Source organism: Indicator indicator, chromosome 16 (assembly GCF_027791375.1).
Source record: "Indicator indicator isolate 239-I01 chromosome 16, UM_Iind_1.1, whole genome shotgun sequence".
Taxonomy (NCBI): domain Eukaryota; kingdom Metazoa; phylum Chordata; class Aves; order Piciformes; family Indicatoridae; genus Indicator; species Indicator indicator.
In genome coordinates this window covers 9,916,724-9,988,594 of record NC_072025.1, presented here as the reverse complement: position 1 = coordinate 9,988,594, position 71,871 = coordinate 9,916,724, and the positions used below count along the sequence as shown (strand labels likewise).

Here is a 71,871-nt window from a genome sequence, read left to right as displayed (position 1 = left end):
CTCCCACGGAGGTCAGCTCTGCACTACCGCAGAACTCACATTTACAGCCTTTGCCCTCACATGACTCCACTGCTACTGGCTGCTCATGTGGAGCTTGTACCGCAAAGACCTTTTTGCCAAGTCTTTCCAACTGGCTGTCTGCAGACTTGCCATCCCGTTCAGCCAGCGTTCATCCTTCCTCACATTAGTACTCCCAGCCACAGCTGAAGCAGAGCCCCCATCCCTCTGAAGGGCCACCTTGTCATGTCTCGTTCTGCAAGCACAGCTATCACACCTGAGAGACACAGCAAGCAGGTTTGCAACACACTGCAGGATTACTACAGCTACACTGCTGAGTGCACCAAAGTGACACACAACTTTCCACAGGTGCTATAAACAAAAAGGATAATTCGTTTATGTGGAGAAGCAATTACCTTGCTGGAACAACAAGTCCAGCCTATAGTTCCACCCAGGCTAAATTAATACCACAATTCCTACTAGACTTACGAGAGAATAGGGCAGGAAGGTAGCACATTGTTAAACACAGGGCAATAGTTAACATAACCACATACCTGGTTTACAAGAGCAGTTGCGTATCATTGGCTAAAGCAGTCAGTGAGTTGTGGCTTATTAAGTAAATGTCAGAGCAATTGCAAAACTGCCATGGCCTCATTCTAAAAACATTTTGTTGGGTAGTTATTAGCCATAGCCTTTCTAATATATCCATGGCCATTTAGTGGCATATACTACATGTCAAAGACTGAATGGAAATGACGCTGAACAGAACATGATGTGTGTAGTCATAGGACTGAATTTTTAATACAGAAATTTGAAAATTACCCAGATTACTTTCACACTAGATCAATTATAATTTTAATCCTTATGGTTAATTTATTCTCATGTTTTATATCATTATGTGAAGGGGAAAGGAAGTTGGCATTCAAGGATCTCAAACAAAGGTGATACAGTATGTACTTAAAAATAAACATAGTTGCATTAAGATATTAAATTGCTCACCTCTGGATGTCAATTAAAACTTGAAAATTAGAGAGATCACTGTACTTATTTATAGCAAAGTCAATCTTTACTTAATTAGGCTAGGTTTATTTTAAACTGGTGATACAGTTGGAACATTGTGACTGTATCTGTGCTTATATTGCTTTGGCTCTTCCTGAATTTCTTCATTAATTTATTTTCCCTTTAAGTTGTTTAACCGAGTTTCTTTCTCTGCACAAAACATGAGCAGCTTCCCTGCCTGTGAGACACAGAACCCAATTGTTCTCCTGCTTACACTAGTGCAAATCAGCAATGATCCCACCAGTCTATAGAATGACATCAATGTAAAGCTGACATCACAGAGATAGCAATCAAGGCCCTTGTTTCAGAGTTAATTGTTTATTGCTTAAAAAAAGAAAAGATGAGTACAGAACACATTTGTTCTCCTTCTCAACTGAAATGTCAAAGAAGCATTGCAGTTTTGGCATCCAGTCTGTGTGGGATTTGCACACGTGACAAACAGAGCCCTAGTCACGACCCACTGTGCTAAGAGTCTGTTTCCTTGATCCTAAGGAAAGGAGGGGGTTTGCCCATTTCTTTGCTGTCATTGAGATGATTTTTTCTGCTGTTTGAAACTAGCAGCAAACTGTCATATGTTGTCAGCAATAATGCTCCGGCAACAGATATGTGGCCACTTTAAAACCATTCCTCAGCTTTGCTTCACCAAGTCCAACGCTCTGCACATTTAATGCTTTCAGACTTTTCCTTGGAGAACGAAAGAAGCATGCTACCAAGACTTGCAATCATTCCCCCATCCCTTTCCCCTCTATAAAAAATAGCTTCAATGCTTGTGAAAGGAAGTGAATGGGGGAACTGGAAAAAGGATACACTCACAGAGCTCTTAGGCTCTGGACTGTCTTAGGAGGCTGCAGTAGACTGCAGCATCTTTGGGAGTGGTCTAACTCAGGGCACGTACCTTCCCACCATAAACTGAGTGCAACTGACACACCCCAGGCATGGGATACCATCCAGAGGGACTTGGACAGGCTGGAGAAGTAGGTCCCTGTGAACCTCATGAGGTTCATCAAGACCAAGTGCAAGGTCCTGCAGCTGGATTGGGGCAGTCCCCAGAATTAACACAACCTGGAGGATGATGTGATTGAGAGCAGTGCTGCAGAAGAGGACTTGGGGGCATTGGTGGATGACAAGATGAACATGAGCCAACAATGTGCACTGACAGCCCAGGCGGCCAACTGTATCCTAGACTGCATCCAAAGCAATATGGCCAGCAGCTTGAGGGAGGGGATTCTGCTCCTCTGCTCTGGTGAGACCCCACCTATACTGCTGAAGTGCTCTGAAGCCCTCAGTACGAGGAGGACATATACCTGTCGGATCACTTCCAGGGGAGGCCACAAAATTGATCACAGTGCTGGAACACCTCTGCTGCAAGGACCGTCTGAGAGAGTTGGTGTTGTTCAGCCTGGGGAAGAGAAGGCTCCAGGAAGACCTTATTGTAGCCTTGCAGTACTTAAAGGGGATCTGTAAGAAAAATGAGGACAATCTTTTTAGCAGGGTCTGTTGCAACAGGGTAAGGGGTGATGGCTTTAAACTAAAAGAGGATAGATTTACATTAAATATAGGAAGAAACTTTTTTACAGTGATGGCTGTGAAACACCTGAACAGGTTACTCAAAGAAATGATGGATGCCCCATCCCTGGAAACATTCTGGGTGAGGTTGGACAGAGCTCCGTGCAACCTAGCCTAGTTGAAGATGTCCCTGCCCGGTGCAGGGAGGTTGGACTGGATGACCTTTAAGTGTCCCTTCCAATCCAAAGCATTCTGCGACGCTTTGACTCTAAGCTGCTTTTCTCTGTTTCCTCCATGGTTCTGGTCACTGTAGCATTCAGTCTTCATCACTGCTTTGTTATCAGCCTTCTGGATTCACCTCTCATGTTTAAAAATCTGGAAGCTGGGTCCTCATTGCAATGGAAACTTGTCTTTGTGACAGCCATTCATTGCCAAACCACATTCAGTCATGCACAGCAGAGGTGAGTCATGCTCACATGGACACTGTGGCAGCCTGGGCACTAAAGCTGCTGTGGGAAGCCTGTGAACACCACCACCACCACTGCTCATGTTACAACATGCACCCACCTGGCTGCTCCTGTTTCCATTTCCCTCCACAGGAGCACTGGTTTGTTTGCACTGCAGAACTTCCCCTCATGATAGCAGTGTCCTCCAGCTGCACAATAGGTACCCAAAAGCTTTACCTGCCAGCAGTTCCAGGTGGTTGTATAACACCAGCTCAACGATGCTTGTATGGCATTAGCAGATATTAAGTCTGCATTTGTAACACAAGTCAGAGCCACTCTACCCCTCAACCTTTAGAAATTTCATACTGAGTAATGTACAAATGACATCCAAACTGAGGTGCTGACCTTTTTTTGCATCATTACTCAAACACCAAAAGTATCAGTGCTGATTAGTTCTTTATGTACATATTATCTAGCAAAGCAATAAACCAACAGTTATTTGCAAAACAAAGCATCTGAGCTGCACACAGCATGCAGAGAATCATAGAGTGGTCTGGGCTGGAAGACAGGTTTCAGGATCATCTAGTCCAATCTCCTGCAGTGATCAGGGCCATCTTCAACTAGATAAGGTTGCTCAGAGCCCCATCCAATCTGATCTGGGATGGTTCCAGGGAAGAAACATCTACTACCCTCCAGACAACTCATGCCAGTGTTTCACCACCATCATTGCAAAAAACGTCTTCCTTGTATTTTGTCTAAATTTCCCCTCTTTTAATTTAAAACCATTAAGACACAGTTTGTGTTAAAGAGAAAACTCAGATTCCCTCATGCTTCTCTGGGTGAAGGAATATAGTTTTTCAGTAGTATAGTTACAAGGAGAAAAATGGGAAAACCAGAGGTGAAGAAAGAAGGGGAAAACACATTAAGTTATAGATGAAAATAAACTGCCAAATGTAGACAGGAGAGCAAGGATGATCAGGTCTGACCAGACAGTCCTGGCCCTCACTGGCCCTGCAGATTCTATTCTTACCACCAGTTGCTAGAAATTGCCAGGGCAGCACTGCCAGCACTGACCTCAAAACCGTGGAGCCAGAGAATCCCAGGTGGAGAGGTCCACATTTGTTCTCTCCTTCAACGAAAGCTAAACAACATTTCATCCTTCTAGAATATTTGTGTAAAACTCCCAGGCCATGTATCATGTCAGCTGTCATAAAACCAAGCTTAGCTGAACTGAAGGAAAAAACGTGTTGGGAAAAGAACATGAATGTCTGCCTAGTGCACACAGAAGCTATAGCTCTGGAAGGGTCCATGAGGATGATGGATGTGTAGTTTGGCTATATAGTTCCTGCATCCTTGATACCAACCCAGCAGCCAGAGCAGGTGGTAGGGACTCATATCCCAACTGACCCCTTCCCCTTTGTCCCAGGACAGTACTGGGGAGTGACAAACAATATTGTCAGCACATTAAGGTTTCATGACAGAGGTCTTCCAGGAGGCTTAACCCCCAGAGGAGATTGCTGCCAGATGTGGAACACTGGCTGCTTTATGCATAGGAATGAGAAAGGCAATATTTACCTACTGAAATAGCTGGAGTTTAATTATTTATTTTTCATGGCATGTAGAGTTTCTGCTGAGTAATGAGGCTCCATTGTATGCCACTTGCAGCAGGCATAGAAGAGGAAATAATATTTCCATAAAGAGGAAAGTCATGTACAAACAGAGAAGGGAGCTGCCAATGTTCATAATTTAATTTAAAAAAAAAAGAAATAAATCACTAATTCATGACTTGCTATTGTTACTTTGTCAGGTATTCAAGAAATGTGGTAACACTAATTTCCATCCTAGTAATATGGCAAATTAAATACGCAGTAAACGTTAAAAATGCCAAAGGACCAGCTATGAGTCTTGATGTTTACTCTCTGGTAGTTTAAGTGCCATTTGTCATTAAAAGAAAACAAAAATAGGACAAAACATTCAGGCAGAACATAGTGTTCAGAAATACAGCTAGGAAATGAGAATTCACAATGCCTACCAGTGAAGAGCTTCATCTTTTCAGTCATTTGGTTTTTGTCTGGGGAGACAGTTCGAGGCACTATTGTTTCACTCACTTTTGGCAAAGGAGCAGGAGCAAAGCAGCATTACATTTGTATGGCACTGCATCAAAAGACAGTGTTAAAGACTTCTGTGAGATCCACCTAGGCTGTTCTGGTGCCAGTGAACTTTATGGCGCATGTGTGTTGCTTGGGATGTTCTGTACTGAGCAGCATTTTCAACGTGTATAAATGCAGAATCACAGTTAGAGGGTTGTTCTAAATTATAATCTGGATTTTCCAAAAATACACCCTTCCCTAACCTCTCCCATGCTGGCTTTGCTCGCAGGCCCCTCCTTGGCAGCAGTTCCCCTGACTTCATTTAACTACGCCTGCCTCTGAGGTTGGTTCCAGATTCCTTTCAATCCAGTCAAGAAAATTTGAAATAAGAGAACAGTGCAAGAGTACAGTCTGCTGACTTATAAAAGACCAGGAAAACTGAAAAATTGATAGCAAAGGCTATAAAAAAGAACTAGGAATTAAAAATACATTACTGGAGAAACAGCCTTGTCCCCATTGCTGCTCTGAAGTCACACGCATGCATGTTTTTGCCCTAATCCACCTTAAACTCACTGATTTTTCCATCTTTTCAGCTTTTCATTTGTCATCAGGTGTCGGCAGATTACATGGAGCAAAAGCTTTCTAAGCAGCCTCTTTTGGTTTATATGTATTAATTGCTCATGCTGTCAGCCAGAGGGAGGTACATCACCAGCATGGTATATAAAGCTGAGTGCTGTCTTTCCAGGGAATGTAGAATAATATTCTAATTTTTATAGCACCTTTCCCCTAAGGCCCACAAGGCACTTTACAAGTAAGATTGAATTAAGCTTGTCAGCACTCTGTATGGGAAGTAAATATTTCTTTCCCTGTGTGGGAGAAGGGAAACTGAGGCATTAATATTAAGTCCCCAGCAAAGCATTTAGCTGGATGCTTTCAAGCCCTTTAAGCTTCTCCCATGATTTAATTAAGCACATACTCAAGTGTTTTGCTGGAATAGTGCCTAAGAAAGATGCTACTGCAACCCTGCCAATTTAGTCTGCAGCTGGGAAAACACCAAGAGTTCCTTATCACTCACTCTGTAACAAGAACTTTTTTCAATCCACTCTTTTCCCTAAAAATAAGATCACATCTTTCAAGCCTCACCTTCTTGATTCATTGTCACTGAGCCTGGACAAGTCCTGGCAGGCCATGTCCTGGCAGGAAATCTGGTTTGCAGGGCTATGTGGGGCACTGAGCTCTGCAGCTCTGCTGCCCATCAGTATGCTGCAATGAAGAAATGCAGTTTGCTGGTGATGTTCAAGGTGCCAGGCTGCTCTGTTTTGATTAAAGACGTTGATATGAAATTCTTCAGCACTACAGTGTACAGTGGTATTTCCAGTCTGTGAACATTTTTGGTGGTTCAGGTTTCTGTTTCTGGTTAAAATCCCATGCAGCAGGACAATGAACACAGCTTAACTCTGTTTAGATCTAATCACAGGCCTGCCCCAGCTTCCTGCCACGGCTCAGAGGCAGCCATCGTGTCTCAAACCTATGCTTTGGCATCTCTCTTCAATCCTGCTTTTCCCAGATCTGACTGTCATACCTCTGATCACACAGACGTGTCTTTCCATCTCCAGTTTGATTGTTGAACATACTTGTCTTGTGTTTTAGTTAGGGTACTTGGCTGGAGGGCTCATGGCAGCTGGCAGCTCTCCAAGGAGAAATGTACCCACTCCGTACCTAACCACAAAGCATTTCTGGGATGAAATCCTTACAAAATTGGCAGTAAACATCCAAGTACCATGTATGTTCTGTTTGTTCTCTTTCCTAAGGGCCAATTGCAGGCAGTCTGGTGGGACCATAGAGATGCTGCAGTTTACAGTGGTGCATTAAAGGGGGCTGGAGTCAGCTCTGATTTTTTGTTACTACACTGTGTGAACATGGTGGGACTCCTAAGGCTCTTGGAATGAGAGACATAGTGACCACTGACAATGCCACCCCTGTGGCTCAGTTCACCAGTGTCTAGGAGGTTCTCTAATTAGGCACTAGATGTCAGCCCCTTCTCCAGATGTGCCCTTGAACTAATCAAATTATTGCAATTCTGAACACATGTGCCCAGGCCTCCTTCCAGAGCATGGCAGGCTGTGAACTCCCCCGGGGTGCCCAGCTCTATCAGTGCAAGCAGTGAGGACAAAGCATTCCTGAAGCCTTTTCCTGCACCCCTGGACTGTGCATGCTGCTGCAGGTGCCCAGCACCTTGAAAGCCGGCACCAAGGGCTCGGGGACTCTTTCTGGAGCACCCAGAAGGGATGATTTTTCAGACAGGCCTTCTGGAGGTAACCAGCACCAGCTTCCACCATAACATTGTTCTCATCCTAGAAACACCTAAAGACCTCCACCCAAGCTCAGGCTTCATTCTGCTGGCACATGAGGCTGTCCAGGATGCACCTCCTGAAGACTTACACTCTCTCAGCAGGGCTTGCCTGGACTAGGGACAGAATTTTTCATGCAAGATGTGGGGAGGCTACAGCAAACAACATGTGAGCAGCTCACAAATGAATACTGAGCTCAAGAAAAAGGGACAGAATGCTGAAGAGGTCCCACCAGAGGAATACATGAGCACATGTTCCTGAGCTCAGGGATCCTACCCTAGATGAAAGCTAAGGGTGCCCTCCAGCATTTCAGTTGCTGTCATTCTCTTCTTCATCATCACACCAATGACTATACTAATAGCTAAGTAAAGTGAACTTGTTTCTGTCCCTTATTGCACATGACTTCCTGCAATTTAGTGTTTGCCAAGTGAGACACAATGTAAAAAATTAAGTGAAGCATAAGAAAGGAGTGATCTAAAGCACTTCTAAGGTCAAGTGCTTTGAAGAAGCAAGGTGGTGAAACTCTTCAAGGATTTAAAATCTGGTTTTAATGCATATGACCCTACCTAAGCAAGCCTGGTATTGAAATGGTCCTTAAAAATTAATAGAGAATACATCATTACTAACAATATATATACTCTAATTAAAAAGATAGGAAACATATAATTTCTGTTGGTTGTGAATGATGCTTCTTGTGAGCTAATTGCTCTAGGTAGACCTCCTTTAGAAGTGAGTGGAGCTGAAAAAGCCATCAGCACCCAGCTGTTGCAAAACCCACTAAAGATAGTTGAAAGCCTGACTAGTCACAGTCAGCCTCACACTGGCCTTTAATTTCTCCCTCCAGAGGTGCACACAAACCTCCACCAACTTGGGAAAACTATTACTAATACCAAACATTAATATCAGGCTGGAAAACCCTCAAAACTCACAAGAATGATTTTCAATGAAAAAGAATTACAACTGGTGATAGAATTTGACATGGCTTATATGCCTTTTGGTTCTGAAGCTTTTAGGGATTACCATCATGAGGATTTTTTTCCAGATTTTCACAATAAGCACAACAGATCAAAGCACTCTACCAAACCAGAGTTACCATTCTTGCTTGTGTGCTTCTAGTGGTGAGGCTCCAGGGAAAAGCCAGGTTTTGTGAGACTTCTAATTAAACTGGGAGCAGGTACTCACATATATGTGAAGACAAGCTGTTCCTGTGAGCATCCAAAAAGGACTTCCATGGAGAAGGGCAGGTCTGTGAACAGACCAGAGGCTGGGGTCAGCCCAGCACCTCATAGTGTAGTTCTCCAGCCAGGCTTGCACTTTATATAGTCTTTAAAACCCCTATAAATAAAATATATGCTCATCATTAGGGATGTAAACTCGTTGCAAAAGGTTCCACCCCTGAATCAGGAGTTTGGCTCATACCAGCTGTAGTAAGAGAAGCCTGATCCACATCCAACCCCTTCTGCAAGCTGGCTCCCAGAGCTGGAGCTGTGGTTACAGCCCATCTCTTGCTTCTTCCACTTGTGAATCACTGCCTATTCGAGCTGCTCATGGAGGGCTATTACCCTAGCTGCACTCCTGGCCCAACAGAACCATCTCCTTCAGCAGACCCTTGCATCCCCAGGAGTAGCCAGCTGTGGGGTGGGCAACGGGGATGATAGATGGGCCTGCTCCTGGAATAGGGGCCAGCTTCAGTCCCCAGGGCAGCTGCTAGGCTGCTGTTGTCCTTCACATCCCAAGCACAGAAGCCTTTCCTGTTTGGAGACTGCTTTCTGCAGCCCTGTAGGTGCCTTCCATGGAGAGGGCCTGGCTTCCACCTGTTCCCAGAACCCCACAGTGTGCTTATTTCCTTTATGGAGAAATAGCTTTAAGCTTAGTCATCTCCAGCCCAGCTGCAGGGGACAGCCAGGAGCCAGGGACTTGTACGTTGTTTTCTGTGTGCCAAGGGCCTGATCCACAGCCCAGAAAAACTATGGGAGCTCCTTCTGCAGTTGTTCTGCCTAACTCCAGCATGAATCAGGCCCAGAAGTATCTCACTTCTCCTCAGCACTCCAAATATTTGTGCTCTCCCTGTGCTGTCTTTTCTGTTTCTACCTGTACCTCCTCATCTGCATGTTTCTATTCTAAATGAATGTGCAGTCTCCCTGTGCCTTAGGAGGCATGGGGTGAGGTCTGCCCAAAAAGGAAAGACAGTGGCTTTTCCTTCTTGTGTAAAGGAACACTTTCAACAATATTTTTCCTTTGGGCTTCCATCCAGAATATTTTCTAAGCAGATTTCTTGTCTTGTTGACTCACCTTGGGACTCCAGACAAGTTGGGTAACTGGAGAAATCAGTCCTGCTGGTACTAACTGTGCACTGCCTTACCTCAGTGCATAGTCCTGCAGGAAAATCACTTGTATGTCAGGCAACCCAAGCCTGGCTCTCAGGAAAGGTTTTGAGGAGCCCTCTTGGTTGTGATGTCTTATAGGAGATCCAGGAGCTTGGGTTGGTGACTCCATATATTTGTCAGTGTGCCACTAACCCCCATAAGCATTGAGTGCCACATTCTTCTGCAAAAAATTTTAATTTTCTATACCCACTCCTTAACTGCAGCACCTGGTCCCCGTGGCTTAGGCCTGTGTTGGGCAGAGCAGGACAGACAGGTCACCAAAGGGTCGCCCCAGCACCCTGAGCCCTTGGCAGCAGGGCAGCCACCTGCACCCCTGGGCTCCTGCCCACTCTCAGCATGGCTGGGCTCTGCCAGGGATTCGCCCTTTCCAGGCTGCTGAGCTGGGCAGTGGAAACAGTTGATGTTTTCCAATGTGAATCACAACAGCTCATATTCTATTTTAAGTGACTGCTAAGAATATGACAAATTTTCTCTTATTCCTGTAAATCCAGTAACCACATGGTCTCTCACTGCCATAAACAGTAAAGAAATGTCCAATCCAGGATTTAAATTAGATCCAGGAAACCTCTGCTGTCTTTCCCCATATAGAAGAGGTTTTTAAAATAAAAGGCATTTTGAATGTGGCTTTACAGTCCCAAGCTGCAGTCTCAGGTCTGTCAATAGAAGTGTTAAATATCACAGAGCTTTGTTTAAAAGGAAATTTGTTCAATCTACTTGTATTTTAGTAATATCCTTACACATTTTATGAGTCAAAGTGCAGGCAAAGACCTACGTGGAGACAGGATTTGTCCCAGTGAAAGGAAGTGAAAGGGCTGCAGCAAGGCAGGAATGAGGATCTCTCTGAGCTTCAGGGAGGACTCTACCCCTGGCCACCTAGGCTGCTTCCTGAGGGAACAGCAGAGGACTGAGAAGAGAAGATGGGAACCTGGGGGCTTGGTAATGCAGCTAGAAGGTTTTGTCCACTAGTTGAGGCTCATCCTCACTCATCTAGTTTGTGCCCTTCACTCTACACAACTTGGAGAGCCTTCTCTCAGCGGATTTTGATCTGTAGGCTTTGCAATAAGGCTGGCAAATGCAGTGCACATTGGAGAAGTCCAGCAATGCCATCCTCCTGTCTCAGGGCTCTAGGTTCTGCTCTTTTTCCACCCGTTCCACAACACACTGGGATATTTCCTCTTTTGTGGCACACTGAGATGTTTCCCGATGTGCAGCACACTGAGATGCCATTGCTGTTCAGCCTGTGTGGCACACAAAGAGTACACTGAGTTCCTGTGAATTCAGCACAGAAAAAAAACCCCAAGTCCATGTGGATGATACCTCTGGAAGGCTGAAGGAGAAGCAAACTGAGCAGACAACCTACCTGTGAGGAGCTCATCTGTTTCCAGGGACCGATCCCACATCCTCCTTGGTGGCTGCAGGGTGGGCAGATAAGGTTGAACAAAGCACACAAGGCAGCATTGAGGCCATCTTGATTGCAGAGATCATGGAAGATCATGGAGAGACTACACAGCAGAAATGGCCCTGGACACATAAGAGTTAGAGGGAATAAAAGGTGCTTGGGCTAAGCTCAGTGAATATACCTAGAGAGTGCAGCAGCAAAGCTGCAGCTGCTACCAGTTGGTGTTAAAATCCAAGAGGTAGGAGCAGTGTAGTTGTGCTAATGGAAGGTCTTGCATGCAGTCAGATGCTTATGTGTAAATATGCCATAATCGAGGTCTTTGTGTCTGTGCTTCCCTTGTGTAATCAGATATTTGGTCCATCCAGAATCAAAAAGTTATGAAACTGCAACCAGTGATGGTGTCTTACCTCTAGCCTGGAAAATGGAGGACTTACACTTGCTAAACCTAAGCCTGAAATAATACTGCAGCTTCTTCTGGCTGCTTTCATCTCCCTGCAAGTGACTGAATATTTTGTCAATGCAGTGAATAGCAAAACCTCACTATTTTGCACGTTCACCTGAACTAGGACTCACCTGACAGCAGCACTTGTTCTCATTTTTAGACCTTTGCAAACCAATGATTTGCTTGTAATATTTTTCCACTGCAGTCGTGGATATTTTGATTACTTTATTTGATACTCCAACTGTATGACAAGTGATCAGGAAAGAAGAATCAAGCAACAGTATCCAAAACCTGTATTAAAACAGCAAACTTCCTCGTAGTCTCTAAAGCACTTGGAGACAATCTAAGGTTTTTGGAGGCTGCACAGCAGCATGTACTCGTTCCTACATAGAATTTCCATAATTCCTCAATCAATTACCTGGCAAAAGCAGCCATTTTAATCAAAACCCTAAGGGTAGATGAAATCATGAGAAAACACAAGCTTTATTGCAATGGATATTGACTGTAACTCATTAAGATGTTAAGGTATTGACATCCCGCTTGATGAGAAAAATGTCTGATAGCCAGTGTACATAACTGTGTTACAGAGAATGCTGGTATCAACACATCATAATGAGTAACTAATGATGTCTGTGGCCTAACGAGGCGATTAAAGCTGTATCCTTTGATCTATGTCACTGACTTGATTTAATGCCATGCCGAGATTGAATCTCTCTGCACCACTGGGGCGACTCGAGTAATTTGAGTGATTCACTAGCCTTGTCCCCACATCACCAGGGACATGTGCAATAAACACAGTTACTCCTGCAGCCAAGTCAGCCCAGGGCAGCACATGCTGCCAGGGAAGAGGCAGCTGCTCCTTGCCTACCAGTAGCCCCTCACAGGGGACTCTCCACTGTGGGGTGGGGTTCCCACAAAGCCTCCTGCCGTGGCCACAAACCTTCCTTTTGCTTCCCGGTCCTCACTCCTTTCTGACCAACGTCACTGGCAAATTCTGGAAGCATCCTTTGCTGAGACAAGCTCACAGAAAGATGCTTTGCTATCTTTCATCCAACCCCTTCCTGCCAAGCACAGCAGGGGAAAGTCACACTACCCTGGCAGGTGCTAAGCATCTTGTTCAAACTGTGCTTGTCCAGTGGCAGAAAACCTTAAGTACCAGTTCTCTGGGATAGCAACAAGATCACCAGGAGCCTAAACCTGCAAGTGACACCAGAGATGTCAAAGCTTTGACCATGGTCGTATATAAGATGTAGATTGGCTGATAGCTACTATCAGAAGCTACTATACTGCTTCCACTTTCAGCTCTGTTCCCTGCCTCATTAGCCCTCCCCATGCCCACAGTTTTAGCTTTTAGCATTTATTGTTAGTTAATAATGTTGACAGCAGCACTGTCCTATCCCATACAGCACACCTGAGCCATCACCACCACCCTGAACATCCAAACATGAAGTCCTAAAGACCAGAGCACATAGCAGCCCACATCTCCCCAGACATAGGAGCCTCCCTTACCAGGCACAGATCCTTCAGCTGTGGGAGCAGAGACCAGCTCGAGCAGCCCTCCCTGGCCTGGGTTAATCACAGGCAAATGAGCTGCAGCTCCTGCATCACCTGTGCTGCCACCAAGAGTAGCCACTCTAGGGTGGGTGAAGGCAGCACCCAGCTGCCTCTGCCACTGCTGTCTGTCCTGGGACAGTTTAGGTGGAGACAAGAGTCTCCTTAGCTCCTTGTGCTGAGCAGCTGGTTTGCACTCCTCTGCTCACTGTACCTGCCCATCAGTTTCTGCTAGTGTTCAGAAAACAAGGTTTGAGAAGCTAATTTTTGTTTTTAGGTTTTAGGCAACTGTGCTAAGCCCAAGCATGCTGACATAAAGGGTGTGCACAGGGGAGTTAAATATAGCTCCAACATAAACGTAAAGCTCTAAGATAATGAAGTAATGGGAGAGCTGTGCTGGCTCCTGGACACCCAGCCATCTGTAATGATGTAGGCAGCTGGCCTGTACCCACAGTGTAGGCTGGGGAGCTGGGGGTGCTCAAGGACATAGGGCAACAAATTGCCTCATGGGATGGGAACATCTGAGGGGGCCTCCATCCAGTGCTTGGAATCAGGGAGATTAAGGACAAAAATTACTCACCTCAGAAGGAAATGTGGGGTAGGAGGTGTAGAGGGAGGTCACCACAAGGGGACCTGCTGCAGCTGTGACAGGCTTTGCTCACATGCTGCCTGTTGTCCTCCCCTGGCCTGTGGGATGACAGCCTTGGAGAAGGTCCCCACAGCTGCCTGGTGAGCTTCAACCTCTGTGGCATCTCCAGATTATTTTTTCTAGAAACAGCATTTTTCAGTGTCCCTGGAGGTATTTTCCTCTTCTGTGTTAGGACGTTGTACACAGCAGGGTATGCTGGAGCCCTTACTTTGCACTGCAGCACTGGCTGGCAGCATCCCACAGAGCTGCTGACCTGAGTCAGCGTTGAGTTATCCCAGGCCTGGCCAGTGTGATGGTGTGGAGAGCAAATCCCATGAGCTCTTCTGGATGCAGAGGACATTTCTGGCTTCCCATCTCCCCTTTGCCTTTGCACTTGCCCTAAACGTGGGTTGCTGGTGATGCTTTGGTTTCTACCAAACCCATGGAGAGTCCTCTGAACAGATTGTGCTCAGTGCTGCTCTCAGCTTAGCAGTAAAAAGAAATTGCACATCAGGGCACAGGCTGCAGGTGCTTCCAGAGATAAAATATTGTCAGTAGAGCCCAGACCATCCATCAAAATAAATGCAGCTGATGCTGTGATTTATGGGACAAAGATGAAGGTTTAATCCTCCTCTCAGCAGCGCAACCCAATTTGCAACAAAACCCTGTTAAATTTTGCAGCACACGCTTCATCACTTCATTAGGAGATAGAGAGAAAAAGGTTCAATGCATTGCTGAATCTTTTACAGCCAGAGACTCTCCTCCCACCACTCCTGAGTGATGGGTAATCTCTCTGATCAGATCCCCGGGAAAAGACCCCATGGGATTACAGAGCGTGAAGGCATTAACAACAGTGACAGGAAAGGAATACAATATCCCTTTAAACAATTAAATATTGATCCTGTGGGCCTGAGGTGGACTCCATCACACAAAAGGAAACACCTCTATGAATTAGTTTGGTGACATCCATACCCTTAGACGATAGAAAGGAAACCAAGATTATTTGCCTCACTTATTTTCTTAATGTTTTTTCCCCTCAATTAGAGAAATGCATCTGGTAAAAGAGCCGTGCTGGCCTTTCAGACGCTCAGCACTTGCCTCTTCTGAGCCCACCCTGCTGGGCCCCATGGTGGGAGCTGAGACAGGGAACCCAGGATGCTGAAGACCGAGGTGCCATTTCGTGTCCCCACCCCATGGATGTCCCTCCCGTGACAGCCAAACGCTGCCCTGTTCCCCTGGGCTCAGCCTGGTGCCTTGTGACTGCACATGGAGAAACAAAAGAAAGCAAGAAATATCTAAATTTAAAGTGCTGGAAAATCCAACCTTTTATTTACTACATTTTTGTGACTACATAAACGCTGAAACATTGTAACGCTGAAACATTGTAACACTGAAAAGCATGATGACATCATCACTTGCTTTTTTTCTTTTTGCCTTTTTTTTCTTTTTATTTTTTTCCCTTTTTTCTTTTTTTTTTTTCCTCTTTTTTTATTTTTTTGGGGTTTTTTTGTTTTTTTTTTGCTTAGCAAACACAGCAGATGATATTGCACGGCATAAAGTGAGAACAGTAGCAAAGCTTAAAAAAAGTAACTTAAGGAAACCGTAACGCAGTACAGGAGATACTCATAACCAAACCAGAATAATGCCTAGTGCATTACACTTGTCGCTACACACAAAAATACAGAAGAAGAAGCGCTTGACTAAGAGAGAGATTGAGGAAATACCAGCAATCAACTGTAATTAGGTACAATAATCACTTAGTCTGAAATGCAGATGCAATGCATAAACTACTACTGCTTCCTAATGGGCAAACTAAAAATGACAGCAAAGTTGTCTTTTATCAAAATCTTCACTTTGTTTCCTTTTTTTTTCTTCCTTTTTTTTTTCCCTTTGTTTTGTTTTGTTTTGTTTTGTTTCATTGCTCTGGAAGAACTCCCTCTTGCTCTTGGAAGATTTCCTACCTCTACGGACCCGGGACTGGTGATTGTCTCTGTGCCCTTGCTGTGTGGCGGTGGCTGAAGCTGGGGGGCAGCATGGGGCCATGGGGACTGGGGGTCCCGGGGGTCCCAGGGGCTTAGGGGGTCCTGGTCTCTGTCTCAGCTGGAACAGGACTGCAGGCAGGGGGCTATGAAGACAACTACCAAAGCAAGTAAGAGAGAATGCTTGAACATCTATTTTTATTTAATACTGTCATTTGGTTCAGACTGCAAAACTAAGGTGGTTCCACACTGAGGATGCAATAAATGCAGAAGAGACTGTGAAAAATCAAACTATTGGAACAGGAAAAGAAACCATGTCTCATGTCTCCCTAAGCACAGCTCTGTCCAGTGCCCAATGGCTTGTGTGGATTCATAGACTAACACCTTGTCTCCCCCCTCCATGTGAAGTGTAACTCATTGCATGGCATTAGTTTATATACTAAAAGCAGACACTTAGCCAATGCTTACCAACAGACCATTTAATGATCCTGCATTTCAGAGCATCTTTATTGCTCCATTTCAATACTTGAAGTATAAAAATGTACCTAGAAAGTGTAACTTCTGACCAAAAGCTCAAACCTTGCCCTTGTCTGTCCTTCCCTCCCTCCACCCTTCTGCTATCCCCCCAAAGGAAACCAAGGTACACTTGGAGCTCAGCTACTGTGCAGGGAAAGGAAATATTTACAGCCATCACAAACCATGTCAGTACACAACATTTACTTGAAACAGAATCTAGTCTTTATGCAAAATAAAATACAGGTGAGTGGCATCCTATTTTCTGTGCCATGATGCCATCATCAGCTTTGCAGAATTGTCATTACTCTTAGGTTTTTTAGCTTTACAACCCAAAACTACTTTTTCGTCCCTGGAGCTGTGAGGGAGGCCAGGGGCAGGTGCAGTGCCCAGTCCCCTTGGAGGGATGCTGTGGAGATCCCTGCCCACTTGCTTGCTGCTGGGGCACCACAGTTCTGGGCCTGGATGTGGCCACAGCTCCTGAAGGACTTGGCTGCACCCTGCAGTCTGTGACCCATCCCCACTGCGGGCCCTGGCTGGAGAGCAGGTGACACAGAGATGGCCCACAAGTCACCATTGCCTCTAGCCCTCTCCAAGCCAGGCTGGCCCAAACTGTCCCACTGCCTGCTGCCCCTCCATCATCCCTGGCACGTCCTGGGGAGGAGAACCTCCTGGCAAAGGCCTTTCCATGAGCAAGGTTCTCAAATTCAAGTCAGCTTTTCTCCCAAGGCTTACGCCCGCTACTTGCGCTACCCGTGCGAATGGCGAAGGAAAACAAAAACTCAGCAAAGTCTCTCACAAATGCCAGTGCTTTTAAACATTAAACAACTTTTAAATTCTTTGGATGTGTGGGTCTCACCCACAAAGCAACCTCTCTAGAAAAAGACAAATAAATTAAAGGAAAAACACACTAATAATGCCTTTCTGCTTCCTAAGTGACAAAAGTACTACCTTGAAACACTCATTTTGGCATGTACAAGTTGGGGGGAAGGGAGGCCCGGGGGATAACCTGGCAGTGTTTGTAACACGGGTGGAAGTGCATGCCAAGACAAGGCTGAAGATACACCCTGCAGTCAAGAGAAGCACTCTCCTTCAGTTCATCTCAGCATCAAGAATGAAAAGATTGTAACATAAAGCTTTGGCCATTTTTGAATCTACTATATACAATTAATTTTTTTTAAACTACATAGTCATAAATTAAAGCAGTGATTAAATAAGCGTATACAAAATGTAATTAAATTAAAAATCACAGCACATTATAGAGAGAAAATAGGAACCATTTATCACAGCAGAGAATATTTTTTTTACCCTGTGAAAAGAACATCGACTAGCAAACACAAAGTATCCTATTTGAAACAAAAGAAATCAAAGCCACATTTCCCTTTCTTGCATTCATTGTGATCTTTAACCACTTTGAAACACTCTCAGGAGTAAGATCTTCCTTGAGTATAACAGAGAAGTTCTGCCAAAATAAAAAAAAAAAAAAAAGGAAAAAAGAAGAAAAGAAACCCTAACCAAACAATATAAAAGGAATATACAAACAAAACAACCCCTACAAAATAAATAATAATTATAAAGCTTTTTTTAAGTAACCTTAACAATTATCAAACTAGTAAGTTCTGCCTTATCACATAGACTCTCTATACAACATAACCCTAAAGATTTATTACTATGAGGTATTTGGAGGAATTGGTAAAAGCGATGCACGGCCTGTCTGGGCTGAGGGACTCAAGCTGCTCTGGGGGAAAGAAGAGGGAACCTTTGGTTTGTCAGCAAGAAAGTGGAAAAAAACATTTTCCTTTGGTATCAAAGAAAGTTTCATTGCATGGTTGCACGGCAAAAAGCACCACGGTGAAGAATTATTCCTTTTTCATTAGTGGCCTTTCTAACAGGCTGAGGTATTCAAAGAGTATAAGGTGAGAGATAAAGAGGTCAACAGCGGTTTAACACTTTGGTTCAAGCAAGGCACTCGTCCTATGAGTTTACAAAGTTTGCAACATGTTTGCCTAGAGCTTTATTATTATTGTTATCTTTACCATCGTAGTAGTAGCAGTTGTAGCAAGAGAAGTATTTGTAAGGTTATTAGCATTACCATTAAGAATGAAGACAAGGTTACACACTGAGTGAAGGTGAGAAAGGGGGCGCTGAGGGGTGGGGGTAAGGAGGAGGATGAGTTCCCTTTCCAGACTGAGGCCGTGCATGAAAAATCTTTGGTATTCTTTGGTATCATCAATGTGATTAAAATCACCAATGGAAATCGAGTGAGGTAGCGTCTTTGGTTCACACTATAAATAGTAGATTTTTACACACTTTTTTTTTTTTTAAACACGTGGAAGTAGCTATTCCTTACCTTTTGCTTCTTTGTCTTTAGCAAATAGTTACCAAATGTATTGTAAAGCTAACCACACCACAATAATAAACCAGGAGGCTAAGCAAAGTCTCAAAATTAGCCCCTGGGCCTTTGAATGCACCCAAACACAGCAAGATAGAAAAGGGTAAGTGCTTTCTCTTTGTTTGCTAAATGCATAGTTTTCATCCTTATGTACAAAGGAGGAGGAAGAGGAAGAGGATAGGAGGAAGAGTAGTAGAAAGAAGGACTGTTTTTCAGGGTAAAAATGTCTTGTTTACAACGCAAGTGAGGAGAGGTGTCCTAAGACTCTTTGGTATAAGCTCAGTGGTGATTCCGAGCCCCCGGGGCAGCGGCAGCACCCGCCGCCTCTGCGGCCTGATCCTGAAATCCCTCTCAGGAGAAGAGCGGTGCCCACAGGCAGCCCTGGGGCTGGTCCCCAGTGCCGGGGCATTGGGTCATCCCCAGCCACTCCAGCTGCTTGGCAATTCGCTTCTGGCTTCGGCTGGAGCAGGAGCAAATTCTCAAGCGAAAGCCCCGTTGCTGGATGGCTTGCTCTTGTATTTGCTTTACCTGAGTAAGGAGAGGAGGCTGAGGCCCCTGGACAACAATGTGGGGGCTAACCTAGTGCTATGGGTCAGTCTGAATTTTTTCCTTTTTTTTTTTTTATTTTCCTTTTCCTTTTTTTTTTCTTTTTTTTTTTTTTTTTTTTCCCTGTAAAGCTAATAATGCCATTTACAATGGGGATGGATGTGAACAGTTTACCTCTTGGCCAGCCTCCCCTCATGGGTCACTGCAGCAGGGTTTGGATGCAGCCTATAAGCCAGATGAGTGTTCCTAATGCCCTCTTGCCCATGGAGTCACCTTTCACTGATGCTCCCAAAATGTTTCAGGTTCTGCTCCCTCTTCTAACCCTTCCTGGCATACTTTTAGGTCCTTTTGTGGAATTTGAAATTAATTTCCATTTTGTCAGGAACGAAGTGTACCAAAAGACTAACACTAATAGGACAGAGACAGGCTGTTCTGTGTGGTATTGAGTGCAGCAACAGGAAGAAGCTTCCCTTGAGGATGCTGTGCTGAGGTGAGGAATGGCAAGGATCTGAGCCAGGGAGCACCACGTCACCTGTCCATGCTTCAGTTGGTGTGGCTGGGCAGTCTGCTCAGAGGTAAAACAGCTTTACAGGTAGAATGAGCAGTTCCATAGTTATTTGTTTCATGTTTTGAAAGGAATTAAAGAAAACTGTGTTCTTTGCTTGTTCAAAAGTATGAGGTGCATATTGCTCATGGGAAGAGTGGTTTTGTTCCTAATGGCTTATAAAAACCCAACAGATTTATATATACTTAAACAGACATGTTCAAACCAAACTAAAACAAACCCAAACAAACCCAAAACACTCAAAATCCTTAACTTGTGCATCAGTTTTAGTGTGTGTGGATATATGTGTGCGCATGTACAAACACACACCCCATAAAGACGTGTGTGCATGTATATATACACAGACCTATTCAGGGGCTTGCATGTGTGTCTATCAGAGATCCTGACATTGCATATTGGGTGCAATTTAATGCTGGTATGAAAGTTCTCTTTGGTTTCAGCAAGTAGTCTCTAAAGACAATACAATGGAAATACTAAAAAAATGTGGCAATGTACTTCGAATTTCCCTGCATTCTTAAATTCTCAAGTTTTAAATAAATAAGGCTTTATTTTCTAAACTACAGGTACATTAGAAAGCAGTGTTTTGCTGGAAAAAACCGAAAACGTTAGTTATCACTGTCCTTTATTAACCTTACCCTAATGAAACTGCATTCATAAGATACTTTATATGTGAGCTTATTAATGTTTCCATGTCAATTATGTCTCTGTGAAGATGGAACAATTTAAAAGAAAGCCTGCTAAAATTTAAGGTAAGCTAGAGACTCAAAAACTCACAGATTGGATTATGTCTTCACAGACAACTGCTTTGTCAGTCTCAAAAAGGGTTTAACATATGCAAATATGGAGAAATATTCAATGCCAAAAATCTTGGGTTTATTTCACTTTATTTTAATAAAGAGATATTTCAGCTGTAGTCTAAACATTTACTGGAAATTAACTGTATACCCTGAACCTTGACTAGACCCTGTTCTCTTGGGAAATAACTGGTGCTACACAATCACTTAACTTTGGTGTGGCTAATATTTTCAGTGGGCTTTATCCCAGAACCCAGTATTGGCTATTGTTGATGGTGGCTGGATTCTAGTTTACCTTGAATTTTCTTTTCTCTTTTTTACCTTTTTTTTTTTTTTTTTTTTAAGGGTGTAAGAAAGACTATTTGGTTTTAATCCTTGCGTTGGACCTATACCTGCATATTTGGTTACTCTGGAATTTAATATACTTAGCAGAATTACTACAGCAATTTGAAACACCAGTTAGAAATCTAACAGGCACACGTATTGGTTTTAAAGCCTATTTTTCCCTTATGCTAAAATTTAATATGCAGATGTTGCACACTTTTCCATTTAATTTTATCAGAGTAGGAATGGGATGATTTCTCTTCTATGGGTCTGTTAGCAACAGAGCATTTAAAGCTTTTCAGTTACAAACTTTAAGCTATTTCATGCATTATCCTGATTAATAGATCAGCAAGAAAGAAAGCATGGGACAAAAGCCGAGCCTGCTACACACAGATACGATGCCACAAAACATCAGGCTGTAATGGTGTCATGGGAATTTCACTGTTGACTTCAGAGGCAACACAATTTGGCCTTCCAGAAGCACTACCAGAGCTCCTCTGGAGCTCTTCCCACCGATGTTAACTGATGTTGTACCACTGCTTTCAATAGGAAAAGACCACGAGCCTTCAAAGCTATTGCTATTCCTTTGCTTAGTCAAGTCAATAGGTAAAAGAAAGCTCACCAATGTCAATGAGTATTGATCAGATGCTGAGCCCTGTGGTTTTACATCTCGCAGCTCCATTTTTGCATACAAAACGCCTCAGGTCCCCTGTTTGCAGGCTAGATGGCAGAGCTGAGCTGCATTTACACACAGCACACGGTTAGCACAGAGTGCGGTTCAACGGCTCCCAGCAGCATCAGCCTGGGAGACTGTAAGGAGGGGACGCACAGAGGATCGCTACGGCGCGATCCCACACATGGCTCCCGTTGAAGCCAGTGACAAAAGGGCTCACTGACTTCAACGGAAGCAGCATCCCAGTACCTGTGTGCTGACAGGCTGTGATCTCCTCAGATGACATTCTTTCTTGCCAATCATGGAAAGAAACAATAATGTGGTTCTACTAATTGCAAATAACAGTCTTGATTACAAGTTTTATGTGTTATACAGTTAGATTAGTTTATACCTATAACTCTACATAGTATTTTGTGTAAAAATAGCTTTGGAATATTAAAATCATTGCAATAAAATACCTGCAATATAATTATTAAATGTGTTCTTTGGTAGCTAGTTGATTTTTTTTTTTTAATGGATGGAATAGTTTTCCTTTTTTAAATCTGAACATTCCTTAACAAACAAAGAGAATGCACTGGTTTAGGTACCATTCAAAATTTCTTTGCCTATTTTGAACTTGTTTCCAGGCGTTGCACCGGTTAAGTTCAAACCATGAAACAGCAAAAATCACACTACCGTTCAAATGAATTCAGACGACTCCACGCTTTGTCGGTCATGCCATGGCATAACACTCTCTGAAGACCAGCCCTGACTAAGTCCCTAACCACTGGCGTGTACGCAGTACAGATACACTATACACCTTCACGGCAATTGCTGTGGAAATGAAGAGCCATATCTGAAGAGACGTCTGTTCAATGATGAGAAATCACTATGCTCCAAACCACTAGACAGCCAAGTACAGTGAAGATGATCATGGGTGAAGGTGTTTGACCAGTGGTCTGTTTCTCTTCTCTTTGCATTCTGTTTCATTCCCTCCATTTTGCTTTCTTCTCCCTCTATTTTTTGCAAGTCGTCGCCCTACTAAAGTGTGTGTCTTAGAACAAAGTCATAATGCAGGTGAAATAAGTCTTTGGTTTCTTTGGACTTATAAATAACTTCTTTTTTTTTTTTTTTTTTTTTTCCTTTTTTTTCAAATAGTTCTAAGTATAAACCTGCTATGTTGAGGTCCTGGTCTGTCTTAATTTTTTTTTTTTTTTTAAAGCTTTTCCACCGAGGTTTAGTTCGTGGTTATTCCTTCATGCTTTGGTACAAGTGCTTGATGAAGAAGATGAGTTGCCTGAATTGGAGCTGCCCTCGTCTTGCCACTTATCCAGACTCCTCCTCCGTGCATTCATGAAAAAGTTGCTGACGGTGCTCAGCTCCAACCCGAGCTGCTGGGAAATGGTGATTTGCAATTCTTTGGACGGACGCTTATTTTCCTTGAATATTGCATGTAGAGTTCGACGCTGGACATCTGTGAAGACCAACCGAGGCTTTTTGGGTGTATTCCCTCTATCCTTCCCATGCTCTTGTTCTTTCCTCTTGCACGCTGCAAGAAAGGGGAGGATAGTTAGAAAGAGCTGGCAGAGGAATGCATGGGCATGCAGTATAGGATATGCTAGGGAAAAGATAACCATACATGATAGCTTCCAAATGTGGAGAAGATGTATAGCATTTAATTTTCTAACTTACTATTAAGCTATAAAACACATAAGAAATGGGAGTTAGAAAATACTTTTGTTATTGTCTGTTAAAACTCAGCAAATGCTATTATTGAGAGCTTACATTTTGTTAACACTCATTAGTGCTGAGAATCTGTGTAAGATCCATGTGGGGCAGCCTGGAAATTCACTGACCCTTAAAATCAACCTTACCCACTTTTTATTACCTTTATCAGGTATTGTCAGTCCAGTTCTGTAATTTTTTACTGGCTGAGGGATAAAGAACTTGGAGAAACCAGGGTGACACTACAGGACAGCTGATTATGTATTCTGAACAAAATAAACCAACTTTTGACATGAAGAAGAATGGTATAGTAAATCTTTGTTGTAGAACTTTGCCTTATTTCATTTATCATCCCTTCTTTCCCTTTCAGAACATTATTTTGCTCTACATTATTAAAGGGCAGGTGCAATCTGAAATCTGCCTTGCAGATCACTTTCCAGGCAGGATCTGACAGGATGGGAGGGCAAATCCCAGATACCTCCTACCAGCCTTTGACTGTCTATCAGCTCATCTTGTTAGGGTAAAAGTTTCTTTGGGAGGCCAGATTGCTCTGTCTCACTTTCAAGAGTCTGAAGTTGTCTGTTTCCCTTTTTTTCTCCGACAATGTGTTTTAATGCTGATTTAGAGATGCATTTCTGAGGGTAATATGGGTCTTTGTCTCTGTGCTTGTCTAGTCCTGATTTCTGTGGTGATCAGTGCTGATTATACGAAGAGTTTTTTTCCTGTCTTCACTTATTCCATGGTTACCAAAATGAAAACAGCAAATTACTTTACAAAGGTGTTTCCTACATCTTTTATTGCTACTGAGAGCCTTGGAATGAGAGTTTAACTGCTTGAGGAAGGTATAAAAATAGTCATCCACCTTTTGTACTTGGGCAGATAGCAACTGCACAGATCAGAGAGCAAGGTTCAGGAGATGCAAAGGCGCCTTCTGCTGACCCAGGCAAGCAGGGACTGAGACACTAGGGTTTCAAGCCCTTCTGAAGAGAAGCTTTTGAAGAGCTACCTAACATAATATATTTCAGCTACACATTCTTTCATAAGCAATGACACATCAATCAAAAGGACAAGGATGCAAAACTCCTATCTTCTACAGTTATTTTTATCTGAAAACCTTTGAAGAGTAGTTTGAAGTTACATCCTGACCTCTAAAACACTGTGGAACTTCTAGGCAGAAGAAGAGGTTTGCACACGCAAGTGAGCCCCCACAGAAATCAATCTGCTGAATTCACTGTGGGGATCAATGCCTACTGAAATAATTCTACATCCCCACTGAAAGTTAACATTGATAACTCAAGAGTTAAAAATACTTTTGCAAGAATAGTGTTTTATTGACTGACAAATGCTAGAAATGAGGAGTAAAGAATGTATCAACAGCATTTCAACCCTCTATACACTTCTAACCATTTGATAATCCTGTGAAAGCAGCTGCAGAAACTCAGCTCTGTAAAAACCTCAGCCTTCAGCTCTGACTCTGACCCTGCTTGTGGGCTCATGCAGAAAAGGAGATGAACCAAACTCAGGTAATGTTTGTCATGTCTTCATTCTGTCAATGTGCTTCATTTCTGCTCACACAGCTTTACACCTTCCTTTTTCAAATGGTTCTAAGTATAAACCTGCTATGTTGACTACACAAGTTCCAGCATTCACCTAGACACTGTCCAGATCATCATTTGTCACAAGACCCTAACTGCACAAATAGAAGAGTGATCTGAGTCAACACCATATGATGCTTCCACAGGAATCATATCACAAATCACAGTCACAGTAGAGAAACAAAGCTATTTCAATCAATAAAAAAAATCTCTAGGGTTTCAATCACAAACTAGTAAAGTTTGTAAAAAATTAATAGTAGTTCTCTGAAATCAAAGAGAATAACAATAACAACGACAACAAAATCTAACTATCTATTATGAAACTAACTTGCTTAATGTGCCTTCCTGAGCCTGTGCTCATCTCCTGAAATGTAATGTTTCTGAATAATTATTTCCTTAGAAGATGTCCCAAAAGTTACAACATACCTTGCTCCTCAACTTCAGTTGTGCAAGAGACCTCATAATTACTGCTGGTAACATCACAGAGGTAAGAAAAGAGTGCTCATTGCTGGGCAGAATAAAATATATCTCATCCAATCTATGATAAAAATAACCCAATTTTAGTCTTTTGCAAATAAAACTTTATTTCAGTTGAGCCCATCAGAAAGTGAGTGTTGAGATTCCCATGGTGGTTCCTGGAGAAGCTGTGAGCCATCCCTTCCTCCTCCAGAGCAGTGTGGACCTTCTATTTTAACAAACTATCATGCAAAACTGTTGGTTTCCTAAGGCTTGATTCACACCTACTGGGAGCAGGTGAAGATAAGCTCCAGTTTAGCCTGTGTAATAAGACAGTTCTTGTCCTCACATTCAAGCCAGAGTTCTACTTTGAATTAAGGACTAATGATGTGTTAGTTCAGAGACTGAGATATCGAGTCAGTTGTAATTTGGGACCTTATTTGAGACACAAAGACCCCACACAACAGATTCAGTCCTTGCTGGCCACAGCACAGCCCCAACTGCTGAGACCAAGGCAGGCAGTGCTCCTGGCAGAGCAGCCCAGTTTGGACTCTGGGTCCTCCTGTACCCCTGGCAGCTGCTGAGCAGCACACTGGGTCTGTCTCTGCCCACCGTTGCTTCCAGAACCTTTTTCCACCTGGGGGAGACTGGAAATACCTTCCAAATCTGGATTGTTTTCAGGCAGTGCAAAAGTTGTTTCCTTTTCAGCTCCTCTTCCGTTAGCATTTGCCAGAGGTAGAACAAAGGTGAAAATTTCCCTATATGCTTAATTATTCAAAAATCCCTTGCAGACAGTCCTGCCAGGCCTGGAGTTGTGAGCACCAAGGGTAGATACCAGCTCTCATCTTCTGCCTTGTCTAGACTCAGGAATATTAATAGCACTTAAAAATAAATAATGGTGATAATGAAAAACCGTAATAGGGTTTCCTTACGATCATTTTCCCTGCACTGGAGCCAATCAATTTTAATAATAAATTGTAGCTTCCACCTTGCCAGAGAACAAATGTACATCATGGGATAAAATCTGTGCTAGCATGAGAGTCTGTCCAGAGCAGGCAGAGAGGCCAACCAGCTCACACTACCAGGGCTGACAAACTGGGGATCAGCAGCCTGTGCTCAGCCCAGGTCATGCTCAGAAAAAGCACTATGCCTGCTTGGGCAGGTCCTTCTCTAATGTTGATAAGGATAATCTCTGAAGTCAGAGTCTCCAGAAACACCAAATAAAATGCTTTTTGTGGGGAAAACACCAGAGCCTCTCTTCCAAACTGTTTATCACACACTTTCAATCTCAATTTTATTTTACACAGCAGAAGGCAGTAAAAGTAATTTGCATTGATGTCCTTCCTGCTCCTACCCATAAGCACTGTGAGAGGACCCTCTCCCAAAGCACAGAAGCTGAATTCAGGTGCTCTGTGGGGTGATGTGCTCCCCAGATGCACACACACTGTCCTCGCATGCAGCCCTCACTCCCTGCTGCGGGCAGCTGGGCTCTTTTGTCTCAGGGCTGCCCCATCTGAGTGATGCTCCAGGTGATGCCTTTTGAAAAAGCCTTAAGAAAATCTAGTCAAGAAAAGAGCAAAACAGAGGCTAAAGAAAGAGAAACACGTGCGCGAATATGACAATACAAGATTATCAGCACCAGAAGGAGCATTATAAATCCACAGCTGAACTCTGGCCTCTTCTAGTCACTTCCATCTTCCTCTGCACTGAACAGATATTTTTGACACGTGCAATTCTCCTGATACAGTCCATCAATCTATTTTTGTTTCCATTTGTTCCTTCTAAGATGCCCAAGGGATTTGGCTGAGTTCACTTGCCAAACTGTATAAGGTCTGCATGTCTCACTGAGGCCCTGTTGCCTGTGCATGGCATGGAACCGAGGCCTCACTGCTGCAGCTCCACCATCTGTTGCTGCTCTTCTGCTGTGCCCCACTGGCCCTGGCTCTGTACAGCACAGCAGGATCAGTCCTGCTCTGCTGGGAATGCCAGCAGGATTGTGTCCCCTAAGGAAACACACTAATTGCATCTCTACATTGAGATAGTGAAGAGGGTGTTTTGCCCACCTGTGATGTGAACCACACTCTTCTGTCGGTTTGAAAGACAAGATTACAATAAACTCAGGTGTTAACCCTGATGCTTGATTTAGTCTTTCATCCCTAGAGGGTGGATTTCTTTTTAAAATCTAAAGAAAGAAACCATGATTACCATAAATCAATTTTCAGGAGCACTTGGTGAATACACATGTGCCTAACCCTATCTGTCAAACATGAATTTTCCTTTCCAAAAACCAGCACCAAAAAATGAAACCAGCAAAAACTCTTAATAAATTTGTTTTCTGCTAGTTTGTTTGGAGCACACAATAAAACTCCACCGCAAGTTCTGCTGACTGATTTTTAGGAAAATTTGAAACAGAGCAGTGGGAGCAACAAGGGAAAACCCTATCTGGCAAACCCCACCCCAAGCCCATGGCTAGTTGTAAAGGCAGAGGACCACTGTCACTGTCATTGCTCAGCTGGTGGCCCAATACATTGTCATCACTGACTGCACATTCTGCAACATAGGACAGAAAAGTGGCAGATGCTGAAGAAGATGGATTTAGGGGGTTTCAGACCCTAATTTAGCATTGAGAGAGCCATGCCCTTACATGCACACTAACAGGCTGTAGCAGGGGCCAGGCTCTCCAAAAGGTCACACTGCTCACCAGCTGCCCACAGCAGTTCCCATAGCTCCAGGACAGACACACACAAGATCCACAACTGGGTTTTTGACCATATAAAGTGTTTAGAGGGGGAGAAGGGACACAAGATAGCAAGACCAGAGCAAGCCTGCCCAAGTGCACTGCCACAGCATGGCATTACAGCTCTTCTGGGAAGCATACAGTCACACCAGTGCCTTGACGTGAGTCTTCTCACCCCATGGAGGAGGAAGTCAAGGCACACAGTGGAACTCCACTTACAGTGAGCCCTTTTTTCCTCTGTTTATAAACAGGTCAGGTTCAAAACAAGGAGACACGTAACAACATCTTCAGCCATGCTAAATTCAGAGACTGGCTGACATGGAAAGCAGACCTTGTGCTGGCTACCAGCAATGGGATAGGAGCCTTTCACCCTGAGGTGACAGGTCATGTTTCCAGCTCTGGCTCAGGTTACTACTGACCACAAGCCATTATTACTTGATGCCCATTGAGTGCCCTATACTAGATGAGGCAGCAGTCTTGGTTCAGCTCCCCATGAGCAGATTCACACCACACTAATTTCCATCACACTTGACAAATTATTTGACACCAATTAGCACCATGGCTGGAAGGTTGAGCCTCATGCTACAGACAGAAGTCTGTAGGAACGGATTTTGTTGCTGAAATGTTCATTTTGGGGAACAAAGAGAACTGGGGATCTCTCGTGACTTGTGGGCTCAGCTCTGTCTTGCCTGAGGAGGCACCTTCTTGTTGCCCCACATCACAAGTTAAACTCAACACTGAGGTCTGGGGTCACTATGACAATCCTCATCCTTACTTATCATGAGCATTGTATTTGCTATAGACAGAGAAGAGGAAAAAAAAGAAAGCAAACCCAAAAACAACTAACTGCTTTATTCTTCTCTTGAAGACTCCAGTGTGGAATTCCCAGAAAGCAATGGGGAGTTTACAAGCCAACAACTTTGCTGCTGTTTCCTAAGAGTGGGAAAACCCCCCCAAAATGATGCTGTCCAGCTCAAAGAAGTCCTGACAAAAGCCCTATGTTTCTGTCTGTGACATGGCAGAGGCAAAGAGGTATATTTTAGACTGACTTGAGGCAGTTCTCAGAAGTTTTGTGACAATTATGTTCTCCCTCTCCTCTTGCAAAGCCTAGTATTCTAGTAATCTAAATTTCCTTGTTTACAGAACCTGTCTTATGTGTATTTTCTGATCTCTGCTGTGTTCAGTCTTTAACGGCTGAGAACTCCCTCAGCCAGAGTTTGAACTGCACTCAATAAGACCCTGGGAATCTCTTTCTGATGCACCTGCTTCTAGTTTGGAAACATCACAAAATATCCAATAACATTTTAAGAGAATGAAAACACTTCACTGGTACAAATTAGAGAATGTACTGGAGGATATTCTGAAGGAGAATCTACCCTAAATTGGAAAATGGAGCTGGATTTCCATAGGAGGTTCAAACTGCTTGAGAACTTTGGCCATCAGAGGTAGTCCTAATCACATGGGCTACAGTGGCTCAGTGGAAACAAGTAGCCAAAAGTTTATGGCAAATTTATGGTGATGATGATAATATATAACAAAGTGAGATAAGATCCATCCTTATCATGTGAACAACACCTCTGGAACATGAAGAGAGACACACAGATGACAGATTTTCCTAATCTTTCCTAATTATCCAAAACTTTATATTTAGGGGAATATGAGACCAAGATAAGGGAACTATAAGATACATACTACCCGTGGGCAGACTTCACCACATGAACTAAAAGCAAGCAAATCAGTTTGGCATGGATGAACATCTGCAGCTGCTGTTTTCCATTCACTTCAATACTTGGTGAACCCCTGCACTGCTCCATTCTGCCCTGAGGTCTTTAAAGGTGCCTGGCAGATGAAATACCTCCAGAAAAGTGCTGTATGAGTCAGACCCCTGTGCGTCAGGGCAGCTCTTAGCCTTACGCTCCCATTGTAGTGGGTAGCAGACAACATTGATGCTGCAAAGAAGCATTCCCCAAAGTTTCAGCGCATCATAGGATAAGGCCATTCACATGTGAGGGATGAAAGCCCACATGGGTGACACAGTTTTGCTCCCCAAAACTTTCCTCTTTCAGATGAAGAAAGTATGGGCTACCCTGAAATATCTGAACCCACAATAATTTTTTTATTACTCCCAGCATCACTCAGTGTTCTGTTCTTGTCTCTCTAGAGACTTGTATTTACACTTAGAGTATGGGTGTGCCCATCCCTTGGGAAGGTCACTTGATCCATTTCTCTGCCATCAGGCCCAGGCAATATTCCTCTTTTCTTGTTTCATAAGGCATTAAGGGACATGGTCTAACAGTTGTGTACAGCAAGACGTTTGGATATTATTGGGCTTGATGATCTTAAGGTCTTTTCCAACCAGGCAATTCTATGATTTTATAACAAGAAAAGAGTTTAAAATGTGTTCGTATACCAGAAACTCACAGAATGACATTAGCCTGACAATAAATAGATCCCAGATGAGAGTGAATGGTAAGCATCTCACTCTTGTGTACTGTATTAAAACGAGTGACCCTAATTTGCTACCTCTGGAATAATAAAGTGGATCTGGCTAAGGAGTGCTGACTCAAGAATTCCGGATTCTGGGGTTTACGCAAATGCACGGTGTTGATGGATCTGTAACCACCTGAGTGAGCTGACATCACCATTACAGAGTATGTTGCTAAGTGGATCAATCAGGGGAAAGCACCTGATTTTCCTGTGATATCATTTAAAGTACACGTTAAATTTCTTTAGGTAGGTCTTTAGTTAACCATATTACCATGACAAATATTTCTTTGTCTAGCATAAGTAATTAGAATTTAATCACTTTAACTGAATCTTAATTACCTCAAATGAATTGAAAGGGCATTTAATAGCAAAGATTAAATTGCCTTAATGAACGATTTTTGAGACATCAATATTTTAATCGCGTTAGCTCTTTCCTCCCTCCCCCCCACCCTACTTCCCGCCGTAGAGGCGCAGGCAGCTCCCGGCCCCTGGGTGGCGCCCACCCCTCGCAGCTCCCGTTCCGCGGTCCTGCGCTGGGGCAAAGCGCTCCGCACCATACCGCTGCTCAGCACGGGGGTAAAGCGCTTCGCACTGCTCCGCACGGCTTCACGCCGCTCCATACCGCACTGCTCCGCGCCCACGCTGCCTCATGCCACCCAAACAGGGAGAGCCGCCCGCCCCGCTCTGCTCTGTACCGCATCGTTCCTCTCCGTATCTCATTGTTCTGCGCCGCTCTGCATTCACACCACTCCGCACCGTCCAACGGGGAGCGCCGCACGCACCCCGCCGCTCCGCACCCTCCCTCTCCACGCCGTCCGCTTCGCCTCGCGCTTCTCCGCCTGTTCCACACCCCACAGACGGGCAGCGCCGCCCGTACCTATCCGCTCTTCTCTGCGCCGCTCCTCATCCTGCTGCGCACCGCCCCGCTCCGCCCCGCGCTGCCACGCCCCACGCTCTCGGGAGCAGCTGCAGCACCGACAGCCCCGCCCCGGTCACCCCCGCGCGGGTTTCCCGGACACAAGCGGCTGCAGAACCGCACCGGTCCCATCAGCCCGCTGCCGCCTGCATTGAGCAGCGCGGTGGAACATATCCTCCCACGTGGGATTGCGAGGCGCTCGTATAACGGGCCTGGCGTTAGGGCGGGTCATCCCGTCTCTTGCTGCTGCCACAGCCCGTGACTCTGCTACATCCTCCGAAAATGAAGTTTCTGAGTTGTGGAAGTGACGCAATCCATTGCAAAACCTTCACTGGGACATTAAGGATGGTCAGACTTAGTTAAAAACCGTCTCGGGCTGCTTTCCTAAGGACCTCCCTGTCTGTTCCCGCGCCCTCTGCTCCAATTTTTGAGCCCTCAGCCGCTTCTGGCACGAAATTCCAAATAGGGACGTATGTCTCAGATGAACGAGAAACAAGAGAAGCCCGTTTTGGGAGGCGGCAGTATGGCAACTGCCCTTTCGAGGGAAAAACTGTAGACCTGCCCGCACTAATAAGCCTGCACTAATTGCACCGCCTCTTCTTAGCCACAGGTATGTGGCAGGATTGCTGTGCCAGCATATCCATAGCCTCAGGGCAGGTTCGCTGCAGCAGCTTCTGCCCCGAAGTCGCTGAGGAAGCTGCCGTGACACTTCATACTTCTGTCTGTTCGCAGTACTAGCATTTATAATGTTCCATCACAAAGTGCACACATGCAACAGCGCCAACGTTCCGCAGTCCGCAGCAGCCGGCGGTGCTGCTTTGTGCACCGAACACTAATCCATCGCGTTTTAATTGCCGTTTGGGCTGTACATAAAACGCTACCACTGAGACTTCCTATCTCCCTAAAATGGGAGGGGAGGGGGGAAATAAATCAAAACTGCTGTTGAGCTAATAAATTGTTCCTATAAATTACTCTTTCAGCATCATAAAACTGACTTCCTCTTAAGCAAAACGGCTCAAGTAAACTGCATTTCCGAATAAAGTCAGTAAGCATCAGTTGCTTCTCTGTCAGTATGTGATTTATCCAGATAGATTGACGTTTGAAATGCGAATCATCATTTATCGATTTGATCATGGAAGTACTCGACATAATGCCGTGGTAGGTCCCGGGTTCGGTCGTCAGTAAAAACTCCCCTCCATGCCTCTAGTTTTCAGGTTAAAGTCACCAGCACTTCAGCGAAAGCTCCCACGCTTGAGTCACCTTAGTTCTCCCTCGAAACGAACTTTTCCCTTGGGTGGAGGTTACGGGAGTCCTTCTGCCACACACAGAACAGGAAAAGGCTGCCTGACACAAAGCATAAGCTTTGGTTTAGAGCCGGTACATGCAAAGATCGACACTGGCCTGTGAATCTCGATACTTTTGTTTAGATCTAACCATGGCACTCCTTTCCGGCTGTGTGAAGGGAGCTGGCTATGTGAAGGTCAGCACTCAGCTGCAGCCCCGGCAATGCCCGGGCTCCCCACCTTTAGCGGGCACAGCCCTGGCACCATGAATCCCTCTCTCCTCTCCTCCTGGGCCATCCCGACCGGGGGGAACCGTGGGGGAGACAGTGCACGGTCACGGTGCTGTGAGGAGCTCGCTTCTCCTCCGGCCACGCACCCGTACCAAAGATCTCCTCCCCAGACGCAGTCCTCCCGGGGCGCGCTGCCCGGCCGAGAGCCGAGACACCTCCGATGCCGCAGCCCGGCCGCGGTGAGGTACAGAGGGTGACAGCCCGGCTCACACCGTACCAGCGCAACTCTAATTGCAGGCTGCCGTGATGTAAAATCAATGAGCCGTTGTTCCCCACCGGAGCCAACACTCGTTAGGCGTCTCCGCAAATCCCCGTGGCCCACCTCCGCGTGGCCTCGTCTCCAAAACAAGAGGGCCGGCTTCGTCCCGACCCGCCGCCGGACTTGCTCGGGCGCGGGGTCGCCAGGGCCGGGTCGATCCCGGCGGGGTCGTGCCGTGAGCAGGGCCGTGCTGGCAGTAGCTGTCCGCGGTCCTGAAGCCGCGTCGTGCTGCTCCTCCAGTCTCGCCCCCGCGCCGAGGACAGGGGGTATCAGCGGACGGCGGCAGCCCGCGCAGGGCACCTTGCCAGGATGCCACCTGTCCCGCAACGCTCACCGGAACCGCCGTCGCTGCCCGATACAGCCGGCGTGCCCGGATCGGAGGGTCTGGCACCCGCCCGCCGGCGGTCAGTAGATGGCGCAGAGCCCCTGGGAACCAAGCTGAGACGTGGGGGTGGCCGGGTGGCCCTGGCCGGTCAAGGGCGGGTTAGAGACAGCGGGCCGGACCGCCAACTCACTCACGGGCCGGCCGTACGGTATCCCATGAGGCGGCTATGGCGGTGGCCGCGGTCAGGAGCGGCCCCGCGTAGAGGTTGTTGCATCTGAACGGCAGGGACGGTGGGAGCGGGGCACGGCTCCACCCGGTGCCTCTCGGCCACGCGGCGGGTAATTAAAACAAACAAACAAACAAAGGAACAAACAAAGGAACAAGCAAGGGCTGAGCCTTGCTACGAGGGCGGAGGTTCCGTGAAGACTGGCCCGGGAGGGACCTGGCCCGGTGCGAAGGAACGCGGACTCGCCGTCGCCCGGCCCCGCTCCTCCTCCTCACGCTGGGCAAACATTAACGAAGGGCAAACGCGGCTGTGTGCGAGCGGCTGCAAATCAATCCCGCCGCAAGGACACGGCCGGCAAACAACCACGGCTCACAGTGCCCTCCCGGCTGCGCATTGAGAGCTGCGCCGGAGGTTGGCTGGGGCCTGCGTTCCTTCCCTCCGGTCCCACCAGGCCGAAGCACCATGCCTCGGTCCCAGCACCGGTTGGCAGCCGCGGAGTGGCCGCTGTCACCGCCCGCGGTGCGCGGAGCTAGGCTCGCGGATGTCAGCGCGGCGTTCGGCCGGCCCGCGGAGCGGGGAGGGGCAGGGACTTTCCCCCAAGCCCTCGCCGTGCTCGGGCGTCGGCGAGAAGCCCCCGGTCGATGCCCTCCGCCTCCTTGATGCAAATACTTTTATGCAAAGTCCCCGCTGGGTAAATATTAAACAGGCCCTAATGAGGCAATCGGGGCTGAGGCGCTGCTGGGGCCAGGATGCATCGACCTTCCCCCAGCTCACCGAGGCGGTCGGAGGAGCGAAAGGTGCAAATGGCATTCATTAGATTTCATATTTAATGTGGAAAACACTCTAATTACTGTATCGATTTCTTTACAACTAATTTGGCGAGAATTTCTCGCCGGCTTCCCAGGGCTTCAGCTTAGCCTGGACTCACATTGGGAGGGAGAAAGAAAACGAGATGATAAACAGAGATGCAGCTGTGAAGAACAGGAGTCAGGTCGCAGGCAAATACGGAACAACTCTGGAGGCACAAGCCGCACCCCCTAGCATGAGTCCCGTGTGCAAGCGCAGCTCGCCACGGTCCCCTCTCCCCTCGACCGGCTCCCGAAGCCCCGCGACCGGCTCGGATGGGGAAGCCGCCGCCAAGGGGCCCCTTCGGGACGAGCTCGCTCCGAAGGTGCACCTCGGCAAAGCAAACACCCTCCTGCAGTAGATCCAAAGGGGCCTCTGGAGGTGCCTTATACCCGCCTTGCCCGCTCTCGGAATGTTTATCCCCCGGCGCTTTCCTCTCGCCCCCGCTGTAGGCCATGCGGGAGCCGGCTGTGCGGGGCCGCAAGCCGCCTCCAGGCAGATGTGTTCATAATAACAAACAGCTCGAAGCTGATGAATTTTTTTCCCGAACAAGATGGGACGATTTTTGACTTCTTGATCCCCTCCTATTCTCGCCCCCTCTGCAGACGAAAATAGCCTGAAATAAATTCACCCTCAAATCTCACCAAGCTGCAGAAAGGCTGTACGTTTTCTTTTAATTGTATTTATTTTTTCGGTGTCCCTTCACTGCCCTTCTAAATGTCAGTGGAGGCTGGGGGAGGCAAGACTATCTAACGGAGAAACGGCCAAATAGATAAATATTCAGTAGTAGAGGGGGAGAGGGGGGGAGACAGACAAAGGAAAAGAGAACAGAGAGGAGAAGGAAGATTGGGATGAATAAGATGGAGGCTGGAAGAGGTCAGCTTTGCAATTAGTAGTTCTGCTTACATTTCAAGAGACAGCCCAGGAAGTGTCAAGACCTCAATCCTGCTTCTATGTAGCTACCAATTTTTCCTCTATTTGTCGGAGCTTCTGTAATCTTGGAGGTAGGAATCCCCCAGGGATGGGTGGAAGGGGCAAATACTCAGGATAAAATGCTGGGCAAGACCATGAGGCCTAAAATAAGCAGGCTCCACCTCCCTCACTGCCTCCCGGGCACTGCCCGAAGAATATCAGAAAGAAAAGAAATTGAAGTGGCGAGGACTCTGGTATTTATCTACCTGGTAATTCTCCAAATGCCCGGGAGTGAGTTATAATTTAGACGTGAAATTTAATTTGTGTTGGCTGGAGTAATTCATGATATTTTGAATTGATGTTCACACGTCAATATCAATCGGGGCAGATTTTTACCACTTAGTAAGATCATCACACATTTGAAACCCGCGCAAAATAAAATCGATCCTCGATGCATTTACGGCAGATCACCCGCAGTGTGGGGAGGGCTGCACGGAGAGGCGCGGAAGGGCGCGCAGAACGGGACGGGCGGGGCGCTTAGCAGGCTGCCCCCATTGGCTGGAACGCAGCGCTATGCAAATGACCACGTGCTGCAGAGCTGCCCGCGCCCTGGCGGGGCTGCACCGGGCGAAGCCACGAGGAGCGCCGGAAGAGCCCTGAGGAGGCCCGGCGGGGCCTGGCACTGCCAGACCGTTTGCATGTGACGTGGGGACACTCGGGTGCAGGCGGCCCTGCCCGACATTCCCCCACCCCCTCCCGTGCCTCCCTGGGCGGCGAGCCCAGTTTCGGCACAGGGAGGCCGTTACTGTAAGGTGCCAGCTCTTGGGTGTCATCGGAAATGGAAGGTGGAATAATGAGGCTTTGTCTGTCTAACGGGATTACCGGGATCCGTTTATGCGAGGGCAGCGCGGGGGTGGATGGAGGTTTGGGCCGTTTGCGGGCAGAAGCCAACAATGCGTCTCTCCAGACCCGGCAGCTGTATAGAGCGGGGCTGTCTCCCGGCAGAATTCGGCCATGCCAGGGGGAAGCTGCTGCCTCCCTCCCGGCTGGGCCTGCAGCCGGGGCTGGCTGGCAGAGCTTCCCGGCCGGCAGCGCCAGGGAAGGGATGCCAACAGACTCCGGAGTGAGGGGTTGTTTCCAATATCGATCTATGCAAATGAGCGGAGATTCAGGTCGACCGATTTGTCGTAAAAATACACTCCAAATAGAAGAAAGTTCGTCTTAGCAATCGTTAAGGGGATATTGGGAACACAAACTCCATCCTCCTGTCCGGGGTAGCACCAGCAAGACGAGGGTTTTCTCCTGATGGACTGGTTGTTGAGAAAGGGAAGGCGGAAAGGGCATTTTGTAAGAGCTCAGACCTTTGAAACTGACTCTGCAGGAGTAGAAGCCAAAGAGAGCAACGTCCTCCCACCGGCGTGCTCCGCAGGGCCAGCTACGGCAGGGGAGGAAGAAATTGCTACGGGCCCTTCCTAGCACGGCTTTAGGCTTCAGAAACGAGGAGGCCGGCTGGAACCAGGCAAGGAGCAAGATAGCGGCTCAGCCGGGTTCCTACAGGGTCGGGAAGCGGTTCCCAATACCCAGCGTTGGGATAGTCAAAAGCGCAGGACTGTTAGTGCATTTCAAAGGAGAAAGATTTGGCCCTTCTCTTATTTTTTATCTGTGAAATGGATCAGTGACCCCGTCTCCAACTCAGATTGACTGTCTCGCGTTCTCCAGGGACAAATTAATGGAGACCTATCACTTAATTAACAAACCCTCACTCACGGCATATTAAACCCGGCCTCAGCTCTGGGAGCGCATGGTGGCGAGTTTGGGGGGAGATGGTAGAAGAGAAAAGGTATCGAACGGGACTGAGACCTCCAAGCAGACCATACCGGAGCTGCGACATGCAGAGGCACCCACGCAAAATTCAAACTCCGCGGCCTAACGATAATTAAAACCAAATTAACTCAAAATCTAATGATTTTAGCGTTTCCCAGCCACCACTCACAGGCCGGACTCGTAGCCTTTGTGGGAAAGCCCTGCCCCAGCACACCCAGTCTATCTCGAAGGGGCGCGGAGCTAGGTCCGGCTTCGAGGCCCGCCGGGTGCTACCATCGGAACCTACTGCCCCGGGGACTGCCGCGGCCAGCACAAAGCAAACGCACTGACTCCTCTCGGTGATGCGTTACCGGGGCTCCTCCGCACCCCGTTCATGGGCTATACCGGGCAGTACCGGCACGCGGAGCCCTGTGTCAGAAACCAGTATCGCCCGGTAAACCCCGATCGCTCAGACAGACGCCGATTAAAGCATTTCCGCCTCGCCCTGCCCGCTCCGGGCAAGCCCTGCCACTGGCCGGTGCGAGTGTCGGCAGCTCCCCGTTACCGGGCGCGCTGGACGCCGTCCCGCTGGCGACAGGCGAGGGTGTCGGGTGCGCCCCACCCGGGATAACGGGGAAAGACGGGGCGCCGCAGTCCTCAGCCCGAACCCCGGCTCGGCTTTGTTTGGCAGCCGGGAGCCTGTCGCGGAGGAACTGGACAGTGCCGGTGCGCGGAACTGGGAGAGGGAGCGGGGAGAGGAGAGAAGCGGAGCAGCGGAGGGCGGACAGGGCTGCTCTTCAGGGGCAGGCATCGGGACCGGGGTGGCCTGGACAGGCCCGGGGCCCCAGTTCCACCACTGCCGTGCCCCGACCGCCCCACAGCGGGCTCACCTGCCAGCCGCAGAGCAGACATCCTCTGAAACTCCGGCTCCTGGAGCCACTTCCACATCCTGCGGAAGGTCTCCCGGCCGGATTTGAGCTTGCTCCAGGGCTTAGGGTTCCTCAGCAGGTCTGAGAGAGTCCCTTGAGAGCGGCACAGCACCCTCTGGGCGAAGATAGCCTGGGGGATGCTGTATCGCTTGAGCTCGGTGGTGATCCTCTGAGCTACTTCTTTGGTATTGATTTCTTCCATTTGCCCTGAATTACTTCCACTGTTGACCTGCGAACCAGTTACAGAAGGGTTTTGCTCCCTGGCCGAGCCCAGAATCTGCCCGTGGTTCTGGGCATTCAAGTGGGCATGGGGGTGGTGTGGGATCCCGTTGATAGGCACCATGCCAGCGGATGTGGGGGTGAGGTGTTGATCGCCATGCCTGGCTAACATGGCAGGATGGTGGGCTTCAAATCCGTTTGGGGTGAGCATTTTTTCGGCGGGCATGGTCGCACTGGGGTGAGCGTAGTGGGGCAGCCCTTGCTGGGAGTTGTGGATGCTCCCCAGGCCCGATCCAGATAACGGAGAGAGGCTTTGCCCCATGCCGGTAACATCCTTGTGGTAAGGGGTGTAGAGATTGTTCATAGACGCCAGACCCCTCTCGTCCCGCATGAGCGTGAAGCTGCCGCTCACGTTGCCCGGTATCCGCTGGTGGGGGTGGTGATGATGGTGATGGTGATGGTGGTGGTGAGGGAACTTGTCCGAGACTGTCGAGATGGGAGGTAGAGGCTGCAGAGGGGTTAATGTGGTGTAGGTGCTGCTCATGCTCATGCCGGGGGGTGTCTCGCAGGCCATGGTCATGGTGGGGTGCAGGGGGCCCGTCAGCGCGTGGTCGGGCGGCCGGTGGTGGTGGTGGTAGTCGCCGCCGTCGAGGATGGACGCCATGCCCATGGAGCGCGGGTGGGCTGGCAGGTGGCTGCCGCGGTGGGCCACTGCGCTCCGGTGATGAGGGCTGCCGCTCATCAGGTCAGCGGCGGCGGGCACCGGCTCATGGCTCACCCCATGCAGATCGCCGATGTTCTCCATCGCCAGCTGCGCGTTCATCGTCGGCCGTGCGGGCGGCTGGACCGCACATCTATCTGGTGGGCGGTGGGGCGTCCCGGAGCTCTTCGCGGCGGCCGCGGGCCGGTTCCTCCCGCGGGTCGGCGGCGGGCGAGCTGGTGGCGGTGCTGCTGCTCCTGCCGGGCTGGTGGCTTTGCTTGCTTTTTTTTCCCCTTTTTTCCCCTTTTTTTGTAATTTATTTATTTGTTGGGGCTTTTGTTTGTTTTTTTTTTTCCCCCGTCGTGTCGGTCCTAGGGCCCCCGCTCCCTCAGGCCGGGCTCTGCAGCCGCGGCGGGTGTCTGGCCGCGTCCCTCGCCATCTCTAGCCATGGCTCTCTCTGCACTCCGCCGTTTGGACACGGCTCCGCTGCTGCAGCGGCGCGGCCGCCGAAACGGCGCATGCGCGCCGCGCCCCCGCCGCACCGCCCCCTCCGTGCTGGCTCCGCCCCGTGACGTCACAGCCCCTATTAAGGATGCGAGCCCCACGCGGCGGTGCTCAGAGTTGTTGGTGGTGTGCTGCTCTGTGCTGTCGCTTCGGGTCTTATCGCAGGTTCCCCCCTGCCTTCATCCCTGCCCCGCTGGGCACAAAGGGCCACCCACTCCGCCGTGCGGGCGGCTCCCGGGTATGAGAGCCGTCCGCTCCACCCCTTCGGTGACTCCGCGTTTTCTGTGAACGCGGAGCCTCCTCACCTCACGGTGAGCTTCCGGGGGTGAGATCGCCCTGCGCTGGGGAGCCCACGAGCTGTGCCCGCCATGTCCCATTCACCCCCACCTTTGCGTCCACCCACGCTGTCCCGTAGCCGTCGGTCCTCACACGCCGGCCGGCTCTTGGATCGCTCCTGTGTGCTGCCCTATCGGGAAACTTCCCGTTGCCCAGCCTGGGGAAGGACACAGGGAAGCCCCCCAGTGTTGTGTCCTGGGCCCAGCCGGGCTCCCCCTGCGCCTCATCTTTCGACCTCCCCCAAGCTCTCGCCCTGTCTCCTCCCCAGCCGCGACATCCTGCTGTGTTCAGCCAAGCAATGCGATGGGGAGGGACTTTTACAGCCCCTGCCCGGGACCCTGAGTAGCCCGGGGGCTGTGCCCGGCGGTGCAAAGCGAGCATATGCCCCGAGGCGCCCAGCAGCCGGACATGCCGCTGGTTTTCTTTTATTTTTTTCTCCTAAAAGAAAGAAAAGGAGGAGGGGGAAGAAAAAGCGAGCCCACCCGCCAGCTCCCTCTCGTTAGCTAAGGTGTCTTTATGCTGGAAGAAAGGGCAGATGTGCCTATTGTTCGCCCATTAACAATAACGAACCACGCCGGGCAGAGTGCAGCGTGTGCGCGGCGCCGAACGGCAGGAGGGACGGGGCGAGCTGAGGCGCTCTGCGGGAGAGCCGCGGGGCCACAAACGGGAGGCCCCGGGCGGGCAGAGCACAAAGCCCGCCCCACTTGACAGCCTGGCCGCCGCGCTTCGCCCCGGGCGCCGTCAGGGCTTGCGGGAGTTCTCGGGTACCCCGCGCTGCCGTCGCGAAGGCTCGGGGCCAGCCAGCAGATCCCCTCTGCGCTGGGGCTTGCCCCGGGACCCGGGAGGCTTTTCTAGGGAGACTCAGGACTGGAGCACCTGCCCTGGCAAACCTACCGCCGGTGGAATGCAAAGCGAGAGCACCCCGACTCACTCTTCAGCTCCCCGGTTGTAAGGGGAGGCCTTCACTCTCTCTTCGCCCTGTCAAAAGCTCTTAGGCCCCTTCCCCAAGGGGAGCCGTGAGTCCACTGCCAGGAGCCACCAGCCCCACGGCGGGTGCACACCGTAAGACCGGAGACTGGAGCCGGTTCTCGAGCGAGAGTTACCCCGGTAGGGACCTGAAAGTAAACCCTGGGGTTACTTCCCTAGAAGGTATTACCCGAACCAGAGAGACAAGGGCCGTGGAGGTTTCCTCACTGCGTGGGGCAGCGGGCTGCTCGGGAGCCCACGCAGAGGCCGTAGGGACTCGTCAGTGCACTGGTGCCGTGAGGCAGCGAGAGCCCTTGCCCCACGCTTTCGCCCCAAAATACCGAGCAGCTGCGGAAGGGCAGGGCGCGGACGTCTGGTCCCGCGCTCCTGCTCTAGCCGTCCCCGAAACAACGCCTGCGAGTAGCGGGGTGTCCACGTCCGCGAGGGACGGCCTGGGGACCGTGCTCGCCGCTCCGAACTGCCTGGCCCGTTTGCCCCACCCGCGGCGAGTCCCGGGGTTGAGCGGGCGGCACCCGGTGCCTGTCGCCCAGGCACGACTGCATGTCACAGTCCCTCGTGGACATGTCCGACGGAGGACAGTACCCTGGTAGGCCGACGTGGGCTGCTGACCAGCCGTATGCGTGTATATAGCCTCTGTGTGTGTGTGTGCACGGTCCGTGAGCTAAAAAGAGCCCTAGAAGCCGGGCAAGCTCGCAGGAAACTTTTGAAATCACGACAACCATCTGCTAAGCGTGTTGCGTGTACGCCCTGGAAGCCAGCAGCCCGAGTTTTTTTCCCCCAATAAATGCAGAATTTCCATAGAGGGTTTATTTATTTCCTGCAATTAAGAGAAACACACACAAGTATTTGTAGGAACTCAGTGCCGTCGAACCACGTCTCCGAAAGACATCCCTTACCTCCGCGCTCTGTCCCTGAGCAGACGAAGCTTCTCTGCGTTTTATTTTGTGCTACAAAATACATACAGATCCTTGTGTGTACAACACCAGCCCGAAAAGCCTCCACACCTTTATGAATTTTTGTAATGTTAACATGAACAGTGTCCCCTAGCTAGGGATACATAAGGAAAAGTGCATCCGAGAAAGAAGAACAAATAGACCAGAAACCTAATTAATGATCTCAGGAAAAACTGAAAAAGGGTAAAATAAAACAAAATTATCGAGAGCATTTCGGGCTGAAGCGAACGGCTGTGATTGTTTCCCGGGCCAACACGAGGTGATGTCACGGATCTAATCGAAACGTTGTAAGATTCTTCATTATCAATATCTGAACACAATTTACAGTTTAATTAAAAATATATCATCTCCATTTGGTTAGCGATTAGCTACCAAAGTAAATATCATAGCCAATATAAGTTACTCCTTCGAGTTTATAAGAAATTATAGCATCGAAATTTTCTTTAAGAGATGAGCATAAAAACAACCCTGAACCATTTGGAGAGTCCTGTTACACGGCAGCCTCTGTCTCGGTTCAGTTTACAGGCTTAGAAAAGAGTGCTCGTGGATTCGCACCCATCTTCCCCCAGCCCTAAAGGAATCTTTTCTTTCAAAAAATGCTTTCTTTCTCTTTACTCCTCGGGGGGATCCCCACGACGGGTTGGCCTTGGTGTGGAAAAGCCTCCGGCGCGGAGGACCGCGTAGGAGCGGCAGTGCCGCCATTCCCCGACGGTGCCCGGGCCCGGCTCGGACGGTGGGTACCCCACGACCCCGCGACGGGCTCGCAGGGACCCGGGGCTGGGCAGATGAAGCAGGCACGTCGCCCCGGCTGTCGGGATTGTCCGGCCATGGACTCCCCTCGGCGCGGAGCTCGGCACGGTTCCCTGGCGGAGCCTCCCGCCCCGCCGGCGGAGAGGGGAGCGCCGAGGAGAGATCATTTCGGTACGCTAATCAATTACTGCTCGTGCAGTCAAGTACCATATATTTAACAGAATAATCGTTACCGCCCTTAAGTCTTTATTTGATCAGCAGATACTCGGAGAGGACTTAAAACGCAACTTTGCTTGTTTGAATTGCGTTGTGTGTGTGTGCTTTTTAAATCCGAGATAATGACACCATGAAACAGCCATAATCTCCCGCCTGACGCCGGCAAACAACGTGCGAGCATTAGGGCCCGCTCGGACGGGGCGGCCCGGGCCGGGGCAGCGATCGCAGTATGCTGGGGAGGACCGGACGGAGGACATTTTATTTGTTGTTATTATTATTTTACTATTTTTTTCCCATGTCATGCGTGCTCGCTGCCGCCCGCCGAACCTTCCAGTCCCTGCGCGACTTTCCGCGCCTCCTGCGCGGTGACAGCTTGCGGCACCCGGGACCTCTCGCACGGGGAGCGTGTCAAAGGTGACGCTGGAAGGCTCCCAAAGCCAACAGCTGCCGGGGGGGATTAACTTTTCCAGACTTTCCCCCGTCGAGCTTCTTGGAAACTTGATTGGTGACAAAAACAGATACATCTGTCGGGGGCAGACAGAGAACAGAGGGCTGCAGTGGCCGGGGCAGGCGGGGGAGGGCCCGGCTTTCAGGGGAAGCTGCGTCCGGGCGGGTGCCTGCCTGGAGAGGAGAGGGGTCCCGGGTCCCCCCGCAGCGCTCGTCCCCGGGCCAGGGGAAAACGGCAGGAACCCCGGGAGGCAGCAGTTCAGTGGCGGGGCTTGCTCCCAGCCTGCCAGCAGACCCTGCTGCCCGTTCTAGGGCGCGGAGCTCCCCTCTGCTCCCTTGCACGCCCCTTGGCACTAGTGCCTGTCCAGGCTGGGGGACGCGGGGCTAGCAGCGGGGCACCGAGCCTGGCCGAGCCGCCACAATCGTTCCCTGCAGCCGCGTTCTCCCGCACTCCCCAGCGCAAACCGCAGCGCTTGTTAATGAAGGAACTTATGGAAGATTGCAAAACACCGTAAATAATTCAGCATTGTATTTCAGAAAAAAAAAAAAAAAGCTTTCTTAAATCATCTCCTCAATATAACTTACAGACTTACAGTACGGCCCTGGTAAGTCTAAATTTTTAAAGTAGCAATATTCAAAGAGACAGAGATGTCTGTATTAATTATTTATCCGCTGGTGCCTTCCTTCGTTTCTAACTTATTATTAATTAGGCGCCTCTAGTCTTTCGCAGAGAGCTCCACAGAGCCAGTTGCAGCTTTAAATATGAATTAAAAGCAAATCCAAGCTACTGTAATGCGAAAATTATTCCGTGTCTTCTATGGCAGAGATGAATAGCTGCGCAGATCAATACTGTGAAGCTATGCTCCAAACGACAGGGTTATTGATAGCTTATATTAATGATGTTAATGATGGAAAAAGGAAAACAAGAACCCGACCAACTTATAAACTTTTTATCTGCTGAAACCCCGCAATCAAGTGGACAGGAGTATGAATTAAAGGGGCTGTAGATAACGAGGACATAATTTATGAAACCGGATAAATAACTTCTGATAGTTTGATCTGTTTGAACTCTACGCTGCTGCCTTCTCGCAGGCAGGCTGGGACCAGTTTGGCGCTTCCCCCCCGAACCGGGGTGGCCCCTGAGGATACGTGTGATCCACGAGTGACCCACATGGTTCTGGGTGCGGCGGTCTGCACCCCTGTGCTTCAGGTCCTGCCAGGATGCTTTAGGAACCCTGCAGGAGAACAGCCCTCAGGGTGCAAAGGACTCCCTCCTCGGGGACTCCGCTGTGAGCCCATCCCGGCCGGTGGCCCGCTGGGAGCTCACCCGAGGCATGGGCTAAGCTCAGGGTAACTGGAGAAAGGGACAGAGAGCCGTCCCATCCCGCGCTCCTCCTCCCCGGGGAGCGACCAGGGCCCGGAGCCACCGCCCACGACGCACTCTGGACACGCGGGGCCGGGCCAAGCCCTCCCGCCCGCGGAGCGTGTGCCTGCTAGGTCATCCCTGCAGTCGGGCTGCTGTTGCCCCGACCTCCCGCCCGCAGCGGGCCAGCCCGCGAGAGGTGTGGGGCTGGTTCCCCCTCCGCGGCCCCTCCTTGGAACTCGAGAAAAAACCTGCCCCCTGCGCCCCGCGCCGCTGCGGGACAGACGAGTGCTTGTGCCCATATTCACGGGCGGAAGCACAAGAGGGATTAATAGCGCTCCAGCGAACACCGTTAGCGTGGTTTATTATTTAGGGAAAAGTGCGATTAACGGGCCGCGCAGGTTGCCCAGAGGTGATGCTCTGCCAGCGTTCAGGGAAGGGCACCGCTCTCTGAGTTATCAGTTAGGGCAGGGACACGTTTTAATCAGGCAAGGCTGCTCGCAGCGCCCGAGGTTTCAGAGCTGAGGTCTTTATTAGTTACATCTACGAGCAAACATATTCGCTCACATTTTTTTTTTCCTCTCCCTTTCCCCCCTATTTTTCCGGGCGCCAGACCAAGGGCTCCATCAGCTGTCCCCCTCGCTAATTAATTCGTATTAGACATTTTTCCCTACAATGCTCTCCTGTGCCCATCTGAACGCATTCTATACAAGTCTTTGTCTAGATGCCATCTCAGATACGCACGGTCAAACTCACAGATATATATTTGTTTGTGCTTTCAAGCACTGCTGTCTCTCAGTAGCAATTTTTAAAAGATACTTTTGTAATTATTATTTTCAAAACCAGCTTCCACCAGGAGAAAGTCGCACTTGTTTCCATAAACAATTCACAGCAGATAGTGTAGATATCACTTAATTCCTACAGAAATCAATGTGAAAATTAGATTTATTGGCTACTTACATTGTTAAAAATGACAAAGTGCTGCCTTTTATTTTCATAAAGCCACAGAAGACCAAAAATCATTTAATAAAGAATCCACCTATCTTAATTTCACTGTAGTCTCTTGCATCGAAACCAATTCTTCGAGCATCTCCTCATAAACTTGCCTTCGATTCTAATATTAATGACAAAAAGAATACCTTCAAAGACAGTTAAAATAGCAGCATTTGTTTAATATCTGAAAAACATTTCACGCCGCTAGCTGAAAGGGATCGTGTAAATGAAACAGGATCCGCTGTTTCAAATCGTTCGCCATCCCCTATTGACACAAAGGTTTGTGGATTTCTTTTTTTGTTTTGTTTTGTTTGGTTTGGTTTATTTAAGCAAAATATCCCTTAAAAATATATATTTAGCGTATATTAAAAAAAAAAAAAAAGGAAATGGAAAAAAAAACAGAAGGGGCGAGAGGACAGCTGTGCATCCCGGCACTCCCGGAGCTGGGGCAGACTATGCACGGTGGCCGAGCCGATGCCGGCGGTGTGGCCGTTTCTCTTCCCTCTACTTGTTGGATTTCGCTGCGCGGAAACGAAACGTGAGGGCAGGGGCGGCTGCACATCCTGTCCCCCCCAGCCCGTAGGCCGGCTCCGCACGCTGCGGCCCAGGGCCTGGCCCCGTGCGCCCCGTCGGGGCCGGCGCAAGCGGGGGCTTTTCTGCCTTCCCCTTCCCGGAGCTGCCCTCTGCTTCTCGGCAGGGGAAGTGCTGAGGGCAGGTGGTCCTGGCCCCGCCGACGTGCACCCGGGGCAGAAGCCGGGGCGGAGGGCGACGAGATGCCGCCGGATAGGGAGCCGTGGGGCTCGGGCAGTGCCTGAGCAGCTTCCGCGCAGCACCGCGCCTCTCTGCTCCCAACGCCGCCGGGATTTGGGATTCGCGCCCCGACTGCAGAGAGCGTCGATAAAATTCTCCGTATCAAATGAGCAATCATTTGTTGTGGTTACGTGTTAGGTAATGAAAGATGTTAGCAGGATCAATAAAAATGAAAACACTTTTACTTACATCTTGAATTACTGTTTTAAGGGGTGAGCTGTGGTGATGCAACAAACCAGAGAAAGATCTACAACCACCAAATGTTTTCAAATGAAATAGAAATGAACGAGTGTCACCCTGGGCTCCCCCCGACCCCGCCCCAACGAGAGGGCTGCTCGCCCCTCGGCCGACCAGGGGCCCGGGCCTGAGTCCTCTCGGACGAGTCATCCCATCCCTTCGCCTTATCGCTGTTTTGAAAGGAAAACTCTGCTGTCTTCCAGGGTGTCTAAAGGTCAAATAACAGGTCGTAGCCCGAGGCAAATGGGAATTTTAGTGAGACGAGGAGCCAGCCAGCTTCACGGCAGCCTAAAAGCTTTCCCTTCGCTGTCGCTAAATAAAATATCTACGTATCCCCATCATTTATTCCTGTGTACAGCGACACGGCAGTCACACGCTAGGGCTCCGTGCCACCGGTCTCTGCAGCGCCCGAACCTGCAGAGAAACCAGCCCTCAATCGATTCCACTCAACCCGCAGGAGCCTTAGCACCGCACTTCATCCTAACTAAAATAAAACCGGGACCCTTATTCGCAGAATATGATCGGGATCGATTCGGGGACGCTCACGGTGAATTTAGCAAGGAACAGCCCCAAACATGGAGGCCGGCAGAGCTCCGGCACCTTTCTCGCCTTGGACATGCCGGCGGGCTGCTGCCGCAGCCTGCACAGGGCTGCGCGGCGGCGGAGGGGGGGCGGGCAGCCACATGGAGCGGGCGGCGAACAAGCCGGCTCCGCGACCGGCCCCACTCGGGCGTGCGGCCGGGCTCCGCGAGCGCGGAGGCAGTGGGTGAGGCTCCCTCCCTCGTCTGCGCACACCCCGCTCCGCGGGCTCGGGGGAGGCCGCGGGAGCCGCCCGGGCCCTGGTCCCCGCCCGGGCCCTGCTCCGACAGCCCACCGCCCTCCCACCGCCGCTGCGCGCCCGCGGCCGCTGCGCGCCCCGCCCCACCCGGCCCGGCCCTCCGCTCGCTCCTTGCCCCACTGGGCACGCTTACCCCACCGTCCGCTTCACGCCGCCGGGACGGGCATCCGATGCGGGCTCGCCTCCCACATTTGCCCCCTAAGAGAAGAAAAATCAAAATAAAAAAAAAATCTACCTGCATAATTTCAAATGAGAATGAGAAGAAGAAAAAGAAGAAAAAAAATGCAACCACCAAGGCTGCCACTCCAGTCCTGTTAAAAAATAAAGTACCAAAGCCTCACAAGGTGTAGGAGAGATCTTTTATTGGACCAACTTAAATGCAAGAATTTACAGCCAGAATTATATGTTCTTCATCAGCCCAACATGCACCAGAGGCAACAATTTGTGTATCCCTGAGTCTGCAGGATCTGAGTCGGTTTTGGTGGAGGAAGGGGTGGGAGAGAGGACAGACTCTCTTTCACCCCAAAAGAGCCTCTGTTTGTGGCTTAGGTAAAAAGAAAAAAAAAAGAAAAAAAGAAAAACCACAACCAAAAATCTCTCCAGTGCCCCGTTTTGCTCCATCTTTAAGTCCAGTCCAGGATCAATTCTCTCTCTTACATTCCCAGCCATAAACAAACAGCTTCCAGCTAAATCTTTTAAAGGTTAAAAGGAACAAAAATAGAAATAATAATCAAGGGCTTTTTCTTCTCCTCCTGCTTGTTGGACAGCGCATTTTGGTCAGTCTAGCCTTGCATTTAGGGATGCTACTTGCATTTGAATAGCTGCCTGGCTGGTTATGGATCGGGAGGCTATGAGAGGAATCAGTATGCAAATTGTTTCAGTTACAATCGAAGGGTTCGATCTGGAGAAGGTGCCTGAGCGGAAGTCGCTGTCAGCCAGCGGTGCATTAGGCTGCCATTGCCTCTGCCGTCTGGGCCTGCTCTCCCTTTCCTCACCCTTTTTTATGCTTGTGTACAGGTTTCAGCGGTGGTAATTAAAACATACACACAAATCAGGGGCTGTTGCATATCACGTTGGTGCCTTTTGCAGGCTGTGGGCACAGGGAAAGGGGGAGTGGAGAGAATATATCGCCATGCTGCTGGGGTTATTATTATGCAGCAAGGGTGAGGCGATCAGTGAAATAAAACATTTATAAATGGTTTCGTGCTTACAGTAGGAGAGGTGGGCCGGGGGGGCTGCCTGGGCGCTGATCACACAGTGCAGGCTGCAAATCGATAACCCTTTCCTTGTAATCCCAGTAATTGTGGGAATCACGGCTCTCTGTTAAAGGGACCGCGGGCTGCAGCAGGGGGCCCAGGGCTGTGCTCATCAGCCAGCAGGCATAGCTCCTGCCCCCAAAGGGCCCACCCCAGCCTCCCCAGCCTCCCCTTTGTCTGGATGGAAGCTGGAAGGCTGCAGGCTGGAGGCAGGGCCAGAGTCTGGGTCCTCTTAAGAACCATTTCCAGTTTCCTTTGCAGTTCCAGTAAGGCCCTTCCTGTCACCTGTGGCATCCTCTGTCCACGGCAGGACATGTCCAGTACCCTTGATTTGAGGCATTGTGGGGAGAGAGCGACTCCTGGGGCCTCAGGCAGGGGAAGGGGCTGACCACAGTGCTACCTCCCCTGCACAGGATCTGCATGGCTGCTCCACAACCCCATGGGTGCCCAGTGCCTCCCTATGCCTTCCCTGCCCCAGGAGCAGCAAGACACCTCAGCCACTCCATGCTAGTCAGGCCTTCATGAATTTAGTGATGTTTTGTTGCATGGCAAAGGGATGGGAATGAATGTCAAGTTGCTGGGGTTGGGCTGTGGAGGGCTGCTCCTGGCCACAGGGTGACCCCAGTGCAGCACCCCAAGCCCAGCTCTGTCCACTGCCCCATCTCCCCAAGGTATGTGGCTGCTGGGCTGTGGTGCTGGCTGGCACAGAGAGTGTGTGGGCAGGAGCACCAGGGGCATGGGCCCCTGCTCCTGTCCTTTCTCTGCCGCTGACCATCTGTCATTCAATTAGGGCTGTGAGGCAGCTGAGGGGCTGGGGGGGAGTGGGGCTGGGGGTCAGTGACCCCGCGCACAACGGCCTGCTGCCTCACAGACGACAAGAAGTTCAAATGTTAAACGCTCTCCGGCCCCGGCTCATCCAGGGCACTCGCCTTTGGAGGCAGCGGTAGGGTGAAGGGCATCAGTCATTAGCACTTAGATTTCAGCTCCGAGGCTGACCCTGCCTTCTGTTGGGGGATTTCGGCCTGAAAAGAAGCCTTAACCCTTCCAGGGCATCCCACACCCTCCATGGCCCTGATGTGGGCAGCCCCTGGCTGGTGCTGCCTGACCAGGCTACTCCCCACAGCTTCCCCACTGGCCTGGGGATGCACCCTGGGCAGATGGGTTTGAGGGAGAGGAGGGATCCCTGCAGCTCTGTCCATAGCCAGCCTCTTGCCTGACCCTAATGAAGGTGTAAGCCAATGGGGCAACAAGTCTCAGTGCCAGCAGGGAGCCACACTGCAGACCCACAATGGAGGCAGCATGCACACCCTGCCCACCCACAGTTCCATTCCCGGCAGGGTGCCTGCCCCCTCCCCCCCTTTTTACAAACAAACCAGAACAAATTGATGAATTGAGCTTTCACTATGCTAATTCAGACATGATAAATATTTAACTATCAACCCTAGCAGCCAGCCAGAGAGGAATCCTCTCTCCTTTACATGCCACTTATCTAAAGCAAATGTTTTCCCCAGAAGTGGCTGGGGCAATCTGAGCATCCTATTCTTTGCCCCTTCCTTCCTCAGGGAAGCTGTGTAGGTCCAAAAGGAGGGTCTTGTAATGTTTGACTCAATTCTGAGAGCATCCCTGATGGCCTCCTCAATTTGAGTGTGCTAATAAGATAATCTGAAGCAGAGACACAGCACTGCACTGCCCAACTCAGGAGTTGCTCTGGCCAGATCACCCAACACCAGGACTGCTCTGCCTGGGGTAGATTTCATGTATATTCAGAGAGGCGGAGATTCCTGACTCAGGATCAAGGCAATGAAGAATGAGTTTCCACTCCTTCAATGGGAACTAGCTCCTCTGCCTCATGTAAACCCACAGCATACATCATTCCAGGGGAACAGTGCCTAGCATGAGAATCCCATGGCCTTCATTTTAAGGACAGATTACATAGCCCTCATGACACTGGCATTAATACATTTTCTAGATTTTCTTGTTTGATACACTTACTATTTGCTGCTGAAGGAGAGCATTTTCTCTTTCCGTGGGGTAGCACATCACAAATACTTGGTAGCAGTGCTCGTCTTTTTCTGCAGGGCTTGAGCAGCTGTTTGATACCTTCATCTCCAACAGTTTTACAAGGTATTCACCTTAGAAGCTGCAGAAGCAGAAGAAAATGTCACCCAGAGCAGTGCAGGGATCTGTGGGGTTTCAAACAGCTTGTCTAGGTCTTGATCTGGCAGTTTTAAAGCATTTGTGTGGCGGCTGTGCCACTAACCTGAAGCAGCAGGCCTTGGGAAGATGCCTTTCTGGTTTGATCTCTGTTGTTAATGAGAACTTTATGGTATCTGTCACTTATTCTGAATCCCACCAGCCAGCAAAAAGTGAAGTTCTTTTCTAAGAAGGAGTGGCTGGTATTTTTGATACCTGGCTAGGGTGGGCACCATGTGCCACCACACAGGATTCACAGCCCTACACAACCTCCCACCCAGGTACAGAGTGTAATATAGTAAATTTAACATAGTCTCATATTGTGCTAGGTGTTCAAGGAAGATTAGAAACAACTGTGGGTTGCCATTACCTAAGCAAGCACATAGAGTTGACATCAATCCCTACATTAAAATACACACAAGAACAAGAAATGATATTCTGGAAGGATCCTGCAAATCTGGGTGGCTTCCCTCTCCCCAGCTATTTTGAAACTCCTCCCTAGTATCCAGTGATAGAATGAGAGGAAATGGCTTCAAGTTGCACCAGGGAAGGTTTATATTGGATGTTAGGAAAATTTTCTCTGCCCAAAGAGTGGTCAGACATTGGAACAGGCTGCCCAGGGAGGTGGTGGGGTCACTGTCCCTGGATATGACCAGAAAACATGTAGACATGGCTTTGAGATATGGCTTAATGGCCACGGTGGTGTTAGGTCAGTGGTTGAACTCAATGATCTTGGAGATCTTTTCCAACTGAAACAATTCTATGATTCTATGAAACACAGGAGGTCTTGGTGTATTTTTGAGCTTGTTCTCCCTTGCCTGGTTACATCCCAGCAAAAGGGAGGATGCAGCCTGAGAGACTGCCCTGAGCTCAGACTGCAAAAGGTGAATGGATACTGCACTGGAGGAGCGAAGCACAAGCTACTTTGCTATAGGATCAGACATTGGATTATCAGCAAAAGTTTATCCCAATCACATGACAGATCTTACATTTGCTGTCATAAAATCTATCGTTATTTAACAGGCATGGAAATCATATTCTTATGTGGACTATGAAGCAGGAATCTTTAAAAAATGTCTGTTTACCGCAACAGACAACATATTGATCATTAGTTTTGAGAGCTCACAGACAAGTCAGAGATGTGTGTCAACACGGGCCAGCAGCTAGTTTTGCTGGATTCATGGTCCAGAATCAAACCCCACCAAATGGCTGCACATCCAGCTTTCCACTCAAGTAGATTTTATTTTCTTTACTTTAAAGAATACTGTTTTGTTAAAGGCAAATGACAAGGAAATTATACAGCATCAACTTGCCTCTAGTGATGCTGCTGTTTGCAGTGACACTCACAAGTATACACAGTGAGGAGATACACTCCTGCCTTACTGCCACAGACAAAAGTTGCCTTCTGTGACCTGGTATTTACCACTGCAAACAGCCTCATTTACTCTGTCAGTACGAAGCGGTTGATCTCATTCTGACCTGAATCAATGCAAATTTTTTCCCTGGCATTGTGTGGAACGTGGACCAGGTTGCTTTTTGACTTTGCAGAGGATACAAATACTGACTTTCCATTCTTTGGTGTCCCCATTTTTGCTGAGTGGATCTCTGGCTGGGAGCTGAGAGATGAAATTGAAAGGAAAAGCTGTAGTGCTGGTAGAGGGCCTGTAGAAGCTCCAGCAGGTTACAGCACTGTCCCAGCATCCAGACTCCTCCAGCACATCCTTTCTCTTTGCCATGGCAAGGTGGCTCAAGTCATGAGAAAGAGCAGTCCTGGGTAAGGACTATTAACTGCAGGTGATTTGTGATTTGCAACAGATTTCCTGATAGACACTAAGCCATTTCACATGCATTGTGACAGAACATTTCTAAATGTGTTTTTCCAAGTCCCTGTTTGTGGATGCCTTGAGGCACTCCATGAGCTGCCATGGCTTCATGGTCTTCATGCCAAGCCCAGTCTGCCCCTGCCAGCTTGTGGCACTGCTGACACCCTGACACTGACAAGAGCAGAGGGGGCGTGAGCACCACCTCCTCTAGCTTTAGAATTAACACACTCTTTAATCTGTGCATATTTTAAAGTGTGGGGATCCCATAAATCCTTCCACATCTGGGATCACTTGTAATGGCCAGTGTCAGGAGTTTACAGAGGAGCTTTCCTAAGATCTAGTGCCCAGAATCAATAGCAGCTGCAATTCCAGGCAGGGGGATAGGGCTGAATCCTGATTTGATTCTCAGGTGTTTTCAATTGTACTGCTAGCAAAAAATTATTGTTTTTAAGCAATTCTGCTGGTCTGCTTGTGCCTTTTGAAGTTGCCTTTATTTCTTTGAGCTCAGATTCCTTGAGATCTTCTTGCTGTTCCGTCCCCAAACCTGCATGTATCTAATAAACTTGACAGCTTCCCAGCAGATGTCTCCATCTTCTCCATTTTCCCCTTTATTGAGGAGATGGACTTCAGTGGAGAGTGCATCTTAGCATGTGGGGCCAACACACACTCTTCAGAAAGCTCTCAGAGTTCCCACTCATGTGCTCCACCCATGGAGGAGCAAGTGGACATTGCCCAGGAAGGCAGGGCCTGAAACACCTAGCAGCTCACACTTAACTCCATTCTCCTGCTTGTTCATGAATAGTACATCTGACAACGTCAGCTACTGTCTGCCTGGAAGCATGCATTCTGCTTTGGGTAGCAGTTCTGGAGGTTTCAGCCACCCCATCTTGGTCTGGGTACAGCCCCTCATCATTAACATTGCTTCCCTTTCTGTCTGTGCAGAGAGCTCCCAGGGAACACTTAGAACACGGAGCCTGGAGAAAAAGACTGCGTTGTGCAGGGTGTCTTTGGCTTGGGTCACAGAATGCTGGCCAGGATGGCTGGCTAGACACTGCCCTCTGCATGAGGCCCTTCTTCTGGGCTTGTGCTGAACCACAGGGAAGCTGAGGCCAGACTTCCTTGGCCATGTCAGTTTGCTCTGAAGTGCCTATGTTTCAATTGCTTGTGTGTGGAAGAAAGGAACATGGATGTGATGGGCAGCATCTGTAATAGGAAATTGCTGTCTGCAGATGTGTGTGTGTGAAGGAAAGCCTGCATCAGACAATGGTATCAAGGGATAAATTCCACAAGTGAGTGAATCCATCTGAGTGTAAGACACAAGTCGTGCATTTTCTTCAAGGACATCAATCCACTTCATGAATAACATGGTAAATAAACATGAATAACAGGCAAATAGATGTTTGGCTCACCTTAGACCACAGTTTGAATTCTTACTCCTTTTGCACTTAGGTGGAGCTGTTCTGGGAGTTTTACTTGTATAAGTGGCTTGATTACATTCCTCTTTTGAAGGAGAAATGTGATAATGTCCAAGCTGAAACACCTTCTGGAAAATGTAGCCTTCTCTCCTGGCTTGCTCTGCAGGTGAATGGTGTTCAGTGGGAGATGCTCCAGCTCTTTTTTGAGCGAGGCTCTGCCCATTGAATACAATGAAAAGCAGCTTGTTACCATCTCTAAGTATAGAAATTTCTCCTGACTTTGCTTTGAACAAATGGAAATCTGATTGCTCCTTCTAATCTTCCTCTGTACAGCTGGTGTTGCAGGGACCAGTGACAACCTGGCCCTGATAAAGACTTCAAGAGTGGACCTATTATCTATATGCCAGAAACACTCTGATCATGTGGGAATAGTTAAAGGTAAGAAAATATATAACAGGTCATCTGTCTTTCAGCTATAGTCAGCTCAGAGGTGGAAACAGATTGACACAGCTGGGTGCAGCCATCATGCTGCAGCCTGCAAATGCCGGTCAGCAGAGCTGCAGCAGGCACAGAGCACAGACCCTGCTGTTTGCAAAAGGTTTTGGCTGCCAGCTTTGGAGATCTTGGCCAAAGCACTGGCATTCGTTTTGCCAAGCCCGCTCTGATGAGTTAGTGAGACCCAAGACTGAGTTTGATTCTCTGTCCTGTAGGCATGTGGGGTGACCCGATATTTTCTTGATCCAGCAACCTCTGCAGCCCAGGCGCTGAGGTCAGTGCTTGCTGGCAGAGGTGGAGAGGGAGTCGGCTGGTGCCTGTGGGCAAGTACTCCAGGGCATGCTAGGCAACACAAACCCTCCCTGCCACCCATCCCTGATGCTGTGGCATGCACTGAGCGGGATGCCTGAGAGGCAAGAGCCTTCATCTATACACGGCACTCTGGGTATTTGCTCGTACATGGTATGTATTGTCGTGGGCAGGGTGTAACCCTTGGCCTCCAGTGCAGATGGCTGCATGAAAACAATTAATCTTTTGTAGAGCAGCGAACAGAAACATTAGTGCCTCGACCCCTAATGCAGGTGAGCATCACTGCCCAATGCAAAGGCTTGTGCATGCAGGGACCTTTTGTTGAATGCTGGCTTTTGGAGGCTTGTGGGTTTGTAAGGAAAGGCAGAGAAGGCAGAAGAAATGGATACAGGGAAGCAGAGAAGCATTGCATTTGTCCTAAGCAAATATTGGGACAGAAGCCCTAAGGAAAGCCAGGAAGCCCTGCTGTGTACCGGCTGGCCAAGGGGCTGGGAGAGCCAGGCAGCAAATACCACTCACTCTGATTCCTGCTGTGGAAAAGGCAGCAAGACATGGCTGTTTGCTCCTTGCAGATAACCTGGAAGCTAACTAATACCCCAGCTTCACCTATTTCTTATCCCAGGGGGAATCAACCATCTGCAGTTTTGCTAGCTGTGCTAGATGGAAAGGGATAGTTCATTAGCAATTTATATGTTCAGTTTGCCTCCTAAAATGGATCTTTCCAGCTGCAGGGATGTGTCATTTCCCTGTTGAGATGCTCCTGCTTTCTCAGTAGTGACTCCCAAGCCCCTCATTCTCAGGTTGAGCTGGAGTTACCAGCCTATGTAAATGATGTAAATAAGCTGCAGGAGCAGGGTCACATAACTGTTCTGTCAGGTTCTGCCTGTCAGTCCTATTTCATGGGTTCCAACAGAATCTTAACATGTTCGCATATGTAAATGTGTTAAAGAGAGCATCAGCTGAGGGAATACATTAAACTCAGTCATTCTTCCAAGTTGATTTAATCTGACAGCACTTCCATTAAAAAAATAAAAAGCATCAGTTTTCCCTTTGTGGCCTGATGTACAGTAATTAGCTTGTTAGAGCAGGAAACACCTCCTTTCATAATTGATTTTGCACCCCTTTTACTTGGATATCTCTGACAAGCTGTTTCTAGTTCCCCAAGGACACCATCAGTACTTCCCATGTGTTTGGAATTTCATGAATGTGAATAATGAATATGATTTATCCCTCCCACACTCCTGTGCATGGATAATATATGTAGCCAATTTGTGAACTGGACCTTGCATCAGAAAGATGGGTGTCAAGGTATTAATAGTGTAGTCACCAGACGTGCTCAGGAATCAGGGCACAGCTAAGCAGTGGTTTTCTAGGCATTAGTAAGATGGGAGCAGGGTGCTCCAAGAGTTTGTACACCGGGGAGGAAAAAAATGGAAGAAGATTTTCTGAATAGTCCTGTGTATCTAAGTTAGCATGCCAAATTGGTTGCTTATTACAGCTGGCACAGTGCCTTAGTGGGCTAATGTGTTAATAATGTGTAATGTTTCTCTTAGGCAATGACACCACTCTTCATTAGTGCTTCTCAAGCCCTGTCACTGTTGCTTAGCTCAACATTTTGTTTCTGATGTTTGAGCAAGGATATTTGAAATCAGGATTTCAGATCTGCTAATACATGTCACACACTCTTTAAAAATGGATTTTAAGAGGGCCTTGATAATTTTATGGCTACTAATAACATTTGTAGCTATGTGAGCTAAGCTAATGATAAGAGTAATCAAATTTCATGTTTCACAGCATAAAATGAGCAACTGTAGGGGTCAGGAAGGTATTCACTCCCTGCCCTCCTCCCCTGGGAACCACCGTCTCTTCCAGTTGGCTCAGTAGATGAGTGGTGCTTGGGCTGTGAAGCAGCACAGCGCTACAGGGAGGTTCAGGGTGTCGCACCGTGCAGAGCACGGATCTTACTCCTAAGCACAGGAAATCTGGTTTCGGTTGGCAAATGGAGTGAAACATTTCAGCGATGCATTTGTTTCACACTGATTACCTCCCATGTTGGCATCAAATACATGAGGCTGATTCTCCCCCTTTTTGCAGCTGTTTGCTCAAGCCCCCTGAACTTGGACATACAAGCCTCATATTTCTGAGCAGCCCTAGCATGGCCTTGTGACTCACACTCTCATTTTTCAATCAGTGAAGGTGCTTGCTTAGATTTTCCTCACATTTCTGTGTTTTCACTCCCTGTATTAGCAGATCTCCTTTGAGCATTTCTTTAACATTGAGAATAACTGCAATAGGCAGCTGAGGGAGCCTGGAGCCACCAGCAAACACCTTCCTCTGCAGCCGCTGCTGCAGGACCACGGTGGGAGCATCACTGGTGCTGCTGTTGGTTCAGGAGGCCATGGGGTCACACACAGATGGGTGCAGGCAGGTCAACCTTCTGATGCCCCTGACATGTCTGCAGCTGGCTCCCTGCGTGCTCTGGCAAGGGTGTGCTCTGCAGTGGTGGCTGTGTCTGGATTTTGCCTTACATGGCCACATGCCCCTCAGCAGTGCTCAGCCAATGCTGAGCTGCAGGGCCAAAACCAGTGGGCTAAGATGTGGCAAGGCAACAACCTGTTTGATTGATATATGCTTTAGATAAAGACTTTCAGTCCCATGTTTTGCCATAGAGTGCCTAGGGCATTTTCTAGCACCCATACTTTTAGTGAGATGTGTTTCTTGAAACCTTTTAGTGCATTGTGACAGTGATGTGCTAACGAGTCTAAAAGGATTGATTTAGCACAGTGTGTAATACACTAGAAAGGAGATGTGCCAAGGTAAAAAATCCTTCAGACAGTCAAAAAGCTCTCTGCATTTTAAAAAGAGAATACTAGCTTTTGGTTTTTTTTTTTTTTAAGATCTTTCCCAGAAAATATCTTTGTTTTCTTTGAAATGTAGGTATTCATTGTATAAACAATTTGAGAAGTTTTTTGTTGAATTACATTTAACCTGAGATCTTTAGATACCTGAGAGGTAGTTTTCAGAAGTCTGGCATTATCTTACAGAAATGCAAAAAAAGTTGAAAAGCACCTAAAATAGTTTCAGTTTCAAAAACTTGTTTTGTAGAAAAACTGCTCTCAGTGAACTCTGACTAACAAGAGGTAATTTGTCTTTGGGACATGTTTCTGGGCAGAGGGCCAGCAGCCAGGAGGGCCAGATGCTGCCACACAAAGTGCTGGTGTGGGCTCTTCATGGCTGCCCAGGGCAGTGGGCTTGCTGATAGTAATGAGGAGCAACAAAAAAAAAGACTGTTTATAGAGGCAGCCTTGGAGTTAGTTGAATTGGTCATGATTAGAATAATTAACACTGTTCACAACAACCCCTTGAAACACTATGGGCTTGGGTCAGAGTGCTGGGTTAATGATTGGACCTGATGACATTAAAGACCTTTTCCAATCAAAATGATTCTGTGATTTAAAATTAAAGACATCAGAAGAGTGCTCCAAAAACCATCTTTGCTTAGCACAGTTCGACAATTAGAGCTGAGCACAGGATCATGAGACTGTAATAAAGAGCCAGACCTATCACAGCAAAGGATATCCTGGTCAGTGCAGGCTTCCCAAGTGCTGCTGCTTTGAACAAACTGGAGCAGTGCTGGGGATATCTTCCCATGGCCTCTGACTGGGACTAGGCTGTATTCCTTCCTGGGGACAAAATCCTCTTATGCTAGCAAGCACGCTTAGTCCTGTCCTGTGGGCATGTGGCCCCTATGGGCAAGAATAATAGCATCCTTTTGGTTGAAAGACACCTTTAAGATCATTGAGTCCAACCTTGTGCTGCCAGGTCACCACTAAACCTTGTCCCTCAACACCACATCTACACTCTTTTAAATACCTCCAGGCACGGTGACTCCACCACTTCTCTGGGCAGCCTGTTCCAGTGCTTGACAACTCTTCCTGTGAAGAGCCTTTCCCTAATGCTCAACCTAAATGTGCCTTGGTGCAACTTGAGGCTGTTTCCTCTTGTTCTATCGCTTATTACTTGTGAGAAGAGATGGACCCCCACCTCACTACAACCTCCATTCAGGTAAGTTGTAGAGAGTGAGAAGGTCTCCTCTCAGCCTCCTTTTTTTCCCAGGTTGAGCAACCCCAGTTGCTTGAAAAAAGGCAGGGTTAAAATTCTGGGTTCTGGATAGAAATGACACCATAGAAACACCCCTGGGTTTTGCTTCCCTTCTCCTTGTCTCTCTGTCAGGTTTTCTTGGATGCTGAAGTGAAGCTGTCCCATCTGCTCATGCCCCTCCTCTTCCCATGTGCTTCCCAGCTTTTCTGCCTGTGCTGTCTGGGGCTGCCTGCAGAGCTGCTCAGCTCAGAGTTCTGTAGATGTGGGGTGGTAGGTGAAGCTGGGTCACTGATTCCTCCCTGTGCTGGCTGGGGTGGCTAACTCAGCCCAAGGAAGGGAAAGGAGACCCCTGAGGGAGGGCTAAAGCTTGGCTGAGCCACACTGGGCATTGCCAGTAACATTTGTTTGAGGCTCAGAATGGTTTGCCATGCAGAGGGGGCTTCCTGGTACACCAGGGAGCATAATGGAAAAGGTTGTAGTTAAAGACCCTTTAATTGAGGCCTTCAGAACAGTAAGTATAACACTGCACTGCTCTGTTTAAGGGATTTTGTGTATCTCCACCATCAAGGCTACATTTGTCTGTAGGATTAATCACTTTTTGATCCAGAGGGTTTAAGACAGACAGCTTACTAGGAGTGTGCTGCATGGCTCTCCCAGGCCAGCAATTAGCTTTGTTTCTTCATATTGTCTTGTTTATTATGCCTTTCTCCACATTTTTTCCTCCCTGACCAGCATGTTCATACACTAATTAATTTTTAATCCATTTTAAACTGTGCTTTTAGAAGAACTTTGAAACAGAAGATATTTAGTAAAAGCTCTATGTTCAACACAGAAAATGGAAAGTTGCTGCTAAGCAGAGAAGAGGTTAGTATATAAATAACACTGCAAAGAAATCCTTGGAGAAACTCAAAGATAACATTTTGCTCTGTTTTAGAGTCATATCTCTGGACTTGATGAGGTTCTCCCACCCACCTGAAGGTCACCAAGAACCTGAAATATGCCATTTAACTTGAATGCAAACAAGTTTCTTTGGGATGACATTTGTACTTATATGAAATAAAAAAATATGTCCCACTCAGTTCCCTTCGGAAAATAAGAAACCATCTCCTGCTCTTGACAGGCTGTTTTCTCTTGCATATCACTGGCTCTGAATGGCAGAGAGAGCTTGTGCCCCTATGTCCTGTCATGCTACCCTTCCTCTCATACTCCTAGTCATTTACTGGCTAACACAAAGGTGATGGATGAAGTCTTTACCTCTGTCTCATGCATTGTTTGAATGGAGGGGACAAGCAGGAAACTGTCCTTGAACTCTAGACCAAAAATGTTCATCAAGGCTGTGGCTGGGAGGTATAGATGTGCAGTTCTTGCATGGGATTACACATGTATGGGACCTGTGAGCTGGCAGCAAATAATACAACAATCGGCAAAGCACCATCAGACCTGGCAGCTTGCTTTGTAGTTGGAAACAACCCAGATGCTCTACATAAGGGCTCAGAATTTTTATATTTCCTCATGTGGCTGTACTCTGAATCTTCTGGGTCACCTCAGTCATGCAAGTTCACTGCTTGGCATCCATTCCTTGCTTGGTAACCTTCAGGAACAACACTGACCACCTTTATACAACATTTTGCTATGCCCTAAGGACCAGCAAAAACTAAGGACTGCATGTTGCTGTGTAGACCAGCACACAGTTGGTGTAACTGTGGCACACCAAATCAAACTTATTAAAATAGGTGGGAGTGTTGTATCAACTTTGCTCGTTTTTGGATCAGATGCTAAGGGCTGTAAAATTTGTTTGGCCTTTTGACTTCCCCAGTATGAAGTTACTAGCTTGTTCAGAGTGGGATGCAGCATGAGCCATGCTTTTCTGTCATAGGCAGTTTGTCTTCCTTTTCCTTGGCTCTTCTTTTAATAAATAGAACCTTTTCTCCTATGGCTCAGGCATTGTGTTGAAGCATCTCAACAAATGTTCTCAGGTTTTTAAAATATTTGGTATTAAAGAGATCAGGCCAGATGTGTTCTGCTGCCTTCATCACTCTAGGTTGTGTACTCTGTGTTGAAATGATTATTGTCATCACCCGGTGAAAGGCAGCTGATGAAAGACTCTCTCCCTCTGATGAGCTATCCATCCGCCCATGCCCGGTGCAGAGTGCACAGGTTTTGTTTTTGAATGATATATTGTTGTGTCAAAGTGGCTTATGTGCTGCTTAAACTTACGTTGGTGAATGATAGAGAGTATGTATTAAACAATCTCATTGCAATGGGAGCTGTATTTTCTCATCTCTGCCTTTGGGAGCACCACAGCAACCCCCCCCCCCTACTGCGAGCCTGACAGATACTCTTGGAGCAGGGTGCCTGGGTACATCTGCCTTCAGGCTAGGGTATTAATCCTGGGAATTTCTAGAGAGTACAATTGGATACCAACCATTTTAAGTCTTTCTGTTGTTTCTGCACACTCTATTCTGTTAATGAAGGAAACTGTTTCATGTAACTAATTTTAGAAATGTTTGCGTTTGGATGTATTTCCCTTAAAACTCTTTCTGTTCTCAAGTAGCATAACTTTCATTTTCCCTCTTGCCCCTTTTAGTCCTCCTTATTTCTCTTTTTTTTAGCATATATTTTTTATTTTATTTTTTTTTAAATCCTTTACCAGGGTCAGCAACAATCTCTAAGAAGAAACAGAAGGAGAGGATGCTGTAAAGATTTCCATCTTGGGTCTATTTCCAGTCTTCCAAACCATCTCTAAAGGAAGTATGTGATGAGCAAAACATATTTAAAATGCTGCTCTGCCTTGAAAAATGTGTCGAATGGAAAATTCACTTCTTACAGCCTTCCACACTTCCAGAGTCCTCCATTGCATCTGGTAAATTCCAGCAGTAAGACCTTTTCAAACAACTGAGTATAATTTAAATCCCCAAGACGTAGCCATTTTCTCTGTATAGTGACACAATCAAATACTTAACCAAAAAATAGTGTAATGAAAAGTCTAGGTCATGAAATGGAGTACTGCAGCCTGGAAAAATAGTTTTCTGACCTTCTGGATTTCCTCTATTAGAGGACTACTGTGCAGTGAGCAAACCTTATTTCTTACAACAAAGAAATTTAGCAGTCTCTGAGGCTATGTCACCTTGCTGGCAGAAACACTGAGCAGCAATAGCGCTGAAAGTCAACACTAATAGCTGACACCAAATTAAACTGCCAGAGTTTGTGTGATGTAGTTCTGTCACCCTTTGACACATTTGATGTGAATTCAGAGGCTTCTGCTGTAAACTCATCAGCAGAGCTCATGACGCATCATCTTTACATATCTGTTCATCCACATTTGTCAGCAACCTGTGTGCCTCAAATGACTCCAGCGATTGGGATATAGATTGCTTTACCTTCACGTGTAGTAAATAGAGTGTTTTAACACTTCTGATACCCTCAGCTCCAGCTTTTAACTGACAAAGTCTTGTTAGCTGCACTTCAGCCTTTCTGCATCCACGCTGAACGTGGTGATTGATGAGGGCTGATTATGGCAGTGGGGTGGCCTCTCCCTTCTTAACCTGGTGCTCAAATCATCTCCAGTTTGCCCATGCAGAAGAGCAGCAGGCACACTCCTAAGTGTCTTCATGAAGTGCCTGATTGAAAGGCCACAGCCAATTAGGCTGAGCTGAAATGGACACTTGCAGGATGTCTTTTCCTCTCAATTCCCCACGAGGTGCCTGCAGAGAGCAGACACTAAACAAGCTCAGACAACCCTCACATCTGCTCACATGCACCCAGCAGCTCTCAAAGCTGGGGGCCGGTGGTTCAGTCTAGGAAACATGGCAGGGTGATTGTGTCCTTGTTTTGCTGCCCTGGACTAGGAACAGCTCTAGCAAGTGGATCTTGATGCAGCAAATGGTGCTCACAAATGCAAGACACTCTGAGGCAGTAGTTCACTGGTGACCACTAGATAATTTCCTCTCAAAATAACATGGCATTTCAAAATACACCCCTCCCCACCACCTTGTCTCTGTGGGCAACCTGAAAGGGATTTCCAGTATTTCTATGTTCTCCAAACCTGTTTGTGTTACTGTGGTTTCAGACTGATGCCTTTTGGTTATCAACTGCTAATTTTCCTGTTAATTTTGGACTTACTGAAGTAACAAAAGCTGATCCTGCAGACAACAGCAAATCCCTGCTGGGGTACGTTGGGCACTGGATTTGATGCGATGCTCTGAGCAATGCTGAAGGGACTCCATAGGTGTGTACCAGGCTTGTGTCTCCCCTATAGATGAAAAAGCAAAAGGGTCTGTAGTTTCTCTTTATGTCTCCATGGTATGTAACATACCCACTACCTCCAACAGCAGCTTATTGGCCACATATTGCCCTAGAATATTTAGTATCTTGAGCCTTTTTCTGCCACCTGCTAGCTTTGCTATCAGTGTAAATTACTATGGAGAGAAATCTGTATTTTGACTCACAGGAGGATCGAACAGAGCAAGAACCATAAATCAGATTTTTTAAAAATATAAGTCTATATTAACATATAGTTTAAAATACTAGACTCCTAAGGCAGTATGCACTGAAACATATTTGTTCAAATATGAGCTATAAAAGAACGGGACTAGAAACATGATGTCCTATCAGAAAAGCCACTCTGTTTTCACTCTGTATCTCCAAATCTTCTGCTTATGTAATACTGGAATAAAAACATCATGCAGTGTCCTGTGGTCCCATAACCCTTTTTAACACCAAGATTCTTGCAAAAAAATGGTAATAGAGGATTTCCACCCAGAAGAAGGGAGAAGATTGTGAGTCTTGTGTCAGAGAGCAAGGGAGAGCAGTTCAGACTGAACCAGGAAACAGCTTTTTCTTATAAATTATTAATACCTGTCAATAAAAAACTTTCTGACAAAAAGCAGGGAAAAAAGTTTGCTGGTTATATTTTTACATTTGTTCTTAAAAATTTTAAACTGGAAAACTTTGAAAAATCATAAAAAATAACGAGTAAAAGCTGTAAAAATATTTCCCAGTAACTTCCATTGCTGTTTTGTGGCCTGCTGTGTTTGGAAACTGCCACACAGTGCCACTAGGCTTGTGTGAAGGAAGCAGTTTGAACCCTCAGACCCAGCACCTCAGATTTAATTTGACATTCTAAACTTCATACTTTTGTCCTCCAGTAATGTCTTTCCTTGTTATGACTCTTTTCAAGGTCTGCCAGAACCGAGTAGATCACTAAAGCAATTTGGAACTCTCTCCTCCAGACAGAGTGCTCCCATCCTGGCTGCCATAGGAAGACCTGGAGGGGCAGGGAGGACCCAGAATGGCCAAATCGATGCAACCAAGACACACACCAGCTATGTGGATGTAGCCTACAGCCCACCACCACCTCTCCAGGCACTGGAGCCTCATTCCATGCACAAAGGGGATAGTAACGGAAATTCTGACAGGTTTTAATAACTATGATGCTTCTAGGCACCTCTGTAATTTTCAGATAGAGGCTTCTGGCATGTAAACAATACCAGGGTACATCTTGTGCCTAACTTGTTTTATCTGTCTCTGTGGCAAAGCTCATGGGGACAGGAAACCATAGCTTCTCCTTGTTCTTTTTAAAACACTGGTTGCTCTTTCATCAGTTTACAGTCACTTACAGCAGAGGCAATTGAGCTAATTTGATGCTTATTTCAGCTTCCAGAATTCCTGCTAATAGGCTGTAGAATAATGGAACTGTTTTTGTTGGAAGAGACCTTTAAGATCACCAAGTCCAATCATTAACCCAGCACTGCCAGCTCACCACTAAACCATGTTCCTCAGCACCACATTTGCACATCTTTTAAATACATCCAGGGATGTTGACTTCACCACTTCCCTGGGCAGCCTGTTCCAGGGCTTGACAACCCTTTTGGGGAAGACATTTTTCCTAATATCCAGTCTAAACCTGCCCTGGCACAACTTGAGCCCACTTCCTCTCGTCCTATTGCTTGTTACTTGGGAGAAGACACCAACCCCCATCTCACTACAACCTTCTTTCACATAGTTACAGAAAATAATGTCTTCCCTAAGCCTTTTTTTCTCCAAGCTAAAGATGCCCAGTGCAAGGTGTTCAATGGACTAGAGCTTTTTCTGCAGTGTCCCAGAGAGGAGAAACATGAAGCCTGGACCTACAGAAACTATTTATAAGTGCATCTGACTTGGCTTTTGTGTCATGTCATCATTGGGACTGGGGCTGCTTGTCCTTTCTGGTACTGTCCAGGTTGGTGGCAGGGAAAGATAATTCCCCATCTGCCAAGGGGTTCGTACCACTCTCCTGTTATTTAGCACTTTCTGATCTAATGATCAACATAAGTATTATTAGTGCATTTCATGGCACTCCTGGTCAGGTGAAGGTTTAAATTAGATGAGTTAAAATGGATCATGAGATGCAAAGTAGCCATCTCTGATATTATCTGGACTACAGCCAGTACACCACAGCATTCCTGCAAACGCACTGCTTGTAGGAGGGATAATTACCTGTAGATAATGCTACATGACAAGTAAAAACAGAGCAACTAAGCAACAGTCTCCTGCCTCCCCTTAAATCTTGCCTCCAAATGCTGAAATCATCAGTGCAGTAAAGGGTAAAACTCATGTAAAGCAGGTGGTGGTGACCAGGGAAACGGTGATGCCCAGGGAGGTGTTTTCCACATAGCCCTACATCTCTCAGCATGGTAACTTTATCCTGCATTTTCTTCTCCTTGGACCACAGACTCCAACCCAGACTGCATTAGCCCAGTAACATGTGTCACACCACTGGGCTCCCACCACCTCCTGTATTTAGACCAGTGCCCTGCTGGGAGCAGTTGGGTTGTGTAAGTGACAGATGGAGGGCTTTGAAGCTCCAACAGAAAAATATTTAAACAGTTATTGAAATAAATTTTCTGGATAATTAGATATTGTAGCACCCTCTTCTGGCTTCCTGCATTGCCTGGGTTGTGACTGTCTCTCCCCTTTAAGACTGTTCGGCTCACAGGGGTCTGCTGGTTACTAGTTTGGAGCCATGTCAGTCCTGATTCTTTCCCATTTTCTACAACCTCTAGGAGAATTATTTCTCAAACTCATATTTCCCACATTGAGTCCCTTCACAATTAACCTTTTTGTGCAACCTTTTTAGAGCAAAATCCTTCTCCCCCTCCCCCCCCCCTTTTTTTCACTTGGTGATTGTGGGAAAAAACCCCTGACTTAGCACATTTTATATGGTTCTGACTGTACTGCTATGGAGGGGATCACTTCAAACCCATGAAAGCAGAGAGAAGAATTCTGCATGAGGAGCAGGGACTGTCTTAGTTTGTGGCAGCTGAAGGGACATGGTCACTTTGGGGAGCAGCGGAGTGGTGAGGGTCCTCAGCACCTCCAGTACTGCTACTGAGGCAGTTGGGGGTCTTTGCACTGGTTTTGGGGCACGCTCCTTCCCCTCCAATGTCACCACCGTGAACTCAGATGCAAGCAATTATAACTCATAATGTGGGTCTGCAAAATTCCCTCTAAGAGCTAATTAACTCTGAGGACTAATATTTCTGTCTCAGGGTCCCCAAACGTCATTATACCATTATAAAATAAACTCTTGAAAAATAATTCATTTTTAAAATAATGCAGTGCTTTCCTTTTTCCAGTAGGCTAAAGTACTTTGTTCCTTGGTACCAGCTTTAATTTTTTCATGTCAGAGTGAAAAGCAATTTTTTAATTATAATTTTAATGCATCTGACCATATTTTGTAATGATGCATTTTGAACCCAACTTGTAAAGGTGTCAGAAGAAAATATGACTATTCCATAGAAATAACTGAACCAGAAGAATACAGTTGAAATAACATAGTGCTTTTAAAAGTGCCAATTATTTATTTTAATTGTGATATTACACCTGTCATTAACACCATGTGAAATATTTAATGTGGTATTTCGGAAAGTTTCAAATTCATCAGTTTCAATGCTCATAGAATTTGCAGGAACACAAGGTACCAGGCTATGGCTTCTCCAAAGCAGGTGTGGTGGCAAAATTCAGCCTTAAATCCATTTTCACTAGTTTCCCTTGCTTTCCCCCTTCAGGTGACAAAGCCTTCCCCTGCTGCCCTGCATTGCCCCACATCCTTTGCTTTATTCCCTCGGGGCACCCGGCAGCTCAAACACTGTGTAAGTGCAAAGGGGATTATCTTTGCTTTGCAGGTTTAGCAGATGAAGAGAGGGAATCATTACCACATCCTGCTAGCAGCAAGCCAGGAGAGGGGCTGAGAGGTGCAGGAGGAAGTTGCTATCAGCTGCCAAGGTAGAAGCAGGGCTGGCCTAGGGGCTCCCAGTTGCACAAGCGTATCTCTGGGACCTGCAAAGCAGCTGTATCCCCAGGCACTGCTGCTGTCCCCCATGCTTTGTGTTTATGGACTGTAGTTTTTAAGGCCATAATTGTGTGTGGGCAGCAGGCTTGGCCACAGCTAAAGCTGTTTCTAAAGACCACTGAGATGATTGGCTGCTCTGTCACATCACCCCTGCCAGCACCCACCTTGCATGATTGCAGGCTGCAGGTTGTGTTGCCTATGTGGAGCTAGGAATACTTGTCAAATGCTACCCATACTAAACTCTGCTGATTTTTTGAGGTGACAACTTAATTTTGTCTATCTTGGCCTTATTTCCATAGGGTGACCCACATCTTTCCTTGCAAAGGCAGAAAAACGTGGTTTTTTTTTTTTTTTTTGTTTTTGTTTTTGTTTTTCCATTTTGGCTGCTTGGCTCAAGCTATGGGGCTTAAAAAACCACCCTTAAACCACCTCATACTCATAGATCAGTGTTAGGAGTCCCACTGCTCTGAAAGCAACAGGAGATCTCAGTGAGCTTACCAATGGGATGTTCATGAAGCACCTAAGAAAAATGTATTCCTCCCAGGGGTATGCTCTGAAGCTGTGAATGAAAGCACAGCTTCATCACTCCCCTGAGTATAGAGTCAGTGGGAAAAACTGCTTAGATGCTTGGCAGTCAGACAGGAAAATGAGTGCCTCTTGGAGAGCAAAAGAGGAGAGGACCAGGATGGATCCAGCACAAACAAATCATTATCAGTAGCTTCTTCAGCTATAGGGAAAAAGAGGGTTGCAAAGTATATTGCAGATTTATACCCTGAAACTTGGCCTACCCCAACCTGAACCTAAATCAGAAGTCTCTGGTACTTTATATTTCTTTAACACATTCTGTACCTAGCTCCTTAGGGCTCTTTAAAACTTTGTTCAAGTAGGACTCAGAGATAGTACTTCTCAGACCTTTGGCTCAGTACTGATGCTTAGTCAGCACAAATAACTCATTAGCCCTGTTTGTTGACTGCTTTTTGGCATATCACACTGATTACACAGTATAGCTTACATGTCTAATATGCCTGCACCTTGGTGTAGACCCCTTTTGGCATGTCTGCCTTAAATTTTCCCTTCCATTCTTATACCACTCAGTATACCTCTTTGCTAGGTGTCTAAGTCTCACAAGCCAGTGCTGGAGGAACAGAGCTGACCAGGAAGCTGCTGCCTTAATGAAAACAGCAACAGCCTCCAGAAACATGCTTTCTCCCTCTCAGACAAATATCTCTTTCCCCATTTATGATGGACCAAAGGTCGAAGATAGCTGCTCTACAACTTCCACAGCTCTGCTGAAATTTTATGCCCTGAAATTGCTGTCAAGTTTCATGTTCTCATTTTATATAATGAAATAGCAATTGTTCCAGCTCTGCAGCCTGAATGAATTCACACTGAAAAAGACTGAAAATTTTAGGTGAAATTTCATAAACTGCTTGGACCTTCAGCCAGTAGTCTTACAATGGATTAAAAGCAGAGATAAGCATCATTTACTTGGGAAACTGAGCACCAGACATACCTGGAGAATTCTTTCCAAACCTAGTATCAATGCATTTGAGAGGAAACCATCAGAATATTTACCCTTTTGTACAACTTCATCAACCTTTTCTTACAACCTCTTGTTAGGTTTTCCCTTTACAGGTTTTTGGTATATATCCTTGGTTAAAAGTCTATGGTTCTCTGATGTGTTACTGCTTTGTAGAAAGGAAGGTCATTTTGGTTTACGCTCTTATAGTACAAAATATCAAAATAATTACCTCTTCAGTAGTGTTTTTACAAATCAGCATGGTCCCATCCACAAAATTCCCATTGACTTCATTGGATACAACACCCATGGTTGGACTTTAAGGAGAAAACATTATTATGCCTTAAAGGTGACAATCTAATGCTCACAATACCTTCAAATCTGGCAGAGCTGCTGGTTTACCTAAATGCCAAAGACATGTCTCTTATGAGTCACAATTCAGGGCTGCCTGAAAGCCCCTCTGAGACACCTGAGGACAATTTCCAGCATTTAACAAAGCAAACCAAGAGCTGCAGAGTTACTGTGGAGGTTTTCCAAATTGCTCAGTTTATAATTGCTGTGAACAAGCCTAGAGGAGCCTTGCTTTTCATATCAGTGGGTGAAGCAGCACCCTAAGGTCCAGCAGATCCTGAGATTTTTCTTCATTCACCTCCCAGCAAGTGGAAACAGCCATATAGGAACAAGGTGTAGCTGTGATGCTGAAGCACAGCCAATGAGCAGGAAGCGTAGAGCCCCAGAGTTACCTTTGGTCCCTCTGAATCTACTTGCACGCCCACAGCAGTGCTAGGGGTCACAGGTTCACCTCTGCAGCACCAAACCTGCTGCAGAGCGGTGTCTAAGACAGTCCCTGGGGTGCCAAAGTAGCTTATGCTGCTCTAGGAAGAGAGAAGGAAAAATGTCTTCGTGACTAGTAAGTCTGAAATCTGTATTATTGTCAAAGAAACAATAGCAGCATCAGCTGCTGCTGCTGCCCAGGAGCGGAGCAGAGTCATTAGCAGAGCAGGGCAGGGGAGCTCCGAGGGAGGCAGGGCTGCCGCCGGCACTGTGCCCCAGCTCTGCGACCTTGCAGGCAGTGGCAGCAGCAGTCCAGCTTGTGGGGCAGAGGCATGGGAGAAATCAGCTGCTGGGAAACACTTTTCCTTCTCCAAAGTACACCAAGAACAATCTTCATGCTGCCTAGTCTGGAAAACACAGTGGACCATGGGGCTCCTCTAGCTCATATTTAGCTGGCAATTTGCTTTTCAGAAGCCTGTTAGTGGCCATATTTCCAAGCACCCTCATGCTGCTGATTGCTGCTGCTATGCTTCAGATATGTTTGAAATGTCCTTATTTGAATTATGACTCACAACAGCTGTATTTAAAATCATATACTTCACCTTCACTTTCCACAATCGATATTGTTAACAGGGATAAAGCTACGGAGGGATAATAGAAAATATTTACTGATTTCTCTCTGTACAGTCTTCCCCAGCCCTCCACTTACCACATCCCTGATCTCACCCTCCACAGAGGGATGCATCTAGTTGCTGGATGTGGGCAGCATGAGCATGGCAGCAGCAGGAGATTCTGGCAGCTGTGCTCTCACAGCAGCTGGGCGAGGTGTTCGCCAAGGAGCAGAACCTTCCCTTTGGATGCTGCTCCTGACCATGGGGCCTCATTTTCCCTTGCATTTTACAGGAAGGCTCCCTAACAAGCAGTGGTGATCTTCCTGTGCCTCTAGGTGCTGGTGGGCATGCCTGCGGGGGGGCCAAGTGAAAGGCAGGGGCTTACCCACAGGGGTGCTGCTCACTTGGTGCCACCTCCTCTGCCATGTGAAGGGGACTGCATTGCCTACTTCCTATTTGGTTGCACCACCCTGTAGAACTACACTGCCTAAAGGGTATTCAAGTCCTTGCCAGATATTCTGGTAAGGCTTTTAAGATCAAACTTATCTGATGTAAACTGATGCAGTTCTATCAAGTCAATGGAGTAATGTCATTGTATAGTAGCTAAAGCCTTCACTTGTTAGTTTTTATAATTGAATATACAGCTCTTCCTATTTCAGGTAACGGACACCTTCATTTCCACATTAGCAAGGGGTTGCTTTACTCCAATAAATATTGACCTGTTGTGATGAAGCATTCTTATTATCAGGATGCATTGGTATAGCACAGATATATTGACAGATTTTCAGCTCAATGTTGTATAAATATTTTACAATGACATATTTTGAACTTACTTTGACACGCTTCTGAAAATATTTGTGCTGGCAAGGAAGCTGTGAGCTCACTCAGTTATCTCTGGCATGACAAGGGCTGGAAGGATCACCAAAGATTCACTAGAATTTCAGGCTGTTATCAGTTGTTTTGCATGTACAAGCCCAAGCACAGGTCAGGAGTCTGTTTGCAATGGAGACCCACTTTCAGAATTTGCCCCATAAATCATCCTTCATTCTATCTAATGACAAATAATGAGATACTGAAGCTTAAAATTCCCATGCAGAGAGGTTGTGTCATTTGCTTTTCAGAAATTTCAGGTTTTGTGTTTTGCTCCTCCTGAGGGCTGAGTGATAGAGCCTGGGACCCACACCTCCTGCCCATGAGCAGTCTGACAGTTCACTTTCAAAGCACGGTGCTAAGATAGCCTTCTCCCTCCTTGTGTTTGTGAAATAAAATCCATGAAGCTA

General features: G+C 47.5%; 1 protein-coding gene across 1 annotated transcript; it reads right to left on the bottom strand.

Moving 5' to 3' along the window:
- Positions 1 to 22,877: 22,877 nt before the first annotated feature.
- ONECUT1 (one cut homeobox 1) lies at positions 22,878 to 39,452 on the bottom strand. Its single transcript, XM_054388143.1, has 2 exons — positions 38,372 to 39,452; positions 22,878 to 23,170 (listed from the first exon to the last, which is right to left on the bottom strand). Exons 1-2 carry the CDS (start codon positions 39,450 to 39,452, stop codon positions 22,878 to 22,880), a joined length of 1,374 nt encoding a protein of 457 aa, XP_054244118.1.
- Positions 39,453 to 71,871: the final 32,419 nt, after the last annotated feature.

Coding starts and splice junctions, on each gene's coding strand:
- ONECUT1 (XM_054388143.1), bottom strand. CDS start 39,452: ATGAACGCGCAGCTGGCGATGGAGAACATCGGCGATCTGCATGGGGTG. Junction 23,171..38,371: donor GTCTGCTCTGCGGCTGGCAG/GTGAGCCCGCTG, acceptor CCTTTCTTGCAG/CGTGCAAGAGGAAAGAACAA.